This window comes from Ptychodera flava, chromosome 4, assembly GCF_041260155.1.
Source record: "Ptychodera flava strain L36383 chromosome 4, AS_Pfla_20210202, whole genome shotgun sequence".
Lineage (NCBI taxonomy): Eukaryota > Metazoa > Hemichordata > Enteropneusta > Ptychoderidae > Ptychodera > Ptychodera flava.
The window spans coordinates 47949843-48021931 of record NC_091931.1 but is presented as its reverse complement, the minus strand read 5'-3'; the positions used below and the strand labels follow the sequence as shown (position 1 = coordinate 48021931).

Below are 72089 nucleotides of genomic sequence, written 5' to 3'. Positions count from 1 at the left end.
ATATCATTAAAAGTTACGTCTGCAGAAGGAAGAGGCACACTGTAAACAAAACTGTCAGTATCCATGTAGGCTAATCGTATTCCAGGGAACCGTACCCGAAAGTAATTGTAATGCATATCATACATCAGCAGCTTAGAAAGTTCAAGCACCGCCGCGCCAATGAAAACTGGCTTTTTATATTCATATCGATCCCTTTTCAGTTCCAGGAGAGCACTGTCGCAGGAGTCTCCATCCTCTTCGGAAGTTATGGTAGTTATATGTTTCAACTTTGGATTATACTTCTGAATCTTTTTACAGCCGGAACCGTTCCTACCCGAAACAAATCTAAAATCTCTGTACTTTCGAACGTCTTCTATTGTCTTGCCGAACATCGCGTTATTCATCAACTTATAGAAATTCTTTTCAAAATCTGTCTTTCCCTTTGTCCTCATTTCAGTGTTAAAGGCAATATATTGTTTGAGACACGCCCTCTCTTCAAAGGCAAGCACCCGATGCACCTTTGTCAGTCGCATTCCCATCTGAAGATAGAATTTAAGCAACTTGTAGTGTAATACGTATTTCTTTCTGTCCAACACACTTGTAATCAGTCGAGTGCCCTGCCTCTCAGGAAATTCGAAGTGATGCGGCGCAAGTGGCAAATCGCTGTGTTCTTCATGTAATTCGACCGGATATTCTAAGTCTACTTCTAGAAAACTTGGTGGAAAGGTGGCGCCGGGTCCCCAATCAAATCCTGCTCCGTCATTCTGAGCAGACCATTCTAACAATTCTTCCATCGTCATCCAATGAAGTCCGCCCGTAGGCATTGCCTCACTCATTGCCCAGCCGTAGAGATTGTTTGCATCGAGATATTTTATTTCGGACAATGGTTTATCCGGATTCCAGTTCCCACCAGCGGCCTCATCAGGCTCGTCTGTAGCGTAAGCCGGATGATTTGTCTGTAAATAATGAATATTACACTGGCTGATACCACCTCTAATTCCCCGTTGTACGAAATCCATCTGTTCGGCATCTTGAATGAGCCCAAATTTATTACCTGTATAAAGTAACATAGCATCCCATGTCAAGCCGGGCGCTGACATGTAGTGGGCTGGGTCTAATTTGTATGCTTTTAAACATGTGTCACGGAAATTTTCGAATATATTTGCAAGAAGTAGAACGTCAGTCTCACAATAGAATTCCATATAATCACGAATCGTCTTACATTCAACTTCGTCCCATACTCGCAAAGCATGTTCGTAATCGGACTCTGAAATCCCCTCTTCCGTCAATTCGCTATAAAATTTGTGTCTCGGTGGTAGCTCCTCTTCTTCCAATCGCTCTGGAGAATCTAAATATTCATACGGAAAGAAACCTTTCGCTCTTTGAATGTCCGGGTACGAAAGTGGTACCGTCCACCCATCCTCCGGCACAGTCTTTGCCAACTTCGCTAGCGACCCCATCATCAACTGAGCACTGTCCATAAACTTTATAGAAAAGAAACGTTTCTTTATCTCCCTCCCCCCTCCGGCGACAACAATTGAGGCGTGAAAAATAAATGTTTTCGAGAGACCCATAATTCCACCATTGCCCGTCTTAGCTATGATTTTAGGCTCTGGTCCGGAACCCCCATCATCTATTTCATGTAATTCTTTCAAAATAAAAGAACCATCGTATCCCTTGAGGTTGTGAAAGTAGATAGGAATGGTTCTCGACGGACGGCACTTTTCACAATAAAAAGTCGTTCCGTCTTGGTATCCTGCCGGCTCTCCACATGCAATACAGACTGGATTGCCGTAATTAGAAGGATCTTTCATCGGTTTTATTTTCCAATAATACGATTTCGAATAATACTCAGCCCTCCGCTTCATATCTTTTAGAAATTCTGTAACACAGGAGAGCCCGGTGAATGTTCTGTAACCATAAACTTTTGGCTTACCGTCCAGTCCCCACCGTTCCACCATAACATACGACAGACAGATTGGAATGTGTCGGCCAGTGCCCCGCTCAATAATTGCTTCAGTATCTGCGTAGACGACGTAGGGGGCGGGGACCTTCTTCCGATGTCCTTCAAATTGACATACTTCCTTAGGAAAAACTGGCTGGGCAGTGTCTGTTCCACAATACATCTCATGTTCTTCCAACTCTCCTGTTGACGCAAATCCTTTTCCACAAACCGTACAAATACACTTCCGTCTGTGCACATTCTTACTATTTTTATTAGAATTAAGAAGGCGATTTTCCGCAGTAATTGGTACGAAGTGGGCCCCGCCGTCTTCGCCGACTATTAGTAAAATCTTCGCTGTCTGCACCGTTCCACCTTCCGTTCTGTTAGGAGCTCCGCTACTATAAAACACAGTTATGCCGGACGGATCGGGATCGGACTCGTAGATCTGAAATACTTTGAGTCTGATGCCCGGATTTTGTCGCTCAAAACGCTCGAAAATAGTATCATCGGCGGGCGTGGGGAATGGTATTCCATCCCAACAGTAATCGGCCATAAATGGAGTGTACGTATTCCAATTTTTTCTGGTATTACCAGCCTTCTTTTTACGAAACTCGGGATCGCTCAACTTTATACTTGCTACGACGGCATACTGGAAGCAATTCTCGGCGCCTCTGAGTAGAACCAGATCGCTCACACATTTCTTATTTTTCAACCATTCCGGCAGTTGGACTGCGCCAGCCCCAAGTAGTAATTCTACCAGTCTTACTTTAAATTTAAGTATCTCCTCGAGAACTAGGCCTGAACCCTCAACAGCTTCAGCTTTATCAAGCCATTTTTTGTAGTCTTTTACTAATTGTTCTTTCACTGCCGCCCCTCCCTTATCTTTTGTGTATATACCCCCCTTATAGTTAACATAGTGTGTGCGATTTTGCACACTTTGATCTTTTGGATTTGAAAATTTGACTTCCATTTCTGTAAAAACACGGTACATCTTTCTTTCTTTGGCCATACCTTCAATATCGATCTTGACGATATCCTTGACTCGCTTGACTTCGTAGGAAAAATCTTTTTCTATAACTACACCTTTGAATGTCCTCCGTAAGCGACGTTTTTTTATGCTGTAATGCACAGTAAGTCTCCTTGGAATAAACTGCGGCGGCACCTCCTCCCATTTCTTCACCAATTCTTCTCTAAGATCATTGAAATCTATCCATGGTTTTTTACCGAAGGGATTTTCTAGAGTAAAACCTTGACCTGAAGAATCTGTTAAATCTGTGTGAGTCATGGTATACAGATAATTCTGAGTGTCTAGCCCTCTATTTAAATCGAGGTCAAGTATATCGACCAATTGGTTTATCTTATATTCATTCACGATTGGATCCATTGTACTGTCCTATATATATCATAAATTTTTCTTAAAAGAAAATATCTATTCTAATTCATCAAAATCCACTATAATATTTTTGGCAGCATTTATTTGTTTATATATCTCGCCTAATCTTTCTAAGTCGACTAGTTCTTCCGCATCTTGAATTTCTGGTTTATTAGGCGCAGCACAAAATAACCTCTCAACAGTGAAAGAAAGAGCACGCTTACTTAAGCGCGGTTTAAATGCTAAGAATTCTATCTTACTACCTTTCCGGATATTACGAGGTACAATAGCAGGATTTTCTCGGACTGGCAATGGGCTCACTGCTTTAAAAGCACAGTCAATTTCTTGAACCATATCAATACATGTATCGAAATCGTGAGGCCCTCTTTTAAACCGAAATTTAAAATACGCCACGCCCTGTGCCTCGCTCCCTCGCTTCTGATACACTTTAGATGGATTGTAAAATCCAGTAGTATTCTTGGAGTGAGCGGCTAGACTTGCAGCATAACTTTTAGCAGTGCTTGCATCGAAACTTTCACCTAGGGTACGGAATATTATTAAATCAGTAAACTTTTGAAGACTCGGTTGCCAACGGACACACATTTCATCACATGTAGCTGGATCTTTAGAACCGTACTTAGGTCCGATGTTGAAAACTACTTCTAGCTCACTGTCTACATATATAATAGGATCTACCAAAGATTCACCAAATATGAGTTTGCCGTCACTGATTTGAATATTGTCTTCTCCGGTTTCAAGTATTTTTATTGCATCTGAAATAGAAAGGATTGCCATTGTCTTTCGTAATATATCTTTACGAAAAATAATTTTAAAATTTTTTCTATTATATATAGCACAAAAATGTCATACATATTCATAAATGGTCCAATTGGAAGTGGTAAGAGTTACGATGCAGTAAATTTGGCGGAGGGAGTTGCTACGGTGACTCACGTACCAGAATTTGACACTAGTTTTTCCAGCAACATTGCTGACTTTTATAATGGGCGCCACGTTTCGATTGCTGATTTTCAGAATCAGTTTATAGAACATACTCTTAGTTTACAATGTCAGGCTGGGAAAGCCAACTACGGGTACATTATTTGTGACTCTTCCATAATTCAACATCTGACTTTTTCTAGAATCCGGGGCGTTTCCATGGCAGCGGAAGAAAAAAAGATTGTTTCTAGAGCATTTGACCATTTACATAGTTTCATTATCATATTCAAAGATATGCCTTGGGATTATTGCAGGCGGAATGTGTTGACTCGAGCCAGGTCGTACGAAATAACCGCCTTAGAAGAACTAGAAGAGATTCACAACAAGTTCAAACAGACTTTCTTAGAAATTTGCCACGACTACAGGCTTCCATGTTTGGTAATTCATCAATCTCTTACGCCTGAAGTTCTCAAGAATATACTTAATCCAACAATTGATACCGAGACAGTCGGACCAGTAGAATATCCACGAGCTTTTGACTTTGGAATTGCATGGAGCGGCGGCAGCCAGGGATTTTTAATAGACGGTTTCAGCAAGGAGGAACTTGAAAAAGCGTACTATCCACCTAATCAAGAACAACTAGAACAACCTAGAGTCTCACTCAAGAACCTACACAAACTTCTTAATGCTTGTGAATCTGTGTGTGCTTATAATGCTCCATTTGACTTACGAGCACTTGATATGATGAAAAGGGGGGACTTTGAAGTTACTTGTCTATGGCTCATGTCAGTTGTGTACATTATACTTCAACCAGAACTTATCGATAAAGCTGAACAAGGGGGACTCGAAAGAACAGATAATGGCAACATGCACAGTCGCTTTGAAGATCTTGCAAACTTAATATGTTCAGGAACCGAGGTACCACCTCATCCACATACTGCCGAAAAAGATGCAATAAGTGAACATTACTTACGACAGTACATGATAAATACTTGGCCAGGTGGTTGGAAGCGGGGTGGTAAACTGACACTTTCGGTTTTCAAGAAATTAAGACTTCGTCCATGGTACTTATTGAATAACTTTCGTAATTACTTACGTTAGTACTTACGTTAGTACTTGACAAGTACCAGCACAGGAACTTACGAAGTTCTAATAACATTTTCCTCTGGCTCCCAACTATTGAAACTTTCCGGATAACCTTTCCATTTTATCAGATAATATTTCTTTCCTCTAATTTTTTTCGTCTTCAAAATTCGTTCTACTCTGTACAGCTCGTCGGCACCAGCAGCGCTCTGAAGTTCATCAGAATAGAAAGTGCCGAGTATTTCCTCTCCATTCAGATCTTTTATTTTGTAAACTGGCGGCGTTCCAAGCCAGCTGCGTACACAACTTTTGAAACCACGAAAATCTCCTCTGTCCAATTTGGTAAATATCCTTTCTTGAAAGTGGTCTTGTATTTTGTAATTCGGACCCGTTCTCCCGGCTTGAATTCAGGGTTAACTCCCCCGGCTGCCAACTCAGGACCGAATAGTGTATAAAATGCCTGCCAATCGTTCTCCTCTGTTACGTCGACGGGTTTCATTTTGATACTTCCGTGAATGGTGTTATTGTAATTCTCGAGAAGTTCTGGTAAAATAGAAAGCCATTCACGTGTCTGTCTGTATGTAAAGTATTTCCACATCATCGTTTTAAGAGTACGATTAAAACGTTCAACGACGCTAGCTTTTTTGTCACTGTAGGTGTGAAACCAGTGAATTCCCGCCTCCTGGAGCCATCCCTGCATTTTTCGGTTCGTAAATTCCCGCCCCTCATCTGTCTGAAGTTTGTCGGGCCTTCTCCCGGATTTCTTAATCACGTCTTGTAGTGCCTGTAACGTATCATCTGCCGTTTTTGACTGTATCGGCCTGGCCCATGCATATTTACTGAGTACATCGATTACTGTTAGCATGTATCGAATGTTACGATTCTCTTTTGCGAACGGGGGAGGGAATTCCACGAGGTCAGCCTGCCACTGTGAGTCTATCGATGTTACAAAAACGCGCCTCCCACCACGAGTACGAGGTACCGGTTTATGTAGATTATAAGTTAGCTGAGTTTTTAACCACTCCCGCACCTCTTTCTTAGTAACTGACAGGAGTCCGCTGGAGCGCGCTGCGTCATATAATTTTTGTACACCTCCAAAACCAGTTTTGGGGCTGTAATATAATTCTCTAAGAGTTCCTTCGGTGTTGCCTTCCATAATTGCTATATTATACGAATAATTTTATGTCGTACGGATGACGTAAACGAAATACTAGTTTACTGAATGGTATCCTTTTCAATTGCTTGATTAGGCCCACGGCTTCCCGTTCTGACACCTCCATTCCATATTCTTTTATAATAGTTTTGTTGTCTATCTTGTTCGGCGTGTAAAATAGTACTAACATCTTTATGTTTTCCCTGAATGGTTTACAAATACTAGTATATTGCTGAGTCAGAACCCAGACAGATAGTCCGTAGTGTCTTCCACTGAAACCAAGTTGGACTAAAACATCACTGCGATTCTTCATATCTTTGGACGAGGAGCAGTCGTCAAGGACTATTAAAGTGTTCGTGTCGGCCCATTCGCCCCGTACGTAGGTTAGTGTATCACCCACAGCATCGAATCCGACCGGAAATACAAACACGTTGTCATCGGTGAAAATGAATCTTCTATTATACGTTTTATTTTTCATGAATGTTGGGCAAATGAAAACTACGTAGTCAAATTTTCCTAGGTACGGACCGGCGAGGAGGTCCATTACAAATTCTGTTTTACCACAACCCGTCGGTCCAGTTATAATCATGTTGAATGGCGGGTTTACGTATATTGACATTTACTCTGGATCTATATATTGTAAATAAATGTAATAAATATTGCTAAAGATAACAACCCAATTTTACCATATTCGTGAATAGGGTCTGCGGTGAGTGTTGCAGATGCTGCCCGTTCCGAAGGCGATAGGGGAGGGGAGGGAGGGAGGTCCTGAGTCGTGTCATTGTGAGGTGACTCTCCGGGCTCGTCCTGCCACTTCACAGGATCTGGACCCCCACCTTCCATCTCGTGTATAGCACTTTCTCGAACTTCCGTGTTTATATCACCATTCACCCCGAAGACCATAGATTCTGTTGCGTATTGCAATTCATTATTATAACCCGAGATTGCCGGACCCGAAAGAATGACCATCTCAGACGGTAAGAGAAGTAAATTGGGCGAAACTGCCATATCAAGTTTGACACCAGTATTCATTATTGTGTCTTGATATCGCCTATAACTGATTACTTTGTCGGTATTGCGAATTTCATCTTCGAGGAGAACGCCGAATTCTTTTCGGACTTGCTGTGCACTGCCAGTATCACCCACTATGGTACTGCGAATATTCGCTTGTGCGCCGAGTATGCAATATACGTAGGCTTCAAGGCTTTCATTGAGGCGGGCTAGGCCAGCCTTTGTTAGTCCCGAGTCTCCCTTCAGAGGAATGAAACTATTGTATTGTCCCTCCGATCCATCATTTCTAAAGAAATAAAAGTGTGGTCTGTCTTTGTCGGACAGTACATGTTTTTTCTTTCCAAAAATTGTATGTGTGTAATAAACGCCTCCGTCGGCGGAGAGGAAAAAGTCGTGGCCATTGTATACAGCGGCAGGCTGTCGAACGGGCCCACGATTAGTGTAATATTCATAACCATAACCAAGACCCTTATTTTGACCTTTTCGATATCGAAAGTCGGACTTCGTTGGGCTTATATTTCCAAATTCTGTACAGAGAAGTTCATATTGAACGAGATTGTACGGATTGTCACCAGCTTTGAAGGTGGGGGTATCGTCTGGAAGTGCAACGCCATTTCATGAAGAATACGACGTATTGTAAAGTATACATGGAAACGGCAGAATGATCGTATTTGCAGAGGAAATTTCTTATCAAAGAGATGGGCGAATGATATACCGCAACCAGTAGTGCTGCACCATACGGCAAAATTTAATTGCTGGTCCCAGTATTTCATGTGCGGGCCGCCCAGCCAGACATTACTTTCTTTCGCTGATCGATGAGTGATTACGTTATCTTTGAACACATCCCTTGGATGAAAAGTAAATTTTTCTGTCGGCGTTACATATATTTCTAAGTCCATGAGAATAGGTTTTACCCCCCCCCATCCGGTTTGGAAGGAATATCAGCATGCTGTACTGTCGGTATGCTCGTCTTATTCAATTGAAAAGCAACTGGGAATAGGTCTGTACTCATTATTTGTGTTTCTATATACATATAGATTTAAATGGAGGAGAATTTTCCCGGAATCCCTGTCGGAATCCCTATCGGAACGATACTAACATTCCAGACTATGTTAATACTTTATTTCGGATTCAGGTTAAACGAATTTTTATTTTTTACTAAAATAGATAACATACTGCAAACAATGGAGAATTTAATAAAGACATCAGCAGTGGCAAATACGACAGAGGCACTACCTTCGGCGCCTTCGGACGCTCGATCCATAATAGAGACGAAACATGAAAAAATACTCTGTGTCATCGCAAGTGGTCAAAGTAAGTTATTTTTTGGTAAGGAGTTTACAGTTAGAGAAGTGGAAAGGTGGAACGGTGAATCCATAACACGAGTCTTTAAAGTCTATGAAGCAAAATACAGTTCTCTTATAAGTGATACCATCACTCAAAGTTTCATAGATCTAGGAGCCCGCGCAATAAGTCAGGTAGTTCCAATCGATGACCGAGATAACTATGCCACTGATCTTAAAAAGGATTTTATTCTAAACAGTGAAATAAAACGATTATCAGGGCGGATAGCGTACACGTGGGGGCCCCTGATTGCTCTAATTTCCACCGGTTTAATTACGGGTAAACATTTAAATTTAAAAAAATCGGGCTTAATATAAGACCTGAAATAAATGGATTCAACTTCGCAAACGGTTCCGACTCAGCAAACGGAAACAACGACGACCCCCACACCGGAAACGACTCCGTCACAGCGCAACATAGAGAAAATTACGTTACCGACGAAGAATCCAGGGAGAGTTGCTGCGGGCAAGCGACTAGCGGAATGGAACAGGAAAAACAAGGAGAAGATGCGTCAAGCAATGACCAGCGATAGTATGACTGAAGCAAACTTATAAGCCTTCCGCCACAACAGTGTGATACCTGGTATAATAAATGTTATCTTGTTTTAGGAATTGTGGGAGTTTCATTGACTGCATTAGGGCTATATTGGGGGCGTGCTCGGCATAATTGTCCCCCCCCCCCCCCGAAAGATGAACCGCTTCAGAAAGCGAAAAAAACAGAGCCCGTAGCGGCTCCTGCCGGAGCGGTTCCGACAGGGATTCCGGGGGGACCCAGCTCCTCTACATTGCATGAGATGGAGTAATACATAATTTTATTATGACTAATGTTTCCAATGACGAAACATATAACTTCCGAAGAGGATGGCGATTCCTGCGACAGTGTCCTACTAAACCTGTTCTCCAACTCCCAATATTTTTTTATTTTTCTATTTTATATACTAGTCAGCAATCATGGATACTAAAACAGTTGTAAACACAATGTACGATGGTATTGTAATCGCAGGACTTGCGATGGGATATCTAATGATCTCCAGCAAATTTCTGAAAATAGATATGGGCGATCCAAGTCGACCAAATTTGACTCGCTTGGCAAAATTAGGCGGTGCGACTGCTGCCGCGGTTGCGACCAAAGATCTCCTTGAACAGAAAAATATTATTCCTGCAGAACCTTATACTTTGTAATGGGCACCTTCGGAATATTATTCATCGAACACTTAGTAATGAGCACCTTCGGAATAATAATATTATTCATCAAAAAAACTTATACTTAGTAATATATACAACGTACAACGATGATCATTTGGATTGTAAGCAAAACAGGTGAACCAGTTACTGTTAATTTTTACCCTTGCATTGACATATCACAGTTTACGAAGATAAGACTGCTAGAGTGTGGACTATATAATTCATGGCATAACATAACGAGGGCGAATAATGTGCTAAAATATCAAGAAGGAAACGACCCAAAAAATAAGACGACAAAATCAATACGTCCGGGTAACTACAATATTGATACGTTAAACAAGGCAATCGGGTTGAAGCAAAAAATTAATTTTGAAAAACATCTGCCGACAAACCATGTTTATCTAACTTTGGCTAAAGATGTTAAAATCTATTTCAATGCTACAGGTAGCTTTGCCAACGTCGTTGGTTTTTCAGATAAGCCAGAGGGATAACCCAGTGACAAAAAGTACTATGAGTTCAGGTCGAGCAGATTTCTTAACAGTTACTAAATACGTGGTTCATTCAGATGTCGTCGATGTTTCTGGAAATTATGTTTCATTTGGCTCTGGCGAATACATACAGGGGAAAGTATCGAACTGTTTACAAATACTTCCAGTCAAGGATACAAAAGAAGTAAGTGAAAAGGTTACTTACGATTTTAAAAACGGGGCCCTCGACATGCCATTGAAAAAAGGGGGAGACTGGATGGATTCAATGCGTATCTGGATAACAGATCAGGATGGAAACATGATCGATTTCAATAACTGGCCAATTAGTTTTTGTATTGAATTATTGTAGCCGTTCCGAAGCGGGCCCTACCGGTGCGTTCCGAAGGAACCCTATCGGAAGATAAACCATCCCACGACCAATCCTCCAGCAATATAGATCATCTCATATTTCTTTTGCTCAGGACTGGGCTGATAATAATCTGAGAATTGAACTGGCCCTTCGGAACGGCCTGACGTAGAGTTGCTTTGCACCGCTTCTGCTTCTTCCAGGATTTCTGCATCTGTATCTCTTAACTCAGCTGCAGCATGCGCGTCCTTTGCTTGATTTTCTCTTTCCCAGTCAGCCTGGAGTAATCTTTTTTCTGACCAGACGTTGCGATCATGTTCAAATTTTTCTAATGCTTTATCATGTCGGACTTTCTCTTCAATAAGAGCCTCACCATTCCCAGAAAGCTTTTGTCCGATAATATTTCCTCCTGTGAATGCTGTTGCATTTAATACAGCACCGAGAACTGTCATTCCTATAGCTGAAGCCATGGTTGTGTATATTACAAGGTATTATTTTAATTTTCACTGTATATAGGTCCCGTATGTCTGGTCCAAGTAACTACGGTCTAGGTGCAATTCATGTACAAAATCTTGAGCTTGAAGATTTAAGTGATGTTAAAGTGAACAATAATACTAAGATAGCAGGTAATCATAATAAAGATTACGTCCTTCGTTATAAGGACCGCGAGAAACATTTCGTGTTATCGCCAGCGACAGCACAGAAACATATACATTCTGTAGAATTTTCCGAACTTAAAGACGTCGATGAAACTGTAATTGACGCCACAAAGGCTTCAAATGATCCTACTCCTTTTGCACTGACATGGGATTCGGCTAGTCAGAAATTCATGCCTTATAATGTACCGCGTAACATCTTAGATATATTGGATAGTGAAATTAGTGGTGGAGTTACTGAACTGCCAGGAACTCCAAATGTTATTTATTTCGATAGCAATGTTAACAAGTACAAGTTGCTAGATTTTCGTAGTTGGCTTACTCCTACGAATCCATACATTGCACTTCTTGGTATACCGATTCACCTTAAAATTAGTCCTCTTAATACAATAATGAAGGCAGATAATACACTAAGAAGGTGGATAAACGAGGGGGAGAATTATTGCTCGTATACAGCTAGCGGAGTTCCAGTTAGATTATTTTGGGACACAACTTTAAAGAAACTGGGTCTTAAAAGTGTCGGTGATGAGGCAGCTGAATTAACTTTACAGACTGTAAATCAACAGATGACTGATAATATGAAAATACTTCAACATGGTACAGTTCTCATTAGATGTGTAAAGTTAGCTACTGGAGATGAATTTGACGATTTGGTTGGATATTATGCTATGAAAACAGATAACAGAACAACTTGTGATATTATTATAAGTATCGATAAAGATCGCAATGAAATGAGTATTGAATGTTTTGTTGGTGGGAATAGAGTAGAGAACGACTTAGGAACTACATTTGTACGTAGAGATAAAAGAGTGAACACTTTAGATATCAGTACCATTCATCTAAAACGACTCATTTTGTTTGAAGTAATGGTCTTCCGACATATTTTAAGTTCAGAGGAAATTACTAAAATTTTATCTATCGGGTGAACAAGTTAACTAGAGTCGTTCAGAAAAAATTCTGTAGAAAATGTTTCTGAAAACTGTAGACTTTCAGACCTCTGAAACCACGTGACAAGTTGCTAAGCAACTGGAAGGGTATTGCGAAAGTTCCCTACCGGAAAGTCCCTGCTGAAAAGGTATTGCGCAACAGTGTTCAAGATCGGAACGGTTACTGTATGGGAGGGACTGAAATCTCGCTCCGATAGGCGTAGGAAAAACGTAGTAAATTGACACAACCAGAAAACAAGTATATACTTACATCCACCTCCAGAATGGGCACTGGAACACTTATGGAACGGTGCAGAGCTGCAGCACAGTCAGAATCTATCTAACAAATGAGCGTGAGAATAGAATGTCGTTCCGTTTTGATAGTGGGGGTGAGTCATAGCGCATTGCCCTGACTCAGCAGGGAATTTCCCTGCTTAGTTCAGAACAATGCAATGCTGCGCCAGCTGTTGCGCGTGAGTTAATATACAGGTCAGGGTCACTTCATAGCTACATGGATGGTGAGTAGTGTTCTGGGGAGGGGATTTTGTAACTTTTTTAGGTAGTGTCTCAGAAATAAAGTTATACTTACTACTTGCATGGTTATACGATTAATTATGTCTTCAGTAAATATGCAAATGAGCTATTTACACTCTGTACAAATAGACATCTATCAGATCGATATTTGTTGCAGGTATCATCAAATTTGGTGTAGGAATTTCAGAGTTAATCACTTATTACAAAATTTCATTTAATATGCAAATCAGCAAATAATTGACATGACACTCACAGTATCATAATAATGTTCTGAGATTGCCATCAGTGAAACATTTTCATGAAATTTCTGCAATATTTTTTTGATAAATGTCAACACTGCCATTCATTACTGCTTATACAAATTCTTCATTTATGGGTTCATCGATCTACACCATACTAAAATTTAACAATTAAAATAATCTCAAAAATGTTACGTAGCGACCAGGTCTTCTTGTTGAGAATATACCTCCCCGGCTACAGCCAATCAGATTGCCGGATTCCAACCAAGAATATCATAATAAACACACGACGCAAAATGTGACTCATCTGTGTGTAGGATTGGTTGGTGTGTTTTCAGTTCATAGCCCCGATAAATGGTCTCATCAGAATTTTAGGAAATTCAATGAGGTATTTCCACACATGACTGTGTGGCTTATTATTAAGCATTCCAGTCTTGAGATTTAATGTAAGTTGACTGGTACATTTTTATAGCTTTTATATTCAATAGTCTTTCCTGTCATTGTGGCAATTATTTCAATCGCATTTTGTGCTTTTGGCGTGTTCACTGATGAGACACGTGCACAGGAGCCATATTCGACAAACAATTGACACTTGTGGCAGGATTACCTTTCCCTGCTAAGATCATGTTTCTCTGTTTCTCTTCATGTGGCGCGGTTTGTTGCATTTTTTGTGTACTTTCCTCAGCAGTAAGTGAACATTTTCAAAAGTTTCTATTCATAACCATCATTTTATCTAATATAGAACACTTTCACACACATGCTTAGACCTTCACGAGTTAAGAAGACCACCATTTGTTTTATTCACAACAAATCTGCATAGCAAATATAAAAGGATGGTATAACTAAGCTTACGTTTTAGCCTCTATTTTGCAACGAAAACGCTACCTTTTTTCCAGACAGAGAACTATAATGACAATTGTCACATTGGTGCGCTAAATATCCAATTTAACTGATTCCGAACACATCCCCACAAGTCAAATTAGCCGAGCCGCCGAAATCGGAGACAGGAACTATTTTTTCCGAAACAGCAGAGATGTTGTGTGTATGCCCATGCCCTACAGCTCGTTCGTTATTTTCACAACACATCTGCATATCAGATATTAAGGGTCGCTGCACCCACACGGCGTATTTTGCTCAAAAATCCCTGCAAATATTCATTCAACTTTAAATATTCGTTAACCAAAGATTAAAATATTGGTTTGGTTAACCTTTTAGCTTGTCGAGCAGTTATAATTTGGGCGATAAAGAACTGTTAATTTATGCAAATGTATGCAAATCACCCGATTTCCTGGCTTCTTTTTCCTCCCATTTCAAAATTTCCAAAGAATTTAACTCCACTCTGGCCGGGTCAAATTTTCTGAAATTTTCACATTATGTTCTTTAAATGCTATATAAAAACGACTATTTTGTTTGGCAATAAAGTTCTTACATTTTGAATAAGAGGCATTTTAATTTTGCTTATCATGATTTTAATCACTTTTTTGAGTGTCAGTCTTTCAACCCTTGCCATTTTAGAATGAAGACAGATAATGGAAAACAAAATAGTCGGTTTTTCCTACTTTACATAAAATAGTGTCAAGTTTTTTACTTAAAATAATTTTAATCATTAATATCAAAATAGAGGTTTTTTACCATAAATATACACCTTTTCATCCTTCGAGTAAACTATTGCTATCATACTAAACTTTAGAGTCTCTGCTTTTTGAAAATATATAGTATGAGGGGGTTTTCTTGTCATCTTTGATGAGAAATATTGCTTTGAAAAAAACTGTGTTGGCAACATGTAGCTCCACCTTAAAGCAGGGCTCGAAATTATTTTTTCCCTGGCAGTCCACTTGGTCTACCATTTTCTGAAGTTAGTAGCCCAGTGACAATGACTGGTTGCCCCTGCATATTTTAGTTCAGGGGTATATTTTTTCATTAACCAGACAAGAAAACGCTTTTTTCAAGATTCTGCCCATGGAGTGAATTTGCTAGTCATTTGATGTGAATACCTGCACGCCTTTATACCTAAAGGAAACGGGTATCATGGACATCAGTGATGGTCAAACGTTTGGTGACCTATTGACAACATTTCATTCTCATAGTTGTATGCAAATTTGGAAATTTGTCATGACAACGACCACGATTTTCTCAGCATGGCCGTAGTATGGGCTTTTTGTATTAGTGGGGAGGCTTAATTTCCGTGCCATAGTGATTGGTACATTATGATCAAAATGCAATGAAAATACGCTTTCATTGGCCATCATTTTCTATGCCTGTCTTCTTAGAACAACAATTCAGATATTGAAACTTTCTGCAAAGTTCCAGCGAACGATCGTCTTTGTAATTTGCATAAAAAAGTCATAGTCTGGCCTTTCTGTTTCCAGCTGGGTTTGACTATATTTAGCTCGTCCTAAAGAGACAGGCCGGGCATGGCATGCCTGTACTGACTTGATTTCATGTCCAAGGCTCCTGTAGTTCATGTGGGCTACAATTTCATGGATTTTGGTACTCTAAGGAAGGGTTGGTAGTCTGTGGACGAGGGACAACCTCTAATTTTTAGCCCTGTAAAGAATTAAATAAACTACTCTCTTGACTCTACATATGCTGTGAAAGAGATATTCTTAATTTTTTCCGAGAGCGCTATAATGAAGCTTGGCCACATTTGCGAGCTAAATATCAAATTGTATCAATATCAAACACATCCTTTAATTAAGGAATCATGTCTAGTATATTTAGACTTTCTCGCAAAACATTTGTAGACAAATTATCGAACGGCTTACACATTGTCTAGCGAACATTCGGCATTTACTTCGTAGTAACGATCAAACCACCTGAAAATATTGACCCTTAAGAATATTAATGGTTAACTAATTTATCAGCGGCAACTAGTGGAAACCGTGGCTTTGATTACTTAGTTGTTGGAGCTCGTAGCGTGAGTAAATACTATATTATATTATATTATGCAATTTTAAGAAAATCACGTGTTTCCCAAACCGCCGTCAGCCTTTAGCGGAGTAAATGATTGTGTATGTTGAGCTTTTCAGACTTGAGATTTAAGGTAAGTTAAGAGATACACGTAATGATATAATAACTCCTGAATTGGTTGTATTCAATAAGCATTATCGACTGGTTTAATGGCACGCGGTGAGAGTTTGGCATTATAATTGAAGAGGTTCATCTACATCTACACATTAGGCAAATCCATAGAAACCAGGGGCAACTTTCACTTTTCTTCTTAATAGATGAGACAATTTGTTTTCTTCGTAACTTTCACAAACCTGAATGCACAGTGTCGTTGTGTCAGTCTTCTATAATCGTTTCGTTAGTCGCCTTCAGTGTCAACCTTAAGATTTTACTACAAGTATAACCAGTCTTCATCATTTTCCGCGTCTTTGAATTATTTTTGTTAAAAAGCAAAGTTAAACGTGTGAGCGAAAATCAAATTCAGGGTTATTACGTCCTTTTCAGAATGATGAAATCGTTCTTATCGTCCATCAAAAATATAGAGCCAAGAAAGTCCATCGAGAAAATAGTGACATGCGATTCAGAGGGGCAAAATCTGTTATCCTGGTCAATGTAACTGGAAATATTGAGCTGAACCGAGAACTAGCTTGCACACAGGAAAATGACCTGTGATTAAGCACCGTCTAAACACGAGAAATGGGAATATTAAACCACAATCGTGACGTCACATTATTCAAAACGCCAGTAGTTATCCAGGCAAAAACCCTCTGTTGTTTTCATAAACTTCCGGAGGTACTTCCACGAACACCTCCAGGTGTTTCTGGAAATACCTCCTGGTGTTTCTGGACACCTGGGTGGGGATAAAATTAACATAGAACCATGATTGGTCCTGAAATAATACGACATAACAAAGGATACTCTGAAAATTGATTTTATTCTAATTTCGTGCTTTTAGTCATTAATGACAATTGTTTATTTTGACAGATTAATTGTTATCTTTATGAAAGATGATTCTTTGACAGCACAGCAGTCAGATAGCTTTTTCTCTCCAGATAATTCTTTTTCTTCAGTGCTCCGCTCATCACATGCTGCATGGCATACTGTCGCTTCTCGGGATACAAGGCATGCTCTCTTTGGTGGTGGTTGTTTTTCATTCACGGTCCCTGAAATCAAATTCCAAGAATATTCCATTCGTAATGTGAAATATAGCACGGCACAGGTTCTTTGTCCGTATAGTCAATCACTTAGAAATTACTGAACTTGCTTATATTTGATCGCCTTCGTTCATTTTCAAATTTAATTTTGTTGTAAACATTTATGTCTCATATGAAGTATAAGAACATTTCTGAAACACATCATGTTAATCCTTTGGGTTCTGTAATTTTTCCCGCTAAAATTTTAGAACAACGTTTACCAATTATTATAAATTGTTCTATGTAATTTCTGACCGAATGGACATCAAATTGCATTGGTTACACTCTTAAAATCAAACTTTGGGCAACAATCTGAAAAAATTGACTGCAAGGGTACATTTTATAAAGGCGACAAAAATTGATATACGCTAAAGCTTAAAGTTGTTTACTATACTACAGACCTTGTAGAATTCTACTGATGTTGTGTTGCTGGTTGACTGATGTTCCTTTATAGTTTCAAACTGCTTCGCTTCTGTAACCAGTTTCTCACGAAACAGTTGTTCGTCAACACTGGCATCATACAGTCGTGTGGCTGCTGTGGTCCTCAAGAATGGTTTGTGTGATATCCTTCAAGTCCAGCTTTCTTGCAGAGACGGGCAACAGGAGAATTCAGAGCATTGTGTCCCATTCGGCGATTGGTATACCAACAGGTTGCAGTTGAATTCGTAGAAGGATACAGATAGTAAAGCATTGGCAGACCGATTTGGAGGGCTATACACAACAAGTATAGATAACGTACTGCAAAGAAACCACTAACAGCATAAACATACGGTCAGGACTGTATTTATGCTTGAATATGTATTGGTTATCAAACATGTGTATCGAGGAAAACAGTTCCTACTATTTCCGCTGGCACGGCAGTTATTGTGAAAAATACACAAAAACTCCAATAGTTACAATACTCACCACAGTGCATTATATCACTGGTACAGGCGAACAATACATCTGTCTGGCATGTTGATGTTTTCGTAAGCCGTGGTCACTTTGGGCTGAAGTTTTCGACTCTTCAAACCACCTTGGTTTGACTTACTTAAGTCCTAACGATATTCAAGATACTTAACACCGACAGAATAAACTTTTAATTGGATTTGTGAATTTACGTGATGCAGGTTTCGATGTTGTTTTCCACCGCGGAGCGAAATGCAAGCCAAGTAGGTATATTTGTGTGTCCAGTAGTGTTTGAGGGTTATGATCTCCCAGAAGCTTCTTCTGCCACAATATGTTTTCTTCGCTAATGCTAAATACCTGAACCTACCTGCCTTCTAGATCTATGCACCCCAGCCCTCTCTTCTCACGTTGTTTCATTACAATCTAAACTTCTTTGCAAATCTTAAATAAATCGGGTCATTCATGACGCTGACGTTTCTAACTGTTTTACAGACGTATTTCTGAATGGACATCACAATCTCGTGCAAAGTATTTCCCGGAAAGTCCGAGCCGTCGCGTTTTTTTTTTTACTTCTTGCACAAATCTTGCCAAACAAAAATTCATTTCATCACCAGTCATTTTATTAATTGATGGTTCTACAAGACTCAGGTGTGCAGCCTTGCCATCTACAATTCTTATGTTCCTTTCTTTACGCCAAGTCTCAAACAACGGAACTGACCATTGTAATTTTTCATTGTGTTTTTGGAGTATATTTCCGATAATTTTTTTCTAAATCACTATCGCTAAGCAACGTACCAACGCATAAACCTTTATCGCCGGCAACTTTACTAGAACCTAGTTTATGTTCTGTTACTTGTGTCTTTCAATCATTCTGATATGGAAATCGTTTTAATCACTACCGTGTGTGGTAGCTATTTTCTCAAGAAGCTACAAATGATCAAATTCCTCAAGAAAGCTCTCGGGAGAAAACACCATATTATCACTAGACTCACTATTGGACTGCACTTCTCTGAACGTGCTTTGCGTCAGAATTAAAATTATCCTCGTCTTGGTCAGACATCGTACCTGCCCACTCAATTCTCGGCAACTGCTATGACTCGTAAATTGCCTGGCATGATTTCAAAAACACACACCTGGCGAACATTTGCATAAGTAAATGAAATAATACCTGCAAAACACAATGTGAGTACAAGTGACCTGTTGCATAATTTCATAGATAGTAGCAATGCGAACATCTGTTGAAAGAAACAGCAGGGAGTTTTAGAATTACCTGCTGCACAATGAAGATTAAGTCATTTGACTGACAGGGGTGGTCGTACAAATTTTGCTGTCAGAATGAGCAATACTAGTTGTTTTATCGACATATCTTGAGTCACTTTGTCAAACAGTAATCTAATATTGTTGTCTTATTGGCAAATAAGACTTTCCACTAAGTCAGAGTTTGTTTGGGATCGTGGTTTACGTAAAAGAACAACCTACCCCTCGGTGGTTCTTGGTTTCGAATTGCCTAGGGCCTGCAGCCCTCTACGATTCGAAACCAAGAACCACCTCGGTGTCGGTGGTTCTCTATTACATAGAAATTTACTCCAAACTGAGATCTGAATAGCCAATGTAAACGTAGATTTACTATCCGTTGCAGCTTAGTAAAGACCTAAATTTCCTTTTCCAGATGTAAAAATACGTTTGCATGTGTCCAATTTACTGGAAGTAAAGCGTCCGACATTAACATACGGACGGTATGACTTACTTGCTCACTAGAACAATTAATTGAGGAATGAAATAACCCATAAATATTGGTTATTGTCATTGCTAAAACGGAATTTCGTCGACAGAGTCATTGGTCATCAAACGTTAACACGAAGCGAGAGTCTTGCCCAAATAATTCCGTTGGACCATAAGTTTGCATAATGGGTGGATTTTACCTCATAGGTTTCAGTACTAAAAACACTTGCGTTGTTAGGCGTTTATGACTAGATATCCATCAGCGGGCGCATCGAACTTTGCACGAACGACGTCCAAAGTATTGTCATGTTTCTATAATGTTTTGCAATTTGTTTTCTAAGTCTCTCCTTGGACTCGATAAATCCCGCCTATTTCCCCTCGATATGGACTACTAGTATGTCAAAAGTGGCCCACCGAATATCAGCTCAACACGTGATCAACAATAATGAGGGAACTCGTTCAGACAGTTATAAATTCAGTCAAAACTAATCATTTTCATTGGGTAGTCTGGGTGCTTTCGCAATGATCTAATTTTACTGTCATCACTTACATATTAAGCTGTTACATTTCATTTTAATGTATTCTTGGCGTGAGTCTGAAGCAATAGGAATGTAGCATACCTCGAGACACGAGTAAAGTTATTCCATTGAATCAAAGTGACATTATTGTAACTATTGCAGATTCTGTAACACCAAAGGTACTTGCCATATAAATAGGTGGATATTTTCACGATTCGACATTAGTTTACTGTTAACAGGACAGAGCGTGTAGACCCGGTCATAATACCAGATGCAAGAAAGACATAATTCAACTCGACAGGAGTGACGTAATCCTCATCACTTATTCCTCATCACTGGTCCTCATAAGACAGTTCCTGAAGCTTATATTTAGTGTCTTGACACCCAACACACGGTGTTGTCTCAACTGTTAACCCCTACCAATACTATCACACTGTTTCTTTTTAGCACTCCACGTCTGCATAGTAAATATGAAGGGATGGTATAACTTACTCTCTTGACCCTATCCTGACATAGAAACACTTCTAGTTTCCGAGTGAGCACTACATTGAACCTTGACCACATCGGCGCGCTAAATATCCTATTTTACATTATTCAAACAAAGCGCTTAACAAAAGAAAAGTGTCTGGCATTTTCCGGAGTTTACTCATAAAAATCTGTTCTAGACAAGTTATGTAATGAACAGAAGCGGAGAGTCGGCCAATATTTCGTCATTTTCTTTTTTTTTTTAATTTAATTTTAAATTAATTTTATTTGACTAGGAAGAAGGAGCTTTAGCCAATTTACAGTTCCAGCATAAAAATAGATAAACAAATACAAATACAGAACAAACATGAGCTTACACCCAGAAAACAGGTAAATAACAAACAAGTGACAAACAATAAGAACAAAAGTTGCAAGATTAAGACGAACAAATTGAGTTATATAAAAAACTGCCGAATTTACAATGGCTACAATTAAAAATATCAAAAGTCTGATTCGGTATAATTGTATTTAAAAATTTCATTGATCGTTGTAGGAATGCAAACGAGTGCACATTATTCTTAGAAACTGTTGGTTTAAAAAGCTGTACAGAACGTAATGAACTGGAAGGTACATTAAAACAAATATTCTCTAAAATTTCAGGACAATCGTATTAAGAAAACATACTCTTGTAAAAGAAAGTCATATCTAAAAAAGTCTACGCTTCTGTAAGAGCGGAAGTTTAAAAAATGTACAAAGTGACTTATAGTTATTTGATGAGTATACTATTCCTACTCTGACACACAAGTATTTTACAAATTTACACTGAACCCTTTCAAGTCGATTGATAAGGTAATGTTGGTATGGAGACCAAACCTGGCTGGCGTACTCAGGTTGACTCCTTACAAGTGTATGTATAAAGTCTTAAGGGTGTTAACATTGTAAAACTCGCTAGAAGTACGTTTAATAAAACCAAGCTTTGAGAGTGATCGCATTTATGTGAGTGGAGAAATTGAGATTGTGAGTGATATACACACCGTGATCTTTAACCGATGTCACTCTATCTACAATCTCATCATTAAGTGTGTAGTTATAAGAAATAGGCACTTTTTTGTGGTATAATAAATTATCATGCATGTTTTACAATTAAGTTTCAATTTCCATTGCGCACACCACCTCTCTATGTGTTTGAGATCTTATTGTAATGACCTACAATCCATAGTATCAAAAACTTGCTTGTATAATTTTGAATCATCTGCATACAGTGACATGTAGTTGGCAACAGATGAGTTGATGTCATTTATGTACAATATAAATAAGAGAGGTCCTAAGTAGAATCCTTGGGGACACCAGAGGTAACGTTACACCAAGACGAGAAATGACCATTAATTGTTACCCGCTGAACTCTGTTTGAAAGATACGAATGAAACCAGTTGAAAATATTGCCATTGAAACCATAATGTGAGAGTTTGTAAAGTAGGAGCCTGTGATTAACTGAATCGAATGCTTTGCTGAAGTCGAGATATATTGAGTCAACTTGACCCCGATTATTGATAACAGTAGATAAATAGTCGGTGTATGAAACAAGATTAGTAACAATGGAGCGGCATTGTACAAAACCATGTTGATTGATATCCAGTGAATTCTGTACATGATTGTAAATGTGAGGAAAAACTGCTTTCTCAAAAACTTTACTGAAGACTTGAAGTAGTGATATTGGACGGCAATTGCTGGCCTCATTCCGAGACCCAGATTTAAAAATAAGAACAACGTTGCCTCTTTCAAACAAAGAGGGGAAAACACCGTTTGAAGTGACTTGTTAAAAAGCAGTATTAGGGGCAACGCAAGTTGTTCGGAGCACGCGCCAACAACTCGGATGGGAATCCCATCTAAACCAGAAGTCTTATGATGATTTTAATCATTTAAAATATCAGTCACTTCTTCAATTGTAAGGATGACATTACTTAAACAATCATGAATACAATGTTTGCATTCAGGAAAATCATCTCCAGTATCTTCACTAAAAACTGACTTAAAATATGTGTTAAAGAGCTATGCCATTTCAGATCAGTTTACAGCACTACTTCCATTGTAAGTAAGAGACGTTGACAGAGATCGGTTTTTACGTCTTCTATTTACAAATGACCAAAAACGTTTACCATTCATTATAATTTGGTCTTGAATGTCACAAAGGTACTCATTGTACGCGTGTTTCTTGGCTTGCTTGAATTCTTTGCGTCGTTCCTGGAACACTGCGTACGATTCTTGTGACTGGGATGCCTTGTAATGTTTATGTGCGACATTTTTCTGTTTGAGTAGGCAGATGAGATCCGTTGTGAACCAGATCGGATATTCCTTGGGCAGATTTTGATCTTCGGAACGCTGTCATCAATACACGCTGTCATCAATACACGCTGTCATAAGATCAAACGACCAGAAAATACTAACCAATTTGAATATCAACGAATGAACGAATTTATCATTAGAAGCATCTAACACGATCCTTGAGTGCTATTGGTCAGAATGTTTGAGCACGTCGACTTCGTACATACTATTTCATTGAGGAGGCCCATCCCCATGTCTCAATTTTGACTGATAAGTGTGAGAAGGTCTTTGACACAATTAGGCCAATTTCTCTCTGATATCAGATTCATGAACGCCTGAACCGAGAGATGTAAAGTAAGTCTGTGCTGTAAGCATTTGAAAGTGGACACCACGTCTGGTCACACTAACGCATAGAATCATCCAGTAGAAAGATCTTCAAGTGGGAAATCAGAGGAGAAGGAATTGTAAGACTCTATCTATCTAATTTTAAAGAGAATGAAATTTTATCAGTTTGAATTGTATTGTGCATGAAACTTCCATTAGATTTTTCCCATGTGCCTTCGTTCAGCAAAGGACAACAAGAGTTATACCAGATGTGAACTGAATGTGATCACGTGTTTTACAACAGGTTCATTAATAACAGTTCATTAAATATGCAAATGAACCCTTAATTAACTCGACAGTGTTCAGTGTTTCGTAGCAAATTACATATCTATCAGGTCAATATCTGTGGCAGGTTTCTTCAAATTTGGTGCCGTAATTTCAGAGTTATATACCTAATTACAAAGTTGATTAAATATGCAAATGAACCCTTAATTAAATTGACACTACTAAATGCTTTACACCAAAGTAAGATATCTGTCGGAGTAGTATGTGCAGCATGTTAAATTGCATTTCGTGCAGTTATTTCGGAGTTATATGACTAATTATAAAACTTATTACTATATGCCAATTATTATTATTATTATTATCATTATTATTATTATTATTATTATTATTATTATTATTAAAAACTTCTTTAAAGCACACCTACACATGTATACGTCTCAGCGCGCTGTACATGACTGAAGAAAAAGTACATGACTAAAATGAGAGCAAAGATTGTTTTAAAAATAGAAAAGTCTAAAATATCACAAAGAAATTTGGAAATGAAGTAAAAACAGTGTAAAATGAGCAAAATTGTCTAAAAGCTCACAGTTGATAAAACTCAGTGAAAAGGTAAGTCTTCAAAGCACGTTTAAAACATTCAACATTTTTAGCAAAGCGAATCTCTGATGGCAATGAATTCAAAAGAAAAGGTGCATGAACAGGAAAGGCCCTATGGCCATAGGACTTATTATATTTCCCTTTTGGTGGGACTAAACATAACATTTCCATGGACTGGAGATTTCGTGCCGGAACATACAACTCAATTGAGTCGCTCAGGTATATGGGTGCAATACCATTAATAATTTTAAAAGTGGTTAACAGAACCTTGAATCTTATTCGAGCTTCGATTGGAAACCAATGCAAGTCGATTAACAGTGGTGTAATATGGTCAAATTTGCGTGATTGAGTGAGGAGACGTGCAGCAGCATTTTGCACTGACTGCAATCAAGAAAGCTGTTCTTTGACACTCCATACAAGAGACTATTGCAGTAGTTTAATTGGGATGTGACGAAGGCATGGATCACTGTCTCAATAGTAACTTTGTCAAGTAATTTACGGATCCTGCTTATACTGTATAAGGAATAATATCCGTTCCTGTTTATTTGATTGATTTGGTCCGACATAAAGCCATCACTGTTCAGCCTAAGACCAAGATTTTGCTCAGAGGCGAAGGGGGCGATGTCAAAGTCACTAATCCTGAGATTAGCAATCACCGACACGTCCGACTTGAGTCTTGATGAGAAGTGGATAACCTCATGCAAATGAGGTATGCATTAACTCGACCCTGCTCGATGCTTCTTAGTACAATTAGATATCTGTCAGATCAATATCTGTAACAGGTTTCACTGAATTGGGTGCCGTAATTCAGAGTTACATACCTAATTACAAAGTTCATTAAATATGCAAATGAACCCTTATTTAACTTTACACTACTAAATGATTTGCACCACAGTTAGATATCTGTCGGATCAGTATATGCAGCATGTTAATTAAATGTGGTGCAGTTATTTCGGAGTTACATGACTAATTACAGAACTTCATAAATATGCAAATGAGCTATTTGCTAACATGACACTGCCCAATGCTTCTCAGTATTGTTAGATATATGTCAGACCAATATCTATCGCAGGTTTCATCCCATTGGCTGTCGTAAATTCGGAGTTATATACCTAATTACAAAGTTCATTAAATATGCAAATGAAACCTTACTTAACTTCACACTACTAAATGTTTTATACCGCAGATAGATATCTGTCGGATCAGCATGTGAAGCAGATTTCATCAAATTTGGTGGAGTTATTTCAGAGTTATAGGACTAATGACAAAACTTCATAAAATATGCAAATGAGCTATTTATTAACTTGACACTGCCCAATGCTTCTAAATACAATTACATATTATATCACATCAATGTTTGTGAAAAGTGAAAAAATGTGAAAAGTTTCATGAAAACTGTTTCTTAGAGGCCATTCCCTTTGTTTCGAAAGCGATTTTTACCCCTAATCGTTGTAATTTTAAAAAGCTTTGTGAAACTTTCGGATACCTGTATGGCCTGAGTGTTTATGAAACAGTCTCTGTTTATGGTATGCCAATGATTTTTTTTTTTGATAATCGTTTATTTTCACGGAGCAGTCTACCTTGCTACTGCCAGTTGTCACTCAAGCGCCATTATGAATTTCAATGAGTTGGGGTCTTTTAATACCCCGCACTGGGGTTTTAAGAGCAATAACTCGACTCTTTAATATCTTATTAAAATTCAGAGAGTTTTTAGAGAAAACATATTCGAGAGACTTCTGTGAAATCTGGTGAATTTCCGTTCACGCGTTCTTGAGTTATCTTTTGAGCGTACTGCAATATGACAAAATGCCGAACTGAGACATCTAAGACATCTCCCACTGCCCCGAGTGCTTTTCAAAAGCACAAAAATGTCCTAAATAAAACATTTGGTATGTGGCATAATCAACTACAAATACACGGTTCGCCTGTCTCGGACTATGCTCTCAAATGTACCCTTCGGATTCTGATCAAAACTACTGTCCGCCCCGAGGATCAGAAATGGGGGATCTCTGACAAGCGAACTTGACTGAGACTTTTTATAACTTTTATTTCAAATTAACTACAGGTCCTGCCGTTACTCATGCTGTAGATTGTAGTACTCGATATATACTGCCATTTGGATTGTCAAATTTTCACAAGTCTGACCTCGTCGTGTCGATAAAACTTGTTAGTTGCCATCTTTTGGGAATGGCCACCCCTATGAGAAAAACGGCACGACTAACCTTTATACGCCTGATCGCTACACATACACACGATGATCTTGACACAGGCAGTTACGTTAGGTGTCAATGGGATTTTGACAGCGGATGTTGTCCAAGTGCATGCGACAATGCAATGACGCTGCCGCTTAGCTTAATTCTTTGCCAATCAAGACTTAGCGATAGTCTCAAAACGCAAGAATTGTGCATCTGTTCCTCTTGTAAATTTTTTTCGCAAAATTTCAGCCAGAAACAGAAACTTCGAGACCAAGATATTCTTAATACCTGAAGATCAATATTACAGGAATACTTTTCATAAAAAAAAAACAAACAATTTTCGTGTTTTCGACATAAAATACCCCGATAAAGGTGGAAAGCTATCTTAAGTACCATCAAAATGTCACGTCAACTTTGCGTAAATTATGGTTAAACATAAAGATAATAAATGCAAACAAACTCGGCTAAAAGTTCATTCACTCTGACACCCACCCCACCCCCAAGCACGTACGCCCACTTTGCCAATAATAATTCAGCTTTTAAACAATGCGACCTAAAATCATCTCGGCCTTATGCTCAACCTAAACCAACAGGCCCTAAACTGCGATCGCATCCGACCCTTTTCCTCTTGTCGACCAAGAGCATGTGTTTAAATAAACCGTAGATTATGCCAACCTGCTTAGCATTTTCTACAGGCAAATCTATTTGTATATTGACACACAGCTCCAGTAGTATGATACATTGTAATTTTGGCAGAGGTCATGGATGCATTTTCACACAAAGTGTTATCACCTAACAGGGGTTAACTTGTAATCTGACATCATATGACCGCACTTCTCCAAGGCATCCTGCCCGAGATAACATGGCCCGATGACATCACAAAACTGTTTGGAATTAATCATGTGACGGATAGAAGTACCAACTAGTGGTGCCAACACATCTGCCACGTACTTAGCACAATTATACGCAATGGAACCGATGCAACTTACTATGGGTCTCAGATGTGATCCCTTTTTATGGATTTTCGGCAATCCATAAATTTGGGTGGTGTATCTGTTGACGGATAGAGTTGTCTGTGAAGGTCTTTACCCAGTCCGTGTTATGTCTCAATCGTCCTGTTTCATAAGTTACGTCCGAGACATATGTACCGGCACAGGGATTGGTGTTTGCAGTCCTATAAGGTCCGCTTACTGCTCACTGATTGGCAGGACCCTTTCTCTTAGGTCTCATTACCATGTAGTGATCACCTCACGACACTGTGATTGGTTGCCTTGTATCCTTTGTTAGCCTCGTTCTGAAGTGTTCGCTGCCTCCTATGATAGCTGGTGAGCAGTGTCTCAGAAGCTACTACTATCCAAATTGGTTGCTGAATCTTATCATTATAATTGAATAATACAAATAGACTCCCAAAGTTGCTGTGAATAGTGACAATCGACCCATCAGATGTAAGCTTTTGAGCACGCTGCACATCAGCAGCGTAATAGAGGTTCTGTACTTCCTGGAAACCATTGTAGTTACCAGTCATTCCTGATGTCAGCACCTGGGTCAACAACGGCGTGAAGACAAAGACAAGGGCCCAAAAATTCATTGTCACACATGAAGCCATTCAGTTTGGTGGTTATAATTTACACTGCACGTTTGATGTTCAGCGATTCTACCTTTTGATTGTAATATTTTGATGTGATCGGCAGCACACATCCTGTATGCATTTTGGCCCGGTGATAACATATTGTACAATGTGGAAAGAAGTATGGTGCAAACCGATTGCATAATACTAATAATACTTATACAGTGTACAGGTATCTGAATTACATGACTCTCACGATCATTGCTGTCCGTATAACAAAGACACTGGCAAAATTTTGAATATCGCCTCTGTAACAACTTATGTCATCGTTAAATGATCAAGACAATTTGGAAGTTCATGGGTAATGCTGTAAATGTCGATATTTTGAATGAGAAATATTGATGTGGCTGATTCAATGATATTTCGATTTAATTTTGAGAAATGTACATAGCATTTAAAACAAGGAAAAAGGGTGAATTGAACAAGAATATTGTTTTGAGTCAGTCGGCCATAATGACGCAGAAATAGTTATAAGTACACAACGGTTTCAGAAAAATGGATTGAAATATTGCAATTAGAATACGAATTATTATATCTGGTGTACTTTCGGCTAATATAATAACTGAGAGTTATTGTCGCTCTCGCAACAAAAGCGAACAAATAGCGAACGAAGGTTATAAGCCTGTCCGACTGCCTGACACTTCAGCAGGAGCAATGGGTCTAAGGCCAGCTAGCAGCGAACCAACTATGATGTACCAATCATTGTACATCACGAATAATACAGCAGGTTTTATCGCATCTGGACCAATCAAAGTGCTGGATTTTGACGTACAAGCTGGTAAAGTATGATTCAGAGTATGCTTTGTGTGCTCAACCCGAAAACGGTCCCCTGTGTTAAGTGTTACATGATATGGCTCACAAACCCTGTTGGTGAACAGTCAATATTTTCTATATTGTTCATAATGTTTGTGTTCAGAACATATTTAATGTAGAAGAGACTTTATTTCACACCAGCGACCGTCATAAATATCACTTCAAAGCCGAATCATTACTAACCGACATTCAAAGCGGAATAATAGGCACGCATCTATTCTCGGGCGAACTCGGCTTCTGTCTTTGTCTTCGAACCAGTGCCGGGTGTAAACGCTTTAAATGACTTGATACAACAACGGTATCCAGGAAATACATTGGGCATTCTATTACGCGGCATTAGCTGATCACAGCGTCTCACGTGATGAGACAAGCAGCACGTAGTATCACGCAGATACAGGCAAACCGCCATTTTGAAATATACTAGTTTTTGGTCTCCCGGAAGTTGTTAATTGCGCATGTCGGCATTGTCTGGTAGCTGCCAATATTCCAATACTTCTAAGTATGGTTATTAAATCCTTGGTTAAATTCTAGCCACGTTCGCATCATGAATTGTGGTAATTTTAGCTTTACTTCCAAGTAAAGTCAAACAGCCAATAATAGCGCCCCATGGTTCAACCAATAAGATTTTGTAAGTCGATATAAAGCGGTTTCCCATTACCTGCCTCTTTATGCTTGTCACTGAGAGGGACAGCCAATTACGCGGTAGAGAACACTACGGAACGAGGCTAACACAAGGACATAAGGCAACCAATCACAGTGCCGTGAGGTGAACATTACATGGTAATGAGACCTAAAGAGAAAGGGTCTAGCCAGTGAGCTTTAAGCAGACCTTATAGGATCGCAAACACCAATCACTGCAGCCGGTACACGTGTCTGTGACATAAATCGTAGGTCATTTTGAAACAGGACTAGTAGAGCATAGTGCGATTGACCATCAGCAAACCTCAGTCGCAAACGTCATGAACAATTAACCGTGTAACCCTAGGCTTATAGATTGCAACTTTATTCGGTTGGATTTCACCCTTTATTTTTAGCACTCGGTACTTTTTAGATGTAAACGTTACGCATCCACATGGTTCAGTGTGTTCGAGATGGTGACCGACACAAGTGGTTAGTACATCGAAAATTACTTCTTTGGATGGTTTTCTTGGCCATGTTGACTTAGGGCAAGATGGTGAGGACCCAGACCTAAGTGTCCCAATTAATTTATTGACTTGCCGTCTGCCGTTAATGTTGCAAATACCACAAAAATGGATAAAAACGGGAGACTATAAACACTGAAAGTGCTAACGCAATGCAAAAGTAAGGATGTTAACGCACAACATCCAACAAAATTGATAAAAGGGGATATAGCTGTAAAAGCGGCAAAGTTAAACAAAGTTGAAAATAAAAGCTATAAACACAGCAGAATTTTACATAGGATTGTGAAGCCTGTAAGAAGATGGCTAAACTCGAAAAAGAACATCGCTTGCAAAATCACCTACGCCCAACCAAGTGCACTTTCAGAAGAGTGCAAGAGAAAATCCCACAGATTTGTTTGGCGCGCGTCGTTTGACAAAGTCATCAAGGCCGTGAACGTTTTCCTGCCAACACCACACCGTCCATGTGATCATGCAATGCAGTCATGATCCTCACATGCCGTGCAAATTTCAGAGCGAATATCTGCCATAAGTTTCAGAAAAAAGATGAACTTAAAATCAAAACCGTGAATGGAATGAACGCCAATACACAGTATGCTTACAGAAGGATGAAAGGTGAGTGAAAAACTGAACAAAGTTTGGTTTGGCGCGTAAATTGACGCGCTCACAAGGTCACGCATGTTTTTGGGCGAACTGCAACTACCAACATGGAGTTGCCCCGACAGAACCGAGGAAACCTGAATGGAACGATTCTTGACAGAAAACTTTGTCAAAAAACAGGTTATGTCAAACATGACTACTCACGAAACACTGTCAAGACTGTCAAAACATTAACAATGGTACAGAAAAACCTCCTGGTACCGACTGACGTCCATCGACATATACAGTAATAGCAAACATTCCCTGCTGCATCGCATTCACTACTCGCACGAAAAGGCAGCCGGCGGCCCACATCTACGCTGCAGGAGCTGAAAAATCTGAAGAAGTTTCGGCACGGCATTTGACCCCGACGAAGGATGAATGAGTGTCCCCATGGCCAAACATTAATGCGATGAATATAGAACAACGATAAAGAAGTAGTATAGCGACTGACGCGTTGTTAAGTTCAGATGAGGTCCAGCTGCCGAAAGGACAGTCTTGCCTGGAGGACCGTGTCAGGACAAAAGAGGATAGGACAAGCCTACACGATGACCTCTTAAGCCTGCCACAGGTGGCGTTGTATGAACATTTGCAGGAGATGACCTCATAATATATATATATATATATATATATATATATATATATATATATAATATATATATATATATATATATATATATATATATATATATATATATATATATATATATATATATATATATATATTTGGCAGTTTTTTGTCTATGGTAGTAAATCGGAAGATGTTCCTGGCCAAGACGTTTCGCCCAGTCTTTGCTGGGCTGCTTCAGTAGGCCCTGTCCATTTCATTCCTCTGCTGTCCTGTCATGTGATGTCACATGATCCAAATGGTCTATTGTCTTCGGTTGATACCATTATTTCCATGGGTGTTTAGTTTTTTTATCCAGAATGTTTCACGTGTTAGTCTATATGACTTATTGTTCCATGTTTTTTCAAGTCCAATTATTTTGAAGTCGGCTATTTGGTGATTTGGTGAATTGAAATGAACTGGTACCGGATCTTGTTTGTTTTTTGCGCGTATTGTAGATAGGTGATTTTGCATGCGAGTGTATATTGTGTCTCCAGTTTCGCCCACGTACACTATGTGTCTGCATTGTTCACAATATATTCCATATATCACGCTTGTTGATTTGCAATTTATGTGTCCTGTAATTTTGAAGCTGGTGTCATTTGGTCCTCGGAAAGTAGATGTTGTTTTCATGTATTTGCAGATGGCGCATCTTGTAGCTTGGCATTGGTATGATCCTGGCTTTTGTTTGTTGAATAGTCTGGCGTGTTTCTTGTGGATCAGTATCGATTCGAGGTTTTGTCCTTTTTTCCATGCAATCATATATATATATATATATATATATATATATATATATATATATATATATATATATATATATATATATATATATATATATATATAATATATATAATATATAAATGATAATATTTAGCTTATCTGATATACAATATAACATTAAACTGGTCCAATAGGCCCAAATTATTTCCATTCAAGGTAATACATTACCAGGTCCATGGGACATTTGAGATTCACAAATTTAAGTAGGACCATCCTGAACCACTGATAGTTAGTGGTGATACCAGGTGTCCGCTATGAATGCAAGCATTCTACACCCGTTAGGATTGGTCCCTTAATTGTATAAATATTGTATGAAATGATGCAGTATATGAATCACTGTAATAAGTCAAAGCCGGGAATGCTGTCGTGTCGCTAATCATTTGAATGACCGAGGTGTCATATTTGGCCACAATGTCGTCATATCGACCGTAAAACTTTTTGAAAGTCCTCACGAGTCTTTTGGATGTGTATCCCTGTCTCACTAGTTTTGATACCAATAAGCTGTGTCTCATTTGAATCACAAGGAATCACAAGCCCTACATACAATATCTGAGAAGTTGAGACACGTTCACACCGTAAGCAGGTGCAGATGGAATATTACTTGATAGGTGGGGATAATTTATGATTTCAAAATCGAAATCATCCCTTTTGTCACACAGCTTAGTGTGTAGTGTTAGTACCTACTTGCAGGAACAGATCTAGACATGAAGCTACATCGCTTGCTTATGTCAGAGGAACTTGATGGTTTGCCAATTATTGACCACGAGATGTCAAAGACCTGGTTCTTTTGTTTTAAGGACCAGAATAACTTGGAGAGCTCTGTGCAGTACCGATACCTTCGGGACTGGTCAGTTTCTTCGGCCGGAGTGAGGTGGTGGATTTAGGGGAGTCACCCTGTTTTTGACTTTGATGATAGGGGGGTCACAATGTTTTTGAAAAGCCCAATAAGGGGGGGGGGGGGTCAGTGTGCTTTTGAATTTCCACACGGGCTCATACTTGCCTATATATATATATATATATATATATATATATTGCACTACATATTGTACAATAAAAAACAAAACTATTGCTTATATATATATATATATATATATATATATATATCAGATAAATATATATATATATATATATATATATATATATATATATATATATATATATATATAAATATATATATATATATATATATATATATATATATATATAAGCAATAGTTTTGGGTTTTTTTTGTACAATATGTAGTGCAATTTGTTGCCTTCGTCTGTGCGGGCCGTCAAAGCTAAGATTATGGCAAGTTGACCGGATTTTAAAACTAGAATTTTTTTCCAGACCTGCCTACCATATTGCTGAGGGACCTAGATCTGATCCCGATTCAGTTTCTTGACGTGGCCAAAAGCGATTGCAGTATTTTTTCGCCTTGCAATGAGGGAAATTGACGAATTTCTCTATAAATTTACGCGATTTTTAGCTCATTTTTCGGATTCTCGGGCTCTGTTTTCAATCAAGCTAAAATATCTTAGAGTTAGGGGATTTGAACAAGAGTAGGTCGGGTGACAGGAAACACGTTTTTTCCGGGGCGGCCGCATTCGATTTCGTAATACCCAAAAAACTGTCCTACCCGACCTACTCTAGTTCAAATCCCCTACAAGAGAAACGCAATTTAAGTGAGTTACAGCTGTATGAAGAATATGGCGAGAATCATTAAATTGCATAATGAGAGGGTAATCACCGGAGATCAACGTAAAGATCAACCAGCTGATTGTAATTTCCGGGACAAGTCTACACTATAAAAATAGCGGACGCCAGACGCGTCTTTACGCGTTCAAAATGTAGATGTGGGTGTTCAAATTGAACGGTAGTGTTCATATTATTAACACTAGTGTTCATATTATTAACAATGATGTTCTAAACCTGAACACGTAGAGTTAATAACCATCTCTTTCAAGTGTTCAAAAAGTAAGTATTACAGAAATTTACAATTAACAATCTTTAGTGTTCTTTACTTTACTATGGGTATATTAAAATTACTACTGCATCGCTGTTAGGCAAACGTACACGGATTTTGATGAAACGAATTTCCCGCTATTGAAAAATATCTCCGGTCTAAAATTACTAAAAGCATGTTTTTTCTAAAAAAGAAAGTATACAAAATAATTTAAAAGTTTATTACGGGTTGAAATTTTGAAATTTTGAAAAAAAATCAGATAACCACCATGAACGTTTTAATTTTAACATCGGCGTGCAAGAGGCGTTCTACTCCTTAACACTTGGTGTTCAAGTTTGGTGCCTCTTCTTATCCCGTCATGCATCAAAACGGAAGTTGCGACATTTTTCTTGTAAACGCACGCTGAAGTCGTGATCGTGCGGAAGCAAGACCAGAAAGGGTAAGTTTTCTCTCCAAAATAGTAAAAGGTGTTTAATTTTGAAGCATCTGTATTATTATCCTTTGAAATTATTTGTGTAGTACTTTGGAATAGCTAAAATACGTGAAGAAACCTTTTTTCTTTCAGTGGCTTGTATACCATACACTAGCTGTCAATACGCAGCGGTGTTTTGGGCCATGGCGTATCGATCGCACTCGGGTCAAGGGTCATCACCGCAAAACTGTGGCGATGACCCTTGACCCGAGCGCGATCGATATGCCACACACCGCTGCGTAATCACAGCTAACACATGTCTTTTAGTAATCACAATCGCATATAAAACATTAGTTAAACATCGCAGAGTGTACACTCTATTGTTTCAGCATATGAGAGTTGGCCTTTCTTTTACTTTTCATCAGTTAATGACAAGAAAAGGCCAATATTTTGTAACAGTATCGAAAAGAGGCACTGTATACCATGTCACCCCTTTTCCTTGACCTAATAAGGCCACCTTGTCTTTCATTTAAAGTCTCATGTCGTCATATTACCTATTGTTGCATTATTTTCAGGATGTGAAAAGTTGGATTTACCTGGTAATCGAAGAGTTATTACAGAAGCTGATGGTACAGAAATTGAAGAAGATGAGTGTAGAGGTTGCTGTCTGGAAACAAGCTTGAAAACCTCAGTTCATCTCTAATGTAGATTTAAACTTCCGAGGGTCAGTAACTGAATTTTGATAAGTTTCTGTATTTTTGTTCTGAATTTATCTAAGCTTTGGTAGAACGCTATGATCAACTAAATATTACTGGAGAATAAGTTTTCAAATACGTGTAGTCTCCCTTATCAGATGCAAGAATGGAATGAAGAATTAAAGCAGAAAGCGACAGAAAATTCAGAGTGAAAAATGTACACTCTGAATTTCTGAATTTTCTGAAATTTTCACTCTGAATTTTCTGTCGCTTTCTGCTTCAATTCTTCATTGCACTCTTGCATCTGATGAACGAGACGTCACGTGTTTGAAGGCTCATGCTCAGTAACATTTAGTTGATCATAGCCTGCTACCATATCTTAGATTATTTTGTATTGTAGGTCAACACGTCTTTTGTTCTCAATTGTTACGGTTTTCTAGCTTTGCTTTTAGCGACGCAGAGCTTTTATCTAATATGTGAATGTGAGGCATCGTCCTCAAATTTTTACATCCCAAGCTTTTTCTTCAAAACTGCCAGTGCGATTCCTTTAATATTTGGAGTACTGGTTCCCAGAGATTACCCTAATCATATATGTTCAAGTTATGGTGAAATACGCAAATTTATATTTTTGAGGCGAATTTTGCTATTTTTGGGCAAAAATCTTCTCTCTTACTGGTGGTTCGACGTCTTCAATATTTGGTAAACATGTCCCGAAGAATGACCTTCGTAAAATTTGTGCTAGTTGTGATGAAATACTCAAATTTTTATTTTTCATGGCAATTTTTTCGTTTTTGGTAAAAAAATCTTTAAAAATCTTCAAAACAACTTAATGAACAGCTTTGATATTTTTGACGTAAGTCTCTGCGGATAGCTTTTCCAGATTGTTCAAATGATGCAGAAATGTGTAAATTTGTATTTTTGAGACATAAAAGACATTTCAGACATTTTTAAGACATATGGAATAATGAGAATGTGATATATTCAAGTTATGATGAAATCTGCAAGTTTTTATTTTGGGGTCAATTTTTATCATTTTTGGTCAAAAAATTTGTATCTTAAAAATTACCCGTCTGATAGCTTTGATATTTGCTACACATGTTTTTTGGGATGATCTCAATTTGATATGTCCAAATCATGGTGAAATCTTCAATTGTATATTTTTTGCAGCTTTTTTCCCATTTTGGTGAGGCTATCCCGAAGTGAGCTGTAAGAGATCCTTTACGTAACACGGCGAGCTCTTTCGACCTCTAAGTCGCTTGTTGTATTGCTATATTGGTGTTGAAATGGCTAGCATTTAGGTTGTTGCCATTGGTTTTAGACTGCAGTTTCCTTTTACAAGTGAATTTTAGTAAGGACTGAAATTTCCAGGTTCAACAGCAAATGCTTATTGACATACAGAACAAAACTTATGAAACGAAGTCAAAATTAGTTAATGTGTTTTTAATTTCTGAGAAGTAGAGTTTTGAAATGTCACTGAATTATTTCAGAGTTTATTTAAAGGTATTACAAGCAAACAAATCTTTTCGTTCATGAAGGACTTTATTGGACAAGGAAATGGCTTTCACACCTCCAAGGACCCTTTTCCCACTTTCTGCATGTTGTGTCTTACTGTGACACTTTGTGACAACTTGACATGTTGTGTTTACTTTAGTGTGGACAACTATGTACCATGTGCATCAGAGAAGTCTTGACTAACTTTTTTCCAAGTTTGCAATTGTCTATACAAGAGGAAATGTCTTAAACTATCTTACAAAAACGGAGTAAACATTTCATACGAATACGTGTTTTCAACACAATAAGTAAGCCAAATTTTGAGCTTTTTCAAAACAGATATTTTTGTACGTTTTTACAAGTATGAACATATAACGTAATCAACAATATTGAAGTTAAACCTGTTGTGTCATTACTTTGTTCATATATTTTGAAAACGGTCGACAGTGTTTATAAAGATTTTCTTTTGTTTATGTTTTGATAGGAAGGTGTTTACACTTTTGGTGTTTTCCTCTGACAAACTTTACAAAAAGGCCAGATTTATTTTCCCATTTTACACTAAATAATTGTATTTTACCCAACTAATTTGTGTGTATTGTTAGAGTAAAATAATTTTACTGAATATCAGTGGTCCGTTATGTTATTTCCAGGCTTGAACATCCCCTGAACGCCTAAAGTTAATGTGTTCAACAAGTGCATATCATGTGTTCAATCCTTTAACACACTTATCGTTGAACGGCGTCCATGCGTTCAAAAAGTGTTACAGCCCTTTGAACGCGTAAATGCGTTCAATTTTTTGAACACATTTCATGTGCAACGTGTGTTCAGATATGGAACACCATGTGTTCAATATAATGTCTGATGAACACATAGTATTCAAAATCTGCACACGTGTGTTTTAAAAATTGAACGTTGGCTGAACAGACGCGTTCAAAAAGTGTTACAAAAAGGCGTTTAATTGGTGTAATCTTTGTATATCAGAAAAGTTACACATTAACAATGCTGTCAAATCTACCCTGTTAAACAAACGCTCTGAATTGGTTTCAAAATGTCGCCACCAAACCAAATATTATTTATCAAACTTTAACAACCCCCTACAAATAGAATGCTACGTCCCGGAGATATAAATGAGATTATTGAGCTTAGAATCCTTTCACTTCTTCTATCAGGAGATTGCAGAATGCATGAAACTAGAGTAACAAATATCATTACTTTGTACTGTATATATATATATATATATATGTATATATACATATATATATATATATATATATATATATATATATATATATATATATATATATATATATATATATATATATATATATATATATATATATACACAAAATGTATACAATGTGCCCTCCGGTTATCACCATAATGGCTTTATGGCAACCTCTGAACTTGGGCACAGAGTGTATATATATATATATATATATATATATATATATATATATATATATATATATATATATATATATATATATATATATATATATATATATATATATATATATATATATAAACAAATTATTTCAAGTACAAAGTAATAAAATCTATTACTTAAGTTTCATGCATCCTGCAATCCTCAGATAGAAGTAAAGGGATTACTACTAGCTTGACACTCTTACATATATGATATGATGAACCATTCTATTTGTAGGTGGTGTTAAAATTCAATAAATGATATTTGTTTTGGTGGCGACATTTTGAAACCAACTCAGAGTGTGTGTTTAACAGTGTAGATTTGTCAGCATTGATAATGTGCAGCTTTTCTGATCTAAAAAGATTACATCGCTTGCTTATGCTAGAGTAGCTTGATGCTTTATCAATGATTGACCACGAAACGTCTAAGACTTGGCCCTTACTTCATAAAACGTTGACAACTCGGTATTGTTTTTGTATCTCTAGTTACGGAACGATTGCATGTGGTTAGTGTAGCGCGTCTTGAAGGTGTTATCATTGAGGCCGGTGTAAACCCTCTCTGTGTTGTCCTCCGTTCATACTTTGGCCTTGTAAGCCACGCCTTTGATTTGACAGTCACCTTCAGGGGGTATGTCGACTTCACCGGCAATTACAATCAGCTGGTTGATCCTTAAGCTGATCTGCGGTGATTACCTTCTTATTATACGATTTTATTGTACCAGCCATATTCTTCATACAGCTATAACTCACTTTAATTGTGTTTCCGTTAAAGATCTTGTGAAGTTTAGACCCCTTTGGAAAATGTGTGTCAACAAGTTGAAATTTCCAGCCGAATTATTAGTTTCCACGTTCTTGCTGAAAGAGGGATTGAACCACGTGATATGACATTTCCTTGTATTGTTTCTCCTCGCTGATTGGTTGGCCTTGACATATTTAATTTGTTCGGTGCATCCGCTTGTCTTTAGTACCGTATTGTATTGACCTTTATAGTTATTAAAGATGCCCTTATCACTGGATATTGCGAACATGCGTTTGCTTATTGCGTCAGGTATGTGTTCAATAATAGCTGGCTGGTGATTCCACTGCTTATGGACATACATAGAATGGTTCGTCCCAATCAGATATGTGAGAGTGTCAAGCTAGTAATTCTTTTACTTCTATCTGAGGATTGCAGGATGCATGAAACTTAAGTAATAGATTTCATTACTTTGTAATTGAAGTAATCTGTTTATTTATAACGGTCTGCTTAGCATTGAGGACTGTAATTTCCCACGAGGACATCTGCAAACTTTGATATATATATATATATATATATATATATATATATATATATATATATATATATATATATAATATATATATATATATATATATATATATATATATATATATATATATATATACTGACAATCTAGGAACTTTTACTTGTCACTCTACAGGCTGTTTCATGCGCTAAGCAATCATCACGAGTGAGGATTTGGTGGGAATGGGTTATATTGTGTTGCAGGTGATTATGCATATTTAAATAAGCGATTGTGGCCAATGGTAAGTCAGTTATTGCTGAGGATGAGTTTGCTGTGGTGTCTGCACTTTGAAAGGAATTCTGCTCGTTTGTAAAGGGTTGATTTGCCGTTTGAATAAATTATATGGAGTTTTTCTGTTATGCAAAGGTTTGCAGCGTTTGGTTTTATTTGAATGGGGGAGCTCTGTCGATAATTAGTCCCCGCGGACGAAGTCCGGCGGGGACTTATAGATTGGGTCCCGTCCGTGTGTCCGTCCGTCCGTCCGTCCGTCCGTCCGTCCGTCCGTCATCAACAGTTTCTCAGACACTACCAAACCGATTTTGTTCAAACTTGGCACAAAGGGATAGCACTATGACCTACAGATGCACATCGATTTATTTTGCAATACGATCCAATATGGCCGCCAGGCGGCCATTTTATTACAATTTTTTCATGTACGGAGCCATAACTCAGACATGTTTCAACCGATTTTATTCAAAGTTGGTACAAGGACATTGACCAATGTCATAGATATGCATGTCAATTTGTTTTGTGATATGATCCAATATGGCCGCCAGGCGGCCATTTTATTACGATTTTTTCATGTACAGAGCCATAACTCAGGCATGTTTCAACCGATTTTATTCAAAGTTGGTACAAGGACAATGACCAATGTCATACATATGCACATTGATTTGTTTTGTGATACGATCCAATATGGCCGCCAGGCGGCCATTTTGTTTCGATTTTTTCATGTACAGTGCCATAACTCAGGCATATCTCAACCGATTTTATTCAAACTTGGTACAAGGACATTGACCTATGTCATATATATGCATGTCGATTGGTTTGTGATACAATCCAATATCGCCATATGGCCACCAGGCGGCCATTTTATTACGATTTTTTCATGTACAGCGCCATAACTCAGACATGTTTCAACAGATTTTATTCAAAGTTGGTACAAGGACATTGACTAATGTCATATATATGCGTGTGGATTTGTTTTGTGATATGATCCAATATGGCCGCCAGGCGGCCATTTTGTTATGATTTTTTCGTGTACAAAGCCATAATTCAGGCATATTTCAACTGATTTTATTCAAAGTTTGTACAAGGACATTGACCTATGTTATACTTATGCACATTGAATTGTTTTGTGATACGATCCAATATGGCCGCCTTGTGGCCATTTTTTTACGACTTTCCATGTCCTGAACAATAACTCAGACATGTATCAAGCAAATTTATTCAAAGTTGGTACAAGGACATTGACTTATAGTATACATAAGTACATTGATTGTTTCTCGATATGGTCTGATATGGCCACATGGTAGCAATTTTGTTATGGTTTTTTCATGTCGAGAGCCATAACTCTAGCAAGTCTCAACTGATTTTATTAGTTTGTACCTGGACATTGACTTATGTAATACATATACGTGTTGATTTTTAAACAGTAAGATCAAATATCGCTGCGTGGCGGCAAATTTGTTACGATTTTCTCATGTACTGAGCCATAACTCAGACATACCGGTATTTCCACCAGTATCATTCAAAGTTGGTACAAGGACATTGTCCTATTTCATACATGCTCGTCAGTTGTTTCACATCATGTAGCAGTATCATGTCAATTATTGAAGTTTCATAATTAGGTTGATATGTCAGAAATACTGCATCAAATTTCATGAAACTTTGTACAGATGTTAAGCTCACATTAATCAGTGTCATTTTAATTAATTTGTAATTGCATATGTAATGAACTTTCCTAATTAGAGTGATATATCCACAAATACAACGTCAAATTTGATGAAACTTGATACAGATGTTGATCTCATAGTGTTGTAAATACTACATTAAACTTTATGAAATATGGTACCGGTTATCTATTAGTGTTAGGATAGAATGAAAAAAGTGTTTGCAACATCCTGTCAACTAATTCCCAGTTGACTCATTTAATGACCTTTAGGATAGTGGCCTACATTGGTTTATGTTTTTCATCACCATGGAACTCATTCTTGGCCATTGAGTGCCATCTGTATCAAAGTATTTTATCACAGAACCTGTAATCAAAGTACCCATTAGCAAGCGGGGACTGGGTCATCAACGATGACTTGTTGACCATTTGATATCGTAGTTTCTGTTGTTGTCTTTGTGTTCCATATGAATTTTGAGAGTTCTGTGCTATTTCTGTGCTTTGGTGTTTTGAATGTATACTTGTGATACGTGTATCTTTGTTTGAAGGTTGAGTCCGTGAGTCCAATGTAGTGTTTCTGATCGTTGTTTGTGGTGACAGTGGCTTTGTATATTACTGAAGAGGTGAGGCAGTTTCCTGAAAGTGGACAACCGTCTTTTTGCGACAGTTGCACAACTTCTCTTGTTCCCTGTCTTTATGTAGTATTTTGTTGTTGTGGGCTTTGATTATGCTGGCCATATTTCTGGAGCAACTGCAGCTTACTTTTACGTTGTTTTTGTTGAAGAGCTTGTGTAGACGGTGGCCTTCTGGAAAGTGGGTCTTAATCAAGTTCAAGAATGTTCTGCCGATGTTGGTTTTCACTACCTTGTTGAACGGGGGGGGGGTTGTACCAAACGATTCGTCTGCTTCGTTGTCTTTCGTTTTCGTTGCTTGGTGACGGGGGATCGTACTTCATTTGTATGTGTGTCCACTTTGTTTCAGCGCCTTTTCGAAGTCGGGGCCGCTTTCTTGAATGTTGCTTCACAATCTGAGATGCTTGATACTCTGCTGTTGACTGAGGTGGGTATTTGTTCCAGGATTGGCGGGGGGTATTTGGATCGTCTGTCGACGTAGAGAAGCTGGTCGCTTGGTTTGCTGTATGGCTGGTAAGAGGCATTTTCCAGGTTGAATGTTACGTCAAGAAAGTTGGTGATCTTGATGTTCGCTTGGATAGTTATGCGGAGATCAAATGCGTGGAAAATGGAGGTGAGTTCCTTTTTCAGTTTTTCGCACTGTCTTGCTGATTTGCTGCTTGTAATAGCGAGCCGTCGTCTCGGTAAAGGCCAGTGTTTTCTTTGCCAAGTTTCTTGCAGAGGTGGGAGAGGATGTACGATCCGACGAGTTCACATATCTCAGCTCCATCAAAACTCCCCATGGTTACGTCAAACATGTCTTCTGAGTTTCTCTTCTGAAAAAGTGTCCAATGATTGACACGGTCGATATATATATATATATATATATATATATATATATATATATATATATATATATATATATATATATATATATATATATATATCAAATTACTTCCAGTACAAAGTAATTAAATCTATTACTTAAGTTTCATGCGCCCTGCAATCCTCAGATAGAAGATAACACCTCAGCATCGAGCACTGTAAATTCCCACGAGTAAACATAATAAATCACGTTTTATTTCATAATCAAAAAAAAGAAGATACACAAAAAACCAGGTCCTCAGCCGAATATGAGAAAGGCAAAAATTTTCCTCGGACTGGCAAGAGGCAGGCAAACAAAATAACAATAACAATGAAGAACATGATATAGAACATCTGGCAATAAAAAAAAAAAAAAAAAAAAAAAAAAAAAAAAAAACATTTTTAACAAGGATATAAAACACACAAAGATAAAAAAAATACATTCGCTAGAAATCGAAATTAAACAGGAAAGAAAGAACCTGCGATAAACAAAAGCAATTCTGTATAATACAGATGTACATGTGATTGGGTTGTTAAATTTACATTACACAAATCTATTCCGTAGTTGCACTTAACGTGTTATGAATTGACATTTTTGGAAGAAGACAAAATTGAAGGCTCACACCATGATGGTTCATCTTTGGCATGAAATAGGCAATAGCTCGAGATAAGGCATAGTTTACTGATATTACGTATCACGGTTTTATGCTGTTTACTTAATTCAGTGCCTTAGGAAGTTGTAGAAGTCTGAGTTTATTGTCTGTCGTTATTTGTCCTCTCGACCCGACTTCAAAACAAATGAGTTCAATAGAATAACCTTCAGCTTATAAAGAGTTAACAAGATGGGAATATTTCATACATTTATCAATGTGACGTCTCTCGATATTCAATTCAATTGGTACTGTCAGTTCAAAAATGATCATTCGTTTTACATTACTGAACAGAATAACAAGATCATGACGGTCAGGAGTACATAAAACATTGCGCGGGATGGTACCCTTTATATGACCAGGTTAATCGGCATAAATAGATAATGTTTCCATAACTGATGATGAAGCACAAGTTTGAAAAATATAATTCAGAACATTATTATGTCGCCAAGTGTATCTATTCTGTTCAAGCATGCACTGTAAAGTTAAGTGTTCAAGGATAGAACACCAATTAAACGCCTTTTTGTAACACTTTTTGAACGCCTCTAGACGTTCAGAAATTTAACACTACGTGTTCAACCAACGTTCAATTTTTGAACATACGTGTGCAGATTTTGAACGCTACGTGTTCATCAGACATTATTGAACACCATGGTGTTCCATATCTGAACACACGTTGCACGGGAAATGTGTTCAAAAAATTGAACGCTTTTACGCGTTCAAAGGGCTGTAACACTTTTTGAACGCATGGACGCCGTTCAACGATAAGTGTGTTAAAGGCAAGAACACATGATGCGCGCTTGTTGAACACCTTTATTTCACGGGGTGTTCAAGCCTTGAAATAGCATGACAGACCATTGATATCCAGTAAAATTATTTTATTCTAAAAATCCACGAAAACATTGCTAGAGCAAAATACAATAATTTACTGTAAAATGGGCAAATAACATTGCAACTTTGTATGTAAAGTTTGTCACAGGAAAAAACCAACAGTGTTGACACCTTCCTATCAAAAACATAAGCAATAAAAATCACGTGGATGACGTTTTATGTTCATACTTGTTTAAAATGTACAAAAATCATCTGAAAAAGCTCAAAATTTGGCATACTTATTGTGTTGAAAAGACGTATATGTATGAAATGTAAACTCCATTTTTGTAAGATAGTTTCTTAAAGACATATCCTCTTGTATAGACAATTGTAAATTTTGAAGAAAAAAAGTTAGTCAAGGCTTCTCTGGTGCACATGGTATATAGTTGTCCACACTAAAGTAAACACAACATGTCAAGTTGTCAAAGTGTCACAGTAAGGCACAACATGCAGAAAGTGGGGAAAGTGGGTCCTTGGCAGGGTAAAACCTATTTCCTTGTCCAACAAAGTCCTTCATAAACAAAAAGGTTTGTTTTTTTGTAATATCTTTAAATAAACCCTGAAATAAATGGGTGACATTTCAAAAATATACTTCTCAGAAATTTAAAACATATTCATAAAGACCTTTCAAATTCTGGTGTACCCTGCTATTAATTTTTATACAATTTTTTACCAAAAATGGTAAAAATCACCCTTAAAATGAAAAAATGTACATTTCATCATAACTTGAATATATCACATTCTGGTAATCCCTAATGTCTTAAAAATGTCTGAAATGTCTTTAATGTCCTAAAAATATAAAGTTGCAAATTTCTGCATAATTTGAACAATCTGAAAAAGACTATCAGTAGAGATCTATGTCCTAAATATCAAAGCTGTTTGATTAGCAGTTTTGAAATAGATTTTTTTAAAAAATTTTGACCCAAAAATGACAAAAATTGCCATGAAATATAAAAATTTGAATATTTCATCACAACTAGCACAAATTTGACTAAGGTCATTTTTAGGGACATGTTTACCGAATATTGAAGACGGCAGTAAAAGAGAAGAAGATTTTTGCCAAAGAATAGCAAAATTAGCCTCAAAAATATAAATTTGCATATTTCATCATAATTTGAACATATCTGATTAGGGTAATCCCTTGGGACCTGTAATCCAAATATTAAAGGATTCGTACAGGCTGTTTTGAAGAAAAGCCTTTGTACAAATTTGAGGACAATGCTACACATCCACATATTTAGCTGACAGCAAAGCTAAAAACCACTTGCTAAGTACAAGAGACGTGTTGAGCTACAATAGAAAATAAACTACGGTTTGGTAACAGGCTATGATCAATAAAAGTTACAAGGGCATAAGCTTTCAAAGACGTGAAGTCTCCTTCGTCAGATGCGAGGGGTGCGATGAAAAATTGAAGCAGAAAATGACAGAAAATTCAGAGTGAAAATTTCAGAAAAACCAATAATTCAGAGTGGACATTTTACTCTGAATGGTCTGTCGCTTTCAGCTTTAATTTAAACAAGGGAGACTACACGTCTGTGAAAGCTTATCTCCGACAACATTTAGTTGATCATAGCATGCTACCAAAGCTTGGATTAATTCAGAACAAAAATACAGAAATTTATCAAATTCAGTTACTGACCCTTAGAAGTTTAAATCTAAATTAGAGATGAACTGAGGTTCTCAAGCTTGTTTCCAGACAGCTACCTGTACACTCATCTTCTTCGTTATCTGTACCTCCATCTTCTATAACAACTCTTCGATTTTCAGTTTGATCCAATTTTTTACATCCTGAAAAAAAATGCAACAATAGGTAATATGGCGAGATGAAACTGAAAATGAAAGACAAGGGGCTGATTAGGTTAAGGAAAAGGGAGACTTTCATATACAGTGCCTCTCTTCAATACTGTTACATAATATTTGCTGCTTCTTGTCATCAACTGATTAAAATAAAAAAGCCAAACTCTCATATGCTGAAGCAATACATTGTATACTCTACGATGTTTAACGATGTTTTACATGCGATTGTATTTACTAAAAGACATGTGTTAGCTGCTATTACGCAGCAGTACTATGCAAGGCGTATCGATCGCTCTCAGGTAAAGGTTTTCGCTACAGTTGTGTTTTGATGACCCTTGACCCGAGTGAGATCGATCGATAGGCTATGGCCAAAAGTACCACTGCGTAGTCACAGCTAGTTGTTGGTATAGCAGCCACGAAAGAAAAAAGGTTTCTTCACGTAGTTAAGCTATTTCAAGGTACAATACAATTAATTTCAAAAGACGATAATATAGATGCTTCAAAATCTAATACCTTTTACTATTTTGGAGAGGAAACTTACCCTTTCTGGTCTTGCTTCTGCACCATCACGACTTCAGGGTGCGCTTACAAGAAAAATGTCGCAACTTCCGTTTTGATGCATCATGGGATAGGAAAAGACACCAAACTTGAACACCGAGTGTTTAGAAGTAGAACGCCTCTTGCACGCAGATGTTAAAATTAAAACGTTTACGGAGGTTTTCTGATTTTCTTTCCAATTTTTAAACTTTAAACCCGTAATAAACGTGTAAAATTATTTTGTATACTTCCTTTTTTAGAAAAAACATGCTTTCAGCAATTGTATGCCGGAAATATTTTTCACTTAGTGTGAAATTCGTTACACCAAAATCCGTGTACGTAAACCTGACAGTGAAGCAATAGTAAATTTAATATAGCCATTGTAAAGTAAAAAACACGAAAGACTGTTAATTGTTTCACAGTATTGTAAAATTTCTGTGATGCTGAGTTTTTGAACACTTGAAGAAGATCTCTGTTAACACATAGTATTCAGGTGTAGAACATCATTGTTAATATTATGAACACTGGTGTTAACAATATGAACACTAGGCGTTCAAATTTGAACACTGACATGTACATTTTGAACGCGTAAAGACGCGTCTAGCGTCCGCTATTTTTACAGTGTGGTTTTGCAGTCATTCAGAACATGATGAAGGGTTTGGGTATTACCGCAAAGTTTACACTTTGAGGAAATTTTCTACCCCATCTATGTAGATTATTGAACGTTGGAACACAGTCAATGGCAGCTCTGACTGTGAAGCTGAGGAATATTTTTGGCATGTTATAGATAATGTATATATCCTTGCTCTCCACATTTTATGGAAAATACTGTATTCATGAACGTATGCTTTTATCGCAGAATAAGAGATGGGTGTTAAATTTTCGGTGAGCAAACCGAATTACCATGTCTCAGGTGACCCAATGGACGATATGCAAATATGCACTTTTGGCATGTGTACGCCGGGAAGTTCATCGAACCTTGGACAAGATAGTGATTACTCGGTAAAACAACCTACTTACAGGCAAACGGTGACTGTTTTCGACGACATTACACAGTCAGGTAATTATAGATTGCAACTGTTCAATAATTTACAGCTACCTGTTGAAAGATTCAAATTTAATTCTTGTATATGTATATGTATGCTTATTTACTAACGATAATATTTGTGATAACACACTAGCTTAGTCCATGAGTTAACTGATCACTACCTTATTTACCATAGATACGGGAAACAGAATCAGTGTAACAGAAAATAGCACGGATATCCTTCCCACCAATACGAGTTTTCTTGCTGTCACTGACAATGAAACATCTATAAAATCAGAGGCAACTGCAGTTGATAATTCGGTCTGCAAAGACGACAGTCATATGTTGCGTGGAATTCGAGACGAAAATATGGTTTCGCCTAATGAAGATGTGGATTCCGATAGTTCTACTCAACAGGTCAACTCAACAATTGATATTGATTCTTCCGATTCCGACGAGAAAGACTTTACAGGTATAGTATTTCGAGTATTTCTAAGAGAAAAAGCTGAACCCATGTTTCATTTAAGTACCATACTTTGAGCAAGCGCTTCGTTAAGCTTATTCGAAATTTGAGTCATTCACAAATCGTATTTTAGACAATACATAACAGAATCTTGTTACATTTCATATTATTTCACATCTACAAGATATAGCAACTTGAACTCAACACTTTCATTGCAGATTCTAAAGAAAGAGTCCACACAAAGTCAATGAATAACATGAATGGCAGTACTCGTGAAGATCGAAGAACGGGGACAATCATGCTGGTGGTGAGGTTTCTTATGATGACACGGCAGGGATTACTCGCAATCCAAGGGATTTTTACCTGATTCTCGAGAAACCAAACCTGTTTCAACCATCAAATCAGGAAATCGCACGTCTCTACGGCGGCAAGTCAGCATGAAACACTGTCCTTCGATTTCTTCGAATTCATCTGCAAAAAGTGATGAGGGAGATGGGCAGCCATGTACTGATATGGATGACAGTCTCTCTGCAAACGTTAAGCCAGAGTTACAATGCGAAAAAGAATGTCAGGAACGAGTGACTATTCTTCCTCGGGGAGAAAACAACAACTCATCCACTGATACTAAAGAAACTCAGAAATCTTCAGAAGACGTGTCATACAACTTTCATCAAACATGCGGGCCTAATGTAGATATGGTATGGCGAACGAAGGGAGCCAAGAGAAAAAGGTAGGATTTTTATTCAGGTACAATCTTTTTCCCGACACCTAGCAGATCCCCGACTTAAAAGTATTTGTCTTTGTATTATCAGTATTAAGGTGTGCGGGAAAATAAAGCTAGAAAAGAGGGAGTACTTGAAATATAAATGCGCATCCTTCCATTCCTTGCGCGCGTGTATTCACGTACAATTCTCTATCAACACATGCAAATAAGGTTCGATATTTACTTAACAAGCATTCCGCTTGTTGAAGTACGACTGTCGACTGTTCACTAGTAATAAAGACGTACAGTATACGTTGTGAATATGCTCATGATCTTACACATCTCTACTGATCTGAAAAATGTTGTACGTGAGGATACATTGGAGAAGCGTATTAGGGTGATTGTCAGCCCGGAAGAACCTGGAAGACCTCGCCCATTCTATTTCACCTTAAAAGTAAAGACTTACTAACAGTTACGAGTAAATTCTAAATCGTGTATCTGTTCACCCTTCAATTGCAATAATTCCTGTCGTATAGTTCTCATGACTCGTAATAGCTTTAATAGTAAACGAGGCAAACAAAATCCCATTTAACACGATACTTCTAGCATTTTCCGCGAAAATTTCCTTTGAATAAAATAATTCTCAGGGAAAACAAGGTACGACTATATCGTTTGAAAAACATTCTAATACAAGCCTGCATGAGAACCATATTTCTCTAAAATTATATTACAGGAAGGCGAAGACTTCCGACGGAGGAACTGTCATGACAGAAACCCGCTTGAAAGATGATATCGTGTTTCAAATTGTGATAGAGCCAACTGAAAGTGATCAGGCAAGAAGAATTAATATCGGCGCAACTTCTAACAATCCTAACAAAAAGTCCATTCCAGATATGCGCAAACCTCAAGAAGGCGACGCTGTAAACATTCTATGTCTAACAGAAAACGTTTACGCAGGGGGGAAATATAAGAAGAGCTTGAGCGAGGATATAGATGAGTGCACAGTGAGTATACTCTTGTTCAGATGGCAAGTTGATTTAAGATCGGGTTATTGCTTTTCTTTATTGAAACATATCGACCATCTTTGAGAGTATGTTATCATGTGCATGCATGTATCGTGAAATATATCTGAGTCCATTTAGGTATGTCTGAGTTATATTGTATGTAAAAGTATATGTTAATTTAAGAGACAGTATTGTACCCTCTCTTGACCCCTGTAATATCATATGGTCATCTAGTTTATTGCAATGTTTCATGAAGGTGGTAAAAACATTTGGTAAAATGGATGTCGGCTTCTGCCGTAGATAGCTACTTTATGCCGATGCATTTGAACAACATCGCTGGTCATCTGCCTTAAAGAGATTTTAATTTCAGTTGCTATTTATCTAATGCCATAAGCCATTCTCTTGACAGGTCGGAGACACAGTTGGTATCAAGAAAACAAAAAAACTCCCTTATATTCTACTTGAACGGTGAGGAAGTGGGAAATCTCGACAAAGGAAAATGTGACTGGAATAACAAAGCACTCTATGGTGTTGTGGATCTGTGTGGCAAAGGTACCCATGTATCTATCACAAGTGAGTGCCAACAAAGTTATTTAAGTGGTGTTCACATGTAATGAGTGACAGCATATTCAACTAAACGAGGCAATCTTTTGAAATGCATCATATTTACTACAATTATCATATGCTATGCATTGTCCTTATTTCCCTATCGTAGATTGTGTTGAATCACGGGAACGATACGGTTTCGAAGAGTTCTTCAGATCAAAATAATAAGAGTAGTCGCCATTTCGGACTTGTTACAAAGTATCGCCGTACCCGGATGACATCTGACACTGCTGCTTATATTCATTACTTCAGACACATTTTGTCAGTGTTACATGCGTAACTATTGTTGCAGCTTACAGTCTATTTTCTGGTTAGAATTATCATATTGGAAGATACCTATTAAGTTGTATTTTTGTCCCCCCTTTTTAACTTAGAACACTAACCAGAACGTGCGGAAACAACATTCATTTTGCTTCTTAATGAGGGAATGATGACATCATTTACAAACTACCCCATTTTACTCGCGTAACGGTTGTGCATATTGACCGTCAAGAATAGTACGAGGAAACAGATGTACATACTGTATTGCGGTGCTTATGTCGTTCAGTTTGCGAATGGAAACTGTCTAGCCTACATGTAATTACATTCATTTGAAATGTAATACATGCATGTTGTGCAATAAAATGAAAATCATCATATTGTCAGGTATAGTTTTCGGGGCGTTCCGATTAAAATTTTTCGGTAAAAGAAACTACTTTTGAGAGGAATACCATTGTCGTTTGTAGTTTATTGGCAATTCTACCTGTTTACCCTATTAACGCAGTACAATTCTTATTTTGATATTGTCTGTTTTAACTTTCGGATCTTGAATTTGTGTTCTCATGCTTTTACTTAAGAATTTTCAATCACTGTTGTTCTGTTTTCGAAATAATATAGAATAATTGTAATTTTATTTTCTTCAGAGAATAACTACACACAGGAAATAGCTGTGAATTTGCAGTTCCCGAGAATTTCCCTGTTGTAGAGAGCTATGACAAAAAACGCGTCAAACCTGTAATGGAGCAGATGAGGAAAGTGATAATGCTTTCAAGCGACAGCAAAAGGATGTTGAGCGATTACCTTGTAACGCCGCATGGCTTGTCAACAGATACATCTTGAAGCCAGCATCGTCATTCAAAAGTGACAACTTGAGACAATTAGGCGATCACCTTGCAAGATTAGGAGCTGCTACAGAGTTTAAAAAGCTTCTTCAACATCTCTTCAGCAACGACAAAATAAAGGACGACAAAAAGACCCAAGATTACCTGTCTGGAAGAGAAATTGTTCTTGAAACTTGCCGTGTGTATTCGAAGGCTAGTAGAGAGCTGAAAGTTTCCTTCGGAGAGAGTGGATTACTTGAACTCTTGATCACACAAATTATGGAGAGCAACGAGGGTGACAGCAACGAGGGTGCCGCATCAAACTCGAACGAAGATCACGAAGTGAGTAAATACATTTTTATATGAATGTCTACAAGCACAATTTTGAAAATGTTATATTTTAAATGCAGAAGACGCTTTTCCACAAAAATATGAGAAATTACTAGTTATTGCAAGTAAATATCATTGAATCAGTAGTTTGTGATTTGCGACATTCACATAAAAGGTGAATAGGGATTATTTCCATATAATATCATGACAAATTACTCGATTATTTCTTTTACTCGCCAGGATACAATACGCATGGAAATTTTACGTATTATGTATCATTGTTCGACATTGACCAATAACAGGAGAATCTTCCGCAAGAACATAGCTTTCGAATCATCCATGTCCTTGTTAGAGTCTGGCGATATCGAGTTTTCCTCATTGTTAACTATAACGATGACAAACATTGCTCAAACCGAGACACAATGTCCATTCACTTGTCGCCAGCAAGTCATATCTCATCTTCATGATGTGTTAAAGAAAAGCATCAAAGGAACAAAACTTTACGACAGTGACACCCTAAACATCGAAGTCACTAAAACTCTTGGTTTCCTGGCTTTGAAGAAGGAAAACGCGACCACTATTATGGAGAAAGGCTCTGTACAGTTGCTGTTGTCGTTGATAAAACGGGGAGAACTAGCAGAAAGAGACAGCGCAGCGTTTGCCTTGCTACAACTGACTCGACATGATTATGAGGACCATCAGGAGAGCCACTTCCTAGCAGCGCAAAAATCATTGGTCAAAGTGCTAAAGAAAGACGAGAAGGTTTCTGCAACTCTGAGGCACACCATTGAGCAAGTCCTTCGTAAAACGGAATACAACGTCAACTCAAACGGTACAAAGATCAATCATGTTTACAACCTCTGTAAAATCCCCCCCTCTCTCTCTCTCTCTCTCTCTCTCTCTCTCTCTCCATATATATATATATACATATATATATATATATATATATATATATATATATATATATATATGTGTGTGTGTGTTGTGTGTGTGTGTGTGTGTGTGTGTGTGTGTGTGTGTAATAACACAAATTACTTCAAGTACAAAGTAATGAAATCTGTAAATAAAATTTGTACTTGAACTAATTTGTGTTATTATTTATAACGCTCTGTTTAGCATCGAGAACTGTACTTTCCCACGAGGACATCTGTATCGTCTTTTGAATATAGCTACCTCGTGCCCTTCTCTAGTCAAACGTTTGCTAGCTCTCCAACAATCTACGACACTACCTTATTCTGACGTAACCACTTGATTCCGAGTATGACTTATCTACTCTTTCTACCACATATTACATTGTATTTCATATATTCGAAGAATAACAACTTCTTTTTGTAATTTTATATTTCCTTGCCAAAATAGATGTTAGTGCCGGTGAAAAGATATGTGAATACCAAAGTAGATGTACAAGATTCATGGAGGAGAACTTAAAAATAGGTAAGCCTTCATCACTTCACTTCATCAACCAGCAAGTAAGCTTTGTTTAGAGTATCATTTTAGCAAATCATAACCTTTATTGTAACAGCTCTTCGACGGAATTATTATTCAACTTTCTAATGGCACAACATTATTATTATACTCTTCCCTCAAAGGGATTTTCACTTGTATTACGTGCGGTAGTTGTTGCACTTTGATTGAAGTGTTTTACGTTCAGTAAAATAAGAATATTCATTTGTTAAGTGAATTTCAGATGGCCTTCTTACAAATTTGGTGTAAAAGCAAAGCTGTAAATAATCATACAAGTAACCTACATTTAGTTTTTTTTGTGGAAATGTACTAATAAGAAAATTTCTTTGAAAAAAATGTTCAGCATTTAATACATCAATCGAGATGCATGACGTAGACGATTTTGAAATTATGCCACTCAAGAAAATGGTGTTCATTTTCAATCTTCAATGTAGGAGTCCTTCGTAAAAGTGACTACGACCTATGTTACTGCCTGACTTGCCACAAAAGTAGAAGTGATGATCTATACTACGAACGTGGTGACCCTCCCGAAAGATACGGTATACCTGTCGGCTGGTGTCGCTTTGGGCTGCAGTAAGTATACTCAAAGATTATGATTATTAGTTCTAGATTAAAAACTGAAACATTCCACATATATTACAGACAAAACTCTGCGGTCGTCTATAGCGTTAAATTTATTTACACTACATTGTGTTATCATTGATTACCTGAATTCTAAACTGCTACATGTATCACTTTAAATCGGTATTTATCCTCTGCGTCGCGATTCAAATTTGTTATGATTGTTATCACGCTAACATAATTGTGTAGGTTGCAAGATTTGCCGTTTCATCTGCCTAGAATGACTGCACCTTTTCATTTTTATACCGTTTCAGGTTGCCCATGCGAGCTGAGTATCTTAACGCCCCCGATGAATGGCACCGTGCGTACCATGGAACAAGGGAAGACTCGGTACTTCCTATACTGAAAACTGGTGATTTACTCCAACCAGGTTGGTAATATTACCTGAATAGAAATATGCTGATATATCTCAAAATTATTACAGACATTGTAATAAATTTCATTTTTATGAAATTATGTGAATATTTGTGACTCATCGGCGGCTCTATCGGACTGGAAAACCTAATCTATTGGTTGTCCGACACCACTTTCTGTATGCACATCGTATATTCCTCGAGTCGCGTGATTGCTTCACAAGAACGCGACTATTTGTTACTTTACATATTGACTGGAATGATAAATGCTAATACATTGAACTCACTATCATATTTGAATTTCCAAGCACTTGGGGTCTTATCCTAAATACTACCAAATAAAGTGTTTGTTAACCACGGAATTCGGTAGCAGAATTTAAGTATTCCGTTTAAATGAAAGAACAATATTACTCAAATACAAATTACTACTTATGCCCTAGAATAGGCTCGTTACCTGTGTTCAGCGCACAAGGAAATTAGGAAGCCCGTGTGAAACATTTGTAAAAGTAAAACAGTCACGTTTGTGCGCACAAAAAACTATTCCGTGAGACGAATGATATTTTACGCATCACAAAAAGTTTACTTGTAAACTAAATGCTCGTTCGGGATCATTGAAAACTGTTTTGTCAAAACGTGAAACGATTTCTTGTTCATGGAGTATTTTTGCCAATGATTTATTCCATTCTAGAGATAAACCTAACATAGGTAACGAATTTCCTGTTTCTTAAGATCAGTTTTATGTAGTAAACGTAAAATTTCGGAAAACTTATCTGAGGAAATGAGTTTACAACGTAACGCTGTGTTTGATTTGAAGTAATGAGAAGAACTGGCGGAGTGAGAACAGCTAAACTGCTGAGGAATGACGTTCTATATCATCACTGTTTAGGCACAATAAATGCAACGTTCACTAAAAAGCGACGTCAAAAGTTAAATGTTGTTATAAACATTTAATTCCTTTAGTTTCGAGAACTGAATCAAACACTTTTGATCCAACATATCAAACTACGTGAAAGACAGATTGAATCTCGAGGAAAAAATTGTAAAGCAGTTTAGAAGAGTTTTGAAACGAAATTTGGTCTGTTTGTGATCCATATTTCACACCGATATTGCAAACTGTTAACATTTTTTCAATCCATGTGTGGTACATCATTTAACTAATTTCAATAGAAATTCCCAGGTTGCGAGTTATATACTATCGGATAAAGTTCTCAGGGTTTGTCGTCAGGGACAATTTTGCAAACATGTCTTGAAATGTACATTTTACATTTTATCAAAATGTTACTGAGGGATAAACTAGAAAAACTACTATAAATTGAGTGTCTTATCTTCAACTGAATTTTTACGTTGCCTATAAAATGCCATCTTGCTTGTCACTGAAGTTTTTAACCAAAGAAATATACAGATCTATTAGCGATGGAAATAAAAAGGATAGGTGAGTATACATCGGGGTGGTAAGTAAGTACAAAACAGAGACATACTAACAAATATTATGTATGTCCGTACGTATGGCGGTACGTAGGTACGTACATACGTACGTACATACATACATATGTACGTACGTACATATGTATGTATGTATTTATGTATGTATATGTACGTACGTATGAATGTATGTATGTATGTATGTATGTATGTATGTATGTATGTATGTATGTATGTATGTATGTATGTATGTATGTATGTATGTATGTATGTATGTATGTATGCATGCATGCACGCACGCATGCATGCACGCACGCACGCGCGCACGCACGCACGCACGCACGCACGTATGTAAAGTATGTCCGTCGATATCAAAAACTCATGAACCACTGCTGCACTTTTCAGCTTGGTATTTGGTTTTTTGATGCACCCTGGGCTATAGATGGGATATTTTTCAAATGAAGTTTGCAGTGCCAAAATTATGCAAATTAGGTTAAAAATGTGAAAATGGTCAAGAATTAATAACTCAAGAACCGCTGACTCGATCGCTTTGAAAATTTGTGTGCAAGTACATTAGGTTAACCTTATACAGTTTATGAATATCGTGAAGATATTTTGAATTTGTATTTTTGCTGAAATTTTTGGTTATTTTTCTCATTTAAAGTAAAAATTCTTCTTCTCTGAAACCGCCAACCTAGTTGCTCTCAAATTTGGGTTGGATTTTTGCAAGGGTGTTACCCTTCTTATTTGTTGAAATTACGACAAAATTGGAAAAAATTACTGTTTTGGGGCAATTTTTGTCATTTTGGTCAAAAAATCTTAAAAAATATTTTCTTTTTAAAGCCCTGGACAGACAGCTTTTATATTTGGTGTTCAGATGTCCAGGGATGACAATAGTTAGGTATGTGCAAGTTAGCCTGAAATATGCAAATTTGCATTTTCAAGACAATTTTGTCATTTTTGGTCAAGAAAACTCGTTTTCAAAATTTCTTGTCTGATAGCTTTGTAACTTGGTAAAAAAGTCCCAAGGGATGTTATTAGATATTAAATATTATGCTTAAAGTGTTGGGAAACCCGCAAATTTTATATTTTAGGTACTTTTCTCAGTTTGTGACCTTAAATGACCTACACCAACCTAGGATATGTCGTGAGACAGTTCGAAGGCTGTGAACATATTTTGTCATATTTGGTATCCATTTGTAGTAAAATTTGATCCAGAAAACAAAACTTTTCCATGTAAGACACACAAGAACTGATGAGAAATTAGGATCCAGGATAATTCCAGATGTCGTAATTCACCCCACATGTACAGTGGAAGGCATTTCACTATCTGTAACTGATTTAAGTGCTGTTTACATTTGGATGATAGCACTCACAGCATTAATTAAAAAATCCCCAAGGTTGTAAGTACATTTACTGCCATCTGGCCTTATGTAAACATGGTCAACCAAGGGGTGGAACATTTGATATTCAGGAGGGGGTAGGGTTTAGAAGATTGTAGCATTGCTCTTTGCCAGATTCCTTGTACATTTTTTCCCACTCGTTATTTTTCCCCAGTCTTCCAACCTTTTATCGTCAAGCCTTCTCTGACCTCCAGTACCTAAGTTGCAGACCTTATTTGCTTTTATCATTCTTGTTTTCTGGTTTAAATAATTCTTGAATGGACCAATTCAAACCGAATGTGAGCACACTGTCCTTGACGTTATTTTCTACCCTGGGTTGGTAACACTGCTGGTGGACAGAATTGTCCCCGAGGTTATCGTTCGCCCAGTTAAAGCGATGAAATTCGTTTCTTCGCTTCGATAAAGTGTGTATGTGCGATGTATGATAGTGAGCATGCGTGCGTGAGTGCTTCAGGAACTCTACAACGTGTTGAGCGGTCTCAGTCAGAAAAATGTAACAACTTAGCCGGCTATTGAACCACTCTTTTTTGGGAGTGGAGATTTAGCCGAGTGGTTCTGTCTGTGGCCTCTCAGCTAGGCGACTGATGCCGTATGTTGTGGGTTCGAATCCGATTGAAAACTATCCGTATTTTATTATACGGAAACGTTTATTGCACGACACAGAATGCGTTTAGTATATTCAGAATTTAATTTGGAGTACGAAGCGTACCTTGCGGGCTAACGTAGAAAATGAAAAAGGTGTTAGTTGGATTGGTCAAAGATCATTAAATGTAAATTAAAACTGCTTCACACGAAAAACATTGTTTCTATGCTAGACTAAAATGTTGTTTGACTTCTGAAAAGGTGACGTAACCCCGACAGGCGATCAGCTTGGCGAACGTCCAGGCCATCTCGAAGAGGACAATCAAATTGGTCTTGACACAAAGCAAGTTTTCGTGACACCAAGCGTCAAATATGCTGCCCGTGAAGAGTATGCTAGCCCGAGCAAGTAAGCATTTATTCTCATACAATAGCAGCAATATTCTTAACATTAATCTTTGTATACTTGTATGATCTTTCATGAATATACACTCAAATAACTAAAAACAAGTTTGTCCGTTATGTGGCTGTCGCAATGTTACAATGTGATGTCTTCGCCAGGTGACTGGGTGTCTTACGTTGTGAGTTCGAGTCCGATCGTGCATTTTGGGAATTTAGCCACCATGGCTTGATGCTGGTGGCAGTGTTTGACAGAATGTCCAAGAGGTTTTCTTTCGCCCAGTTCAGCAATGTATTCAAAGCTTGATAAAGTTTGTGTGCGATGTGTGATAGTAAGTATGTTAGTGCGAGCGCTTCATGAACTCACAGAGAAACATAGTCAGAGTGGCAACACTTGCATGCCTTTTGTTCCATGGTCGTCTCGGTAGACTATTGGCTTTTTTTATTAAAATGAGCTTCAAAGGTGTTAATCTTTTGGAGGCTTTGTTCGTATTGTGGTTGATAATTACACGAGATTATGCGAAAAATACGACGAGATGGCATCGTACTGCCAGTCGCGTAGCAACCATAGTTACTTTGTGAGCTCTCAGGCCAGAAACACTGCTTCACGCCAATCAAAACATAACACGCCAGCAGTTTCATAAACATGTCCTTCCTTGACGCACGTGTAAAAGAGGGTATGACTGACCGTAAACCATTGAGTAAAACCAGACAGTATCGATAAAAGACTTTCAAATTTGGTTCAAACACACTCATTATATATTCATAAAAATATGAGAGGAATTTTTAAAACAGTAAAACTCACTTTTCTTAAGCTCAAAACACTCCCGTTTTCGCCAGCACGTCAATTCTGCTCAGCACCACACGACAACAACAACACAAACTTCGCCGAACATACTTTCGCTAACAATTGGCGAAAAATCCGAAAATTACCGAAGGATTCATGGCCGGCACTCTTCGGAAAAGAGAGGCGAGAGCAACCTGAGGCGAGGCGAACATGGATGGGCTACGTAACTGCTTCACGCCTTAAACAATACCCGTTGCCACTCCATCAATGTTTCTCTATGATGAACTCTACAGTGTGTGGAGGGGTCGCAGTCAAAATAACTGTAACAACTTAGCTCGGTTATTGAGCCACTCTTTTATAAGAATGAGGATTTCGTCCTAAGGTATTGACTGTGGTGTCTTCGCCAGGTGGCTTGTTGCCATACGCTGCGAATGCGAATCCGATCGAAAATTAACAAACTGGGGTTTGAGAGTACCTTTCATGTTTTTTTGTTAAAAAGATAGTGTATTGAAGCGATATGAGACCACAATAACAATATACCTGTCTTGTTTACACAGATTCCATGATAAAGAAGATGCATCAGTCCATAAAGCTCAAGTCGCATTTCAAGTCTATATCCAACCCGACACTTACGAGAGAGGGCCTGAAACAGTTGGTCTGAAAACTCAACTTGATCCTGAATTCAACAACCAAGAACTCGAATGGTCTACTAAACGGCGCGGTGTAATTTTGTTAGCTGGCGTTCTTGTAAAATTAGAACTACTGAAGAAGGGTAAAGCAAACAAGAAAGGTTTTGGCCCGAAAAAATCAAAAAGTTAAATTTAGTTGATGTAAAGGTTTGTCTTTCGTTTCAGCTTACTAATATGTCTCACATAAATTTTGAAAGTGTTTTTGTTATGTTGTGACGATTTAATATTACGCTTGGGTAAAGTGTGTGAACATGTTGGCTAAAAATCTCACGTTTAAATATCTCAGAATAAATTGACTGTTCACATTTTTTATGATTTTGGTGTGTATAACGTATCGAGAAGATTTTCTGTAAAGATGAAAAAAGGTAGTGTTATTACACTAGATTAATAATTATTGGTTTTCGCCGTGTGAGCTCGGTAGTCATTTCAGGAAATATCAAATCTAAACGTTTCAGACAATGCATGGTGCGCTTTAGGTTCATCTTGTTTTGAAACTTAATTTTTCATGAATGTATTACTATTCCCTTCTTACTTGTTTCTAACATCATGTGTGTGTTTGTGTGTGTATTTCAACAGCGGAGATCAATTATCTACTGTCTTTTATCTGTTATTTTTGTTATTTTATACAGCCGTGTACTCTGAGTTGTAAACAGTACCAGAATATTTTGAGAGATGAGTAAATAACTATAGAATGAATTCATAAGAGGGAAAAAAAATTAGTGTTGTAATTTGCAGTACTTGACTTTGTCAAATTGCACTTTTTCAGCAACCAGGGACACTATTTTCCATTACCTTTGCTCTTCGTTACCTCTACAAGTATGGAAGATATTAGGCAATATGTTGTACTTGAAAAATACGACGACCGCATTTCCTAGACTCTTTTCTGTCTTGTCAATGTCCGTGCAACTATTAAATGAAATAAACTTTTATCAACTATCAACTTAGTTTTGGTAGCAGAATAGAACAACTTATATATATTTGTGAACACACCACGCCCTAAGTTGAGGAAAGACAGGAGGGTTTATTGCAAAAAGGAGAACGTAAATGCCAACAAAGTATAGAATAAAGCCCAAGATGAAACGGCAAATATAAAGCAGTAAAGGGCATAGAACTACCGGTAGTGCCCTCGCAGATCTCAAACTAAGTACTATCAAAACTTACAATACAAAACAGTCAAAATAAGAAGTAGCAAACTAACCTATAATAAAATATAAGCAAAATATATGGGAGAGGGCCCCTTCAGTCAAGCAACCGAGCAACGGTCATTGGTGACCTTGGGGTCAAGGTCTGAATGACCTTGATGATGAATCCATCCTGAGAGGCCGCAATGTGGGAAAGGAGTGGAATTCCCGAGAAATGGGGGTCAGGATGGAATCCAAAGCCCAAACGAAGGAAGTATGACTGAAGTGACCCCCAAAAGGAGGGAAAAATTGAGAATGAGTGTTAGTAAAGGGGTTCTCGCACCCAGGGGAACACCGCGGTGGTGATACGGCCAGGGGGGAGGGGGTCATGGGGGACAGGTAAACTGTACGAGCCCAGGTGGAAACATGATGAAATGGAGACGAGGTTCTCACACCCAAGGGATCACCGCGGTGGTGATACGGCTTGGGGGGGAGGGGGTCCCGGGGGACAGGTAAACTGTGCGAGCCCGGGTGGAAACATGGAATGAAGACGAGGTTCTCACGCCCAAGGGATCACCGTGGTGATGATACGGCTTGGGGGGAGGGGGTCCTGGGGGACAGGGTAGACTGTACGAGCCCAGGTGGAAATGTGGATGGAACAAGACAAGGTTCTCGCACCCAAGGGATCACCGCGGTGGTGATACGGCTTGGGGGGAGGGGGTCCCAGGGGACAGGTAAACTGTGCGAGCCCGGGTGGAAACATGGAATGAAGACGAGGTTCTCGCGCCCAAGGGATCACCGTGGTGATGATACGGCTTGGGGGGAGGGGTCCTGGGGGACAGGGTAGACTGTACGAGCCCAGGTGGAAATGTGGATGGAACAAGACAAGGTTCTCGCACCCAAGGGATCACTGCGGTGGTGATACGGCTTGGGGGGAGGGGGTCCCAGGGGACAGGTAAACTGTGCGAGCCCGGGTGGAAACATGGAAGGAAGACAAGGTTCTCGCGCCCAAGGGATCACCGTGGTGATGATACGGCTTGGGGGGAGGGGGTCCTGGGGGACAGGTAAACTGTGCGAGCCCAGGTGGAAACAACGTACATGTAGGAATGTTAGGTGACAGAACACAAACGTGAAACACGACGAGACATGTAACGTGTGAGTCATAATGCAATGGAATGAGACACTGCATAAAAACCCTATAATACTTACCGTATAAACATTGATTATTGCCTGTATTTTAGCTGAAGAGTGCATATACAGATGAATACAGTCAAGAATTTATTTTTTGTATTTAGCAAGCCTGTATTCATGTGGATTCATGTGAATTCACGTATATTATACTATAATACAGGCAACTCATTTATGTGAATTTATCTGAATTATTGGGTTTTCATGCAGTGAGACTGACTTGCAATGACGTAAAGGCAGGTGTTAAAAAGTGTTTGAGTGTGCACCCGGTGAGTCCAGATGGCAAAACGCAGACATGGAACATAGGGGTCCTGGGGGACAGGTAAACTGTACGAGCCCAGGGGGAAACATGATGAAACAAAGACGGGGTTCTCGCACCCAAGGGATCACCGCGGTGGTGATACGGCTTGGGGGTAGGGGGTCCTGGGGGACAGGGTAGACTGTACGAGCCCCGGGGGAAACATGATGAAACAAAGACGAGGTTCTCGCGCCCAAGGGATCACCGTGGTGATGATACGGCTTGGGGGGAGGGGGTCCTGGGGGACAGGGTAGACTGTACGAGCCCAGGTGGAAACGTGGATGGAACAAGACAGGGTTCTCGCACCCAAGGGATCACCGCGGTGGTGATACGGCTTGGGGGGGGGGGGTCCCGGGGACAGGTAAACTGTGCGAGCCCGGGTGGAAACATGGAACGAAGACGAGGTTCTCGCGCCCAAGGGATCACCGTGGTGATGATACGGCTTGGGGGGAGGGGGTCCTGGGGGACAGGTAAACTGTGCGAGCCCGGGTGGAAACATGGAACGAAGACAAGGTTCTCGCGCCCAAGGGATCACCGTGGTGATGATACGGCTTGGGGGGAGGGGGTCCTGGGGGACAGGTAAACTGTGCGAGCCCAGGTGGAAACAACGTACATGTAGGAACGTTAGGTGACAGAACACAGACGTGAAACACGACGAGACATGTAACGTGTGAGTCATAATGCAATGGAATGAGACTGACTTGCAATGACGTATAGGCAGCTGTTAAAAAGTGTTTGAGTGTGCACCCAGCGAGTCCAGATGGCAAAACGCAGACATGAAACACAACAAGACGTAAATGTGTGAGTCTGTTGATGCGGTGAAATAAGGCCGACTTGAAGTGACGGCATAGACCGCAGTAGATAAGTGTTTGAGTGTTCACATGGTAAGGAGGCTAGCCGTTGAAAAGCGTGACGCAAATTTTGATGTTCTGATGTACATGTAAGTCGTTAGCAGTTGCTAGACCATCTACCTAAAAGGTGGTCTGGGATTTCCATGTGGAGCAGCAATGAACGGATCAGGCAAGGTGGAACGTCGCTGTTAACTAGGAAAAATGTCTGAGTATGCAAAGCAAGCCTCTTCAATGGCCTGTTGCTGGTCGAACGAAGTGTGCAGTCCATGACAGTGTTAAATGTCAGTTCTTTCAAAACAGCAATGAAAGGCACGATATGAGGAAACTGATGTGTGGTCCTTTGCTTTGAAAATGAAAGTGTTCTGAGAGAAAGCATGTTCCTCCAGTCACACTGATGTGAACTGTACAATCCACAAAGTCAACGTGCTGATGTAATGCCATGATGCGGTTCGTGGTAAGGTATCCATGGGTCTGCTGACCGAAATGTTTTATGGACAGAGTTTGCTAATACGTAGACGTCGGGCTAAACAGACTCCATGATACAGTTCAGGCACTGGCTTATTGCAGGGGCCCTGGTACAAAATGCCCGATGGGTTACAGACGCTAGCAAATGTTTTTGTTTTCGTATGTTTTCGTAGGGATGCTTGTGAGATTGCCGACAAGTGCAGCTACAGGATTCGGCTTCCTGGGAGTGGCACAGTAGTTGAAACAGTGCATCTAGAATGGAAGGAAAAAGAAATGTGAAAGACATCGCTAAGCTGTATGAAGAGCAAATTGCGTGGGGCCGCATTTAAGGCCAGACTGCGCAATACATGCAAAGCTGGGAAAACGCTTGTGCAGGATGGCCAAATCAACATGCTAAAAAAGGGGGGCACGATAATGCATGCAAAACGAAGAGAGCCAGGTAACATGAGCTGCAAACGGGTAAATAAACGAGTGACAAGTAGGCGAATGCTAGCAAAACTGAACTCCTAAAAAGTAGTAATTTCAACGCAAAAGGTAAGTCATGGTCTTATCGTAGCATGAAAACAAAAAAGGAGAAGGCAAGATTCAGACAGAACATGCCAACGTGATGGCAAACATCGGTCTGAGAGGCGATATAGGACGACCGGTCGTTCTCGATCTCCAGCTGTAGTTTGTTGGTTCTTTCTTGTGGCACCGCAGCATAATCCACGGTTGAAGTAAGGAGAGATCATCGGGTGACATCCAGCAGCTGCGCTTGGTGACACATTAACTGGCAGGTGTAACTGGTCTGTAACATTCAATAGGCAGCTGGGAGCTGGTTACGTCCGATTGGTGAGACAACTGTTCAGTAGGCCACCGATAGGATGTTTTACAGCGAGTTAGCATTCAGCTTCCGCATATGTATGCTCGGAATTTATTTGCTAGTCTGACTTGATTGTCTGCGAATGCAGGAGTGTCATGTTGATACGCATCTAACTCTTCGCTTAGCAATCTGAAAAGTGCATCACGTAGGGCTAGCCTTGCATGCAAGGCTCAGAGCTGCCGCATATTTACATGCTCGGAGAAATTGCTAGTCATTGTAGGTTGACCGCGTAAACAGAGTCTTGACTCGAAACTGTACCTTGTTTCGCTTTCACTCAGTCAAACAGGAAATGAGGCCGTGTGTAGATCGTTGTGAACTGCTGGTCGGAAGGACTCGTTGGTTACATGCTTGAAATCATGCAGATGTTACTTAAATGGTCGCCTGTGATCTTTGTTCGACATAAAAGTTGAGTGACGCTGTGGCAACTTGACACCATGGGCGCCGCCATCTTTGGTCCTTAGACTGAGTTTGTTTTGACGTCACAGGGTCAAGGTCCGTTGTTTTTCCCTGTGCAGCTAGCTGTCCTATGACGGGCTACGCACGACTAATTACTGTCTGGATCGGAAACTGATACAGTCGTCGGTCAGTCAACTGATCCTCTTGTCGATTCTTGCTGAACATTGGTGTAGCGTGATACGATGTACATGATAGGAACTGATGACATCAGGTTCGATGAGGTTTCTGGGCCCGCCACCAAAACAGGCAGGTCGACCGAGCAGTGGAGTCAATGTGGTCACTTTTACGGCGTCTGGCTGTTGTGTCCTGTTGATTCGCAGTCATGTAAATAATGCTTATGAAGTTCTTGCGGGGCTGGCGCTGGATGGGTACGATGGATTGAGCGGTCGGACAACATAGGCCAGGAAAATGATCTAGCGGTTTATGGCCAAGCAAAGTCAGTTACTCCATGGAGGTAGCTGCATGGTTACTCGTAGTCAGCCTGCAACTGTCCAACGCACAGACGTGCTAGAAATTGTCGGAAATTAGGCAGAGCAAATTTAAGAGTCCGATGCCTTATGGTTGAACTTGAAGATGTGCCGAAGTCCCACGTCTGTGGATGTGGATGACGATGAGGAGGGGATGACATCGACGTTGATAGAACGTAGGGCGCCGCCATCTTGGATTGTGTTGTTTACGTTCTGGAAGGGAACTTCGGGAAGTGACGTCAGACAGTTCATAGGTGACTTAGTGGCCGCTGGTCGAAGTTGCTGATGCAGGATATTGAATAGCGTGTTGACCAAGTCTGCAGCTGCGTAAACATGGCAGTTGTTACATAACTATCTTCTTAGTAATGTTGGCTTGGGACGCCGGACGCTGCCCGCCGAAATGCTGGCAAAAGGAACCATTGCAGACAACGGAACTTCAGAAGGAGACCTGGTTCCGAACTCGGTTTGAATGCCAGGACCTGAGGCCGATCAGAAGGATTGTGAGTAATACTACGTTAGTACCGCGGACGTGCTCCGTATTCGCAGCTAGAATATCCAACGTGCAGTTGCAGCGGAGCGGGACATGGATCAATGCCGGCCTTGTGTAGGGCTGAGCGCGGGGTCTCGAAGCAGGCTGAGCATTCGGACACTGAGATTTCTTGGCTGTCTTTGGACGTCCTTTGGCTGGCATGGTTGTTCGAAGGAAGGGATCGTAAACGATTCCGGACGTAGAGTAATAGGCTGAGCTGGTACAGTATGGCATGAACCCAGCGGCTGAATGAATGAATGAATGAATGAATGAATGAATGAATGGGAGCGATGAGACAAAGGCTTGGTATGTAGTGTCGTGTGCAAACGTGGCTGATTGGCTGGGAAGGAGGATTGATAACAGTCATGGGTAGAAGAACCGATTGGCTAAGGGGACGACAGTGAAGATGTACGGAAGGCAGATAGCTAGGTGTTATCACAAAACACATCTGTGATAAAACACAGATTCCACCTAAAGTGTCTCGTATTATGGTTTTTAGGGATGTAATTTGTTGCTAATCCGATCCGTGACATTATTCGGCCAACCATTTTTCACCCTGAATTCAGAGAATGAAAGTCGAAATATGGGCAAATTTCATGATTCATCGGTTCACTTGACCATTTACATTAAAACTGGATCAAATTTCGATCTTGAATTTGCTCTGTTAGCATTCTATTTCTGAATTAAGAATGACACGTACAGCGACGTGAACCGCTAGTTGTGCAATGTTAACGAAATTAGATATTAAGATATTGGCACCACGTGACCAACTTAGGGAGAGCCTCCATATTTTACAGAGATGTCGACGGATATCAGGGGGTTTAGTTATACGACACGGCTGAAGTCAGACATTACAAAAAACTGTTTGGGTTTTTTCTACATATTTTGTGGAACTGTGGCAATAACAACAAAATTGAACAAAATGTAACTCCAGCCATGTAGTTTAAAAAGATAGAAAATGAGAACTACAGCAGTTGTCTGTAAAACTGTGGCAGGTTACGAATTTTCTGTAAATAGAGCTACAGTTTTGAAACTAACACGAACATTAAAACGGTATATTCACTATCTAGATATGACACTTTAGCCTACGATTAATCGTTTGATTCTGACGAGTTACTTTGAATGTCAAGTTCGTTGATATCAAAACCCACAACAGGGAGTAGTAAACTTGACACTAAAAGTGACCCCTCAGAAGCCAATGATCAATTTTAGGCAAACTATCATAACTAGAAACGTGTATAATCCGCGAAAAAGTGATCATTTGATTCTGAGGGGGCTAACTTTAGTGTCAAGTTCACTATCCCGTAAACGGAGTTGACAACCGTGAACTTAACACTCAACGTAACTCGTCAGAAACAAATGATTGAATCGTAGATTAAAAGTGTCACAACTACAGATGTATATTCCAGTTTACTATTCTCGTTCGTTTTAAAACTGTTGTTCTATTCATCGAATGTTCGTAAACTGCTACAGTTGTATTGATGTAGACACCCGCTGCAGTTATTATCGTATGGACATCCATAACAGTTGTGCTGGCATATACAGAGACTGTAAACTATTAAGGTTACACTCATATCAAATGTACAACGATTCGTGGTTGTACATTACGTATCATTCAATTTTGTTGGTGTTACCACAGTTAAACAAACGGTTGAAATGCAACTCTTCAAACTGTCTTTTTAAAGTCTGACCCCTGAACAGTGTTGTAAAACGAAATCCCCTGCTATCTACCGACCCCCTTCAAAAATGAAAAGTTCCCTCAGTTGGAATCACGTGGTGCAAATTTCTAATTTCTAATTTCGATTTGCTGTTAATATTGTACAACTAGAGGTTTCGTCTGTAAAGTCGCTATTCGCACTCGGGAAAACCAATTACAATTTAGCATTTTACCCAGTTCGTAATTTCTATTTGCATTTATTGGTAAAAAATATGCTAGGCCGATAAAGATACCGCGCTGAATGTGTTATTCTTAATTCAGAAATACGGCGCTAAGACAACACATCTAAGATCGAAATTTGGTCTAATTTTAATGTAAATGGTCATGTGAACCGGTGAAATGAAGAAATCTGTCCAAATTTCGACCTTCTTTCTCTGATTTCGGGGTGAAAAATGGTTGGCCGAATAATGTCACGGATTGTTGCTGTCTTGATATCTAATGAACTTTCTAAAAGTAACATGCAATCTGAATGACAGAAATCTCCTTTGCTTTCTCATTAAAACATGTAATTATGCTTAACTGAATTAAGATTTTCTTGTCATCATATCAGTTTTGACGCAAAATGAATAAATACTTTATTATTCTTGTGTAAATATTTGGTAACTGTTCAATAATGTTTGATTTGCAAAATTAGTAGTTCAGGTGTGAGAAGGTTGTAGAAGGCCGTATGTAGGACGATATAACAATAAAGACAATTAAGAACTATCATATGACAAATGACCTATCAGAATGCTCCATTTGGAAATCTTTATCTCTATTCATGAGGCCTTTCGTAACGATACTGCGAATTGCAATAGTTGGGAGGGAATTGAAGCACAGGGAGATTGTCGGTTACAATGAAAAGAAGCACAGGAAGTGAGTTTATGAAATACTTTATTTACAAGACAAGAAAGTGGCGTATTATTCGAAATAGAAAAAAATTACAATCCTGTGGTTTTTTATACAAAGGCCTAGAGCTGTTATTTAAAAAGCACGAGGATTTTATATATACACGGATATTCGAAGTTGAGTCGAAAGAGTTTTATTTCTAAATTCACACTCTTCATTATTCGACCCGTGGCGTGCATCTTTTACCATAGAGAATTCGACAACTTGAAACGGAGGCAGTGTCATTTTCGGCCAAGAAATTCAAATAGAAAACGTCCAAAATCTTCTCTTAGATGTAGAAAGAGCCCTCACGCCAACAGGTAAATACACTTCTCGACATTACGGTAAACGGACATAATAAATAACTCAGCCAAATGTTTAATTTTGTTACACTCACCTCACTGAAGCCAATGGGAACTCTGTCATATTGCGAAACTGAAAAACCTGAGAATTTCTGTATTTAACCAAATCTTTCACACCTGCGCAACCCATTTGTTACGACTGTGCAGCTTTTGTACTTTCGTTCGTGATCATCCCGACGACACCAAACCACCATGCGATTTTGATAGAGTGTTCACAAGACTGGGAGGATTTGAACTGAAATAAGAATAAATTATTTCGTTCGTCCATAGACCCTCTCGAGGGTCTATGTTTCGTCGTTTGGCAAGAAGACAGGTTGCAACACCATGCACATGTAGCACACCTGTCACTCATTGTCTTACAAACATTTAAGCCAATCAGAAACAAGTAAGCATGACTGCCGCACATTCCCTGCTCAAATACTGAGAAGACCTAAATCAGCATGTTAAAGGGAAACCTAAGTCCAGCGACTTTGACCGTTTATCCCTTCCAAAATCACCCTTGAATAAAATGCAGCTCAAATTTGCAACATAATTACACGCGCCGACGACTGCGGAGCGACGAAAAGAGACGTTGAAGTAGACGACATTTATTGAAATCGGAATCCCATGGGCGCGAAAGGGCTCATGGGAGGAACGTGCGTGACGTCATTGGCGATACACGAACGTGTGTGACAGCCTACCAAAGCATTGGAGTCTATAACTGCAGGAGTGCAGTTCTGCACGTCACGAATCTTTAATGCTTAGTAGCATAAAAAAACAAGTCATCGTTGATGACACAGTCCCCACTTGTTAATGGGTACTTTGATTACATGTCCTCAGAGATGATAGAGTCCTCTTCATTAATTAGGTCTGTGATAAAATACTTTGATACAGATGGCACTCAATGGCCAGAATGAGTTCTATGGTGATGAAAACATAAAAAGTAGGCCACCATCCTAAAGTTCATAAAATGAGTCTACTAGGAATTAATCAACAGGATGTTGCAAAACATTTTTGCATACAATCCTAACACTTAACAGATTATCACTTGTACCATATTTCATAAAGTTTGATGCAGTATTTACAACGCGATGAGATCAACATCTGTATCAAGTTTCATCACATTTGACGTTGTATTAATTTGTGGCTATATATATCACCCTAATTAGGAAAGTTCATTACTTATGCAATTACAAATTAATTAAAATGACACTGATAAATGTCTTTTTCAATGTTAAAGCCATGTGAGCTTAACATCTGTACAAAGGTTCATGAATTTGATGCAGTATTTCTTGACATATCAGCCTATTTACGAAACTTCAATAATTGACATGTTACTGCTACATGACGTGAAACAAATTGAGGAGCATATGTATGAAATAGGTCAATGTCCTTGTACCAACTTTGAATGATACTGGTGGCAATATGTCTGAGTTATGGCTCTGTACATAAGAAAATTGTAACAAATTTACCGCCATGCAGCGATATTTGATCTTACTGTTTAAAAAATCAACAAGTATATGTTCGACATAAGTCAATGTACATGTACAACTTTGAATAAGATCAGTTGAGACTTGCCAGAGATATGGCTCTCGACATGAAACAACCATAATGAAATTGCTACCATGTGGCCATATTGGACCATCTCGTGAAACCAATCGACATACATATGTATAAATAAGTCAATGTCCTTGTACCAACTTTGAATAAATTTGCTTGATACATGTCTGAGTTATGGTTCCGGACATGAAAAAAATCGGAATAAATGGCCACACGGCGGCCATATTGGATTGTATCACAAAACAAATCAATGTGCATAAGTATGACATAGGTCGATGTCCCTGTACTAAGTTAAATAAAATCGGTGAATAAAATCAGTTGAGACGTGCCCAAGTTTTGGCTAAGGACACGAAAAAATTGTAACCAATGTGGCTGCCTGCAGCCATATTGGATCATATCATGAAACAAATTGACGTACATATGTATGACATAAGTCAATGTCCTTGTACCAACTTTGAATAAAATCGGTTGAGATATGCCTGACTTATGGCTCTGTACATGAAAAAATCGTTAGAAAATGGCTGCCTGGTGGCCATATTGGATTGTATCACAAAACAAATTGACGTGCATATCTATGACATTGGTCAATGTCCTTGTACCAACTTTGAATAAAATCGGTTGAGATATGCCTGACTTATGGCTCTGTACATGAAAAAATCGTTACAAAATGGCCGCCTGGCGGCCATATTGGATCGTATCACAAAACAAATTGACATGCATATCTATGACATTGGTCAATGTCCTTGTACCAACTTTGAATAAAATCGGTTGAAATATGTCTGAGTTATGGCTCTGTACATGAAAAAATCGTTACAAAATGGCCGCCTGGCGGCCATATTGGATCGTATCACAAAACAAATTGACGTACATATCTATGACATTGGTCAATGTCCTTGTACTAACTTTGAATAAAATCGGTTGAAACGTGTCTGAGTTATGGCTCTGTACATGAAAAAATCGTTACAAAATGGCCGCCTGGCGGCCATATTGGATCGTATCACAAAACAAATTGACGTGCATATCTATGACATTGGTCAATGTCCTTGTACCAACTTTGAATAAAATCGGTTGAAACATGTCTGAGTTACGGCTCTGTACATGAAAAAATCGTTACAAAATGGCCGCCTGGTGGCCATATTGGATCGCATTACAAAACAAATTGACATGCATATCTATGACATTGTCAATGTCCTTGTACCAACTTTGAATAAAATCGGTTGAAATATGTCTGAGTTATGGCTCTGTACATGAAAAAATCGTTAGAAAATGGCCGCCTGGCGGCCATATTGGATCGTATCACAAAACAAATTGACGTACATAAATATGATATTGGTCAATGTCCTTGTACTAACTTTGAATAAAATCGGTTGAAACGTGTCTGAGTTATGGCTCTGTACATGAAAAAATCGTTACAAAATGGCCGCCTGGCGGCCATATTGGATCGTATCACAAACAAATTGACGTGCATATCTATGACATTGGTCAATGTCCTTGTACCAACTTTGAATAAAATCGGTTGAAACATGTCTGAGTTACGGCTCTGTACATGAAAAAATCGTTACAAATGGCCGCCTGGCGGCCATATTGGATTGTATCACAAAACAAATTGACGTGCACATCTATGACATTGGTCAATGTCCTTGTACCAACTTTGAATAAAATCGGTTGAAACGTGTCTGAGTTATGG

General features: G+C 38.6%; 1 protein-coding gene across 1 annotated transcript; it reads left to right on the top strand.

Moving 5' to 3' along the window:
• The first annotated feature begins 52209 nt into the window (after positions 1 to 52209).
• Positions 52210 to 59891, top strand: LOC139132032 (uncharacterized). Its single transcript, XM_070698410.1, has 6 exons — positions 52210 to 52795; positions 53323 to 53397; positions 53862 to 54000; positions 54303 to 54418; positions 58070 to 58214; positions 59549 to 59891. The coding sequence occupies exons 1-6, from the start codon at positions 52216 to 52218 to the stop codon at positions 59808 to 59810; spliced, it is 1317 nt and encodes a 438-aa protein (XP_070554511.1). The 5' UTR covers positions 52210 to 52215; the 3' UTR covers positions 59811 to 59891.
• The last annotated feature ends 12198 nt before the right edge of the window (positions 59892 to 72089 follow it).

Excerpts from the sequence above, each read along its gene's own strand:
- LOC139132032 (XM_070698410.1), top strand. The coding sequence starts at position 52,216 with ATGGAAATTTTACGTATTATGTATCATTGTTCGACATTGACCAATAAC. Across the intron at positions 52,796-53,322 it reads ATACAACGTCAACTCAAACG|ATGTTAGTGCCGGTGAAAAG; the intron begins GTACAAAGATCA and ends TTGCCAAAATAG. Across the intron at positions 54,419-58,069 it reads TGGTGATTTACTCCAACCAG|GTGACGTAACCCCGACAGGC; the intron begins GTTGGTAATATT and ends ACTTCTGAAAAG.